At 40.3% G+C, this 72,089-nt stretch overlaps 1 protein-coding gene across 1 annotated transcript; it reads left to right on the forward strand.

Moving 5' to 3' along the window:
- The first annotated feature begins 17,504 nt into the window (after positions 1-17,504).
- On the forward strand, positions 17,505-37,113 carry LOC134437333 (butyrophilin subfamily 3 member A3-like). The gene is made up of 15 exons (XM_063186826.1): positions 17,505-17,538; positions 17,826-17,852; positions 17,941-18,318; positions 29,780-30,127; positions 31,012-31,170; positions 31,327-31,485; positions 31,823-31,903; positions 33,576-33,599; positions 33,838-33,870; positions 35,500-35,526; positions 35,650-35,670; positions 35,922-35,990; positions 36,145-36,195; positions 36,275-36,301; positions 36,386-37,113. Exons 1-15 carry the CDS (start codon positions 17,505-17,507, stop codon positions 36,919-36,921), a joined length of 1,974 nt encoding a protein of 657 aa, XP_063042896.1. The 3' UTR covers positions 36,922-37,113.
- Positions 37,114-72,089: the final 34,976 nt, after the last annotated feature.

The raw sequence follows: 72,089 nt of genomic DNA on the forward strand, positions 1-72,089 counted from the left end.
CATGAGCGTAACCGCTCCTGCCCCATAGATTCGAAGTTGGCAGCAAAGAAACTTTCAGTGACGGTGGACACCATAGACCCAGTGTCAATGAGACAGGGGACCTGAACCCCGCCCATCCGGACGAGCAGATGTGGACAGTTAGAAAGTAACGCCTCGGTGGCATTGGCAGGGGCAAGGGCATTACGTGAGCCAAGAGAGGCCCCCCCCGGACTGTGACTCCTCAGTCCGGTGGGCGTCAGTTTCCCGAGGGCTGGTTCGGTTGGAGGGGCCCATTCTCCGAAAACCCGGAGCCTCTACGGGAGGGTGCTTGTGGGGGCCCCACCACTCGTTCTCCGTCACAATCCGCAGCAATATGGCCTGTCGCACGACAGCGCCAGCAGACAAGGGGTCCCTCCCGAGGAGACCGACCTCGCCTCCGTGGCTCCCCCTGTGTGGCCGCACCCCGAGAAAAATGCTGCAACTGAGCCTGTTGATTTTGCACCATTTCCATGAGCTTCGCCATGTCGGCCTGCAACTTCTCCATATCAGATCTGGTCGGCGCCCCACCACGGGGATCCATGCTTACGGCGCAAGAGGTACCAGGGACCCCAAGGGAGCGATCGAGTGAAGACAAGGAAAAGCTACGCGGCCGCTGCGGTTCGGCGGCGCCCTCCCGTTCCCAACGCATGGCTTCCTTACGCACCGCGATCAAAGTGGCTAACGGCGTGGTCCGAATGAAACTCTTTAAGTGACGACGCAAGGCGCCCTCGTTAACATGCTCCACAAACTGATCACGCAGAAGAACGTCAGCGTTAAGAATTCCCTCAGGCGCATTTCGTCTAACCTTATCAATAAGGGTCATTAATGCGATTGAAAATTCTAGCAGTGTCTCTCCCTCTTGCTGTTTTCTCGAAAAGAACGCCTCCTGCAAGGCCACGTATGACTGTGGGCAACCGTAAAGCTCCTGTAAAATTTCAAAAATTTTCTCTGGGTTTTCTTTTTCTTCTCTCGGCCTATAGCGGATCTCATCCCGTGCCTCACCATCCAAGTGATCATAAAGAAAATAGGCTCTCTCGGCAGCAGAAAAGTGGCGTGCCCGCATACATGCCTCCGCCTCCTCCTTCCACGCCTCGATACTTATGGCCCCATTTCCCCTAAACAATGGGCACTTCTTTTCCCTTGGGACAAAGACCAAACGTTCTGTAGCGGACCCTGCCGGGGCGCTACCATTTAGTGTGCTCGTACTTGTGGCCCGCTGGGCGAGGGAGGCCTTTAAGCGCTCATTCTCGGCTCTTACCTCAGCCAACTCATCCCTAATCTCTTGTGCGTCCCGCGACATGCTGCGGAAACCGATCAAGACAAATTTGGAAAATGCAAAAACTCACAGGGATGGCTGGTCCAAATCCCGAGAGAGGGGCGGTCTCCCAACCTCGGCTGCTGCTCCGCTTCTACAGGAAAAACACAAACTCACAGCGCTTATTCAGTGGTGCTCTTACTTTCAACCAACCACATACATACACTCATTCAACCATTGACCATATGACAAATTTCTATTACAAAGAGTGACAAAACAAAAACCTAAAAAAAATGAAACCAGTGTCTCTGCTCCTATGCCAATCCTGCCCGACTATAAGCCAAAATGTAGTGGGCGAGACCGTTACAGGAAGTAGTTCGACTACGCCACCCCCGGGGGTGGAGCCCCCGGAGGAAATGAATTAGGGGTAGTTACAGATACCCCGGACCAACACACAATGTACCCGCACAATAGATTACCAGGCAAACACAGGTTCGTGCACAATGGAGGCAGAGACAGTGGTGACAATTAATAATTCAAATCTTTATTATTCTTTGCGTTATAAAAATATATTTTTCTCACTCTCTGTAATAAAATATAAAAAGGTACTCACAATTCACAGTAAAGTGCGGAGGGGTGGGTGTGCTGCCACCACACCCGCGGATCTATAAACACCTGCCCCAAAGTATGTTCACGTTAACAGTAAAGTGCAGGGGTGGGTGTGCTGCCACCACACCCACGGATCTGTAAACACCTGCCCCAAAGTATGTTCACTAATTCACAATAAACAACACACCTGGTAGGCCTAAGGCCTTAGAACCCACACTCAGGTTGTCAGACTTTGCCACTAGGGGCTGGCACGGCTAACACAATAGGGCGAATGGCACACCTCAGGATTAACAAAAGAAAAAGTAAAGAAATAGTTCACAACAAACAGAAATAATTCACGGCAAACAAAAACAACAAGAAATCACAGCAAACCATGCAAAATAAATCAAAATCCAGTAAACACATGCAGTTAAATAAGAAATTAGATAATTGAATGAAATAATGAAACAAAAAGGAAATTAGGCACAGCAAACGAAAGAAAACGAAAATCAAAACATGAGGTAAACCAACCCCAGAGGCTCAGCTTCGTGCAGTCCCCTAGTTATCCCCACACTCACTCGTCACTACCTACACACACACTCACACGCACCAACGTACGCACACGCACACACACTGTGGAATGGCTCACACACCAGCTCACACCGAGCCGAGCGCCCACACACACACACACACACACACACACAAATGTCCAATTTCCCGAGGCCGGAGCAGCAGCCGAGATACGGGTTCCCGGCTTCCAGAGGCACCACACAACCGGGGCTAAAAGTCGCCGCTCGTGCACCTAAACGCGTGGTGTGTCTGACCACGGCCACACGAATACAACCCGGAGATGAGGGTGCACCGATGCGCAATTCTCACAGTCGGAGTGCCAATACAGAGGTACACGGCCGAGGCGCCGGTAGCGACCACACTCGGCGTGCAGGAGACGGGAAAAGCGCAAGGTAACCGTTGGTATTGTCCACCGAAGTCCTTGCCAGTGGAGAAGCAAGAGATCACTCTAGCCAAGTAAGAGACGCCAAGTTGGAATCACAACGAGGACAAGAAATGGTCCACATCTCCTAGATCTGAACTGGACACCGCACTCCTCTCGACGGCGAGGGGAGAAGCAACCACAGCATTCGCCGGTGGCGATGAAACGCGCAAAGGGGGACTTTGCAGGCTTACCGAATACTAGCCACTGGCAGTGTTTATGAAGAGACTTCCCATAAGCCTCTACGAGCGGCGTGGTGACGTGTGCCGCAGCGTCAGACTTTCCCTTAAAGGAGCAGCGCTCCACTACACTAACAAGAGATACTGGAACTCTATGGCACTTATATATACTGGAGCTCTATAAGCAACACAAATGTATAAGTGCCTCTCACAAACTGGAAATACATGTAGGCTACAGTATATAGCTTCAACATAACTTGTTCAACCTAGTTATTCTAAGCAAGTACAAGCAAAGTCATTTCGAATATGGCTCAATTCGAAACAGGGAAGGCAGCTGTCCTTCCAGTGAGCTAACTGGACATCGAGTCATGAAGTGTGGATCGAAAAGAAAAATTGCTTTATTTCCTCCCTCGGCAGTTGACTGCATTTGTGGGCGTAACGGGGATATTTGAGGTCAGCATCAGATGCTGACTTCGCTGCCTTGGTACCCAACATGCTGTGCGCCACCTCCCTCTCAACCGGAAACCTGAAAAACAAACATGGCTACTATCCAAGCTACAGTACTACCTTATCATACTCTTTATTCTGACACTTATGTATGTAGATATTGAAAATCGAATGGATAAATCAACATTGTAGTATCTAAATATGCTGTCGCTAGATCTATTTATAGCCTATTTTACATTCCGCCGTCTGACGATCATTCACCGTTCATATAGCATGCATAAGCTAAGCGCTAACGTGATGAACGTAACTCCCGCCATAGAATCGCCGTAACATCAAATGCGCAAGGCAGCGCACTCGTTAGTGCCGTTCGTAACGGCTGCCTCATCAGCTAACTTCACCTATCTGATCAGTGATCTGTTTATGTAGGAGGAGAGTCATCGAGTCACTGCCTCCCGTTTCGAATTGAGCCTATGTCCTTTCACTCCGCGGCCATCTTGGCTACACCTCAGGGTCGCAATTTGGGTCGCAATTTCAGATTAGTACAGTGTTGCCAGATTGGGCGGTTGCCCGCCCAATTGGACTACTTGGGATGGCTGTCTGCTGGTAAAAACGTGAAAAATTGGCCATGTGGCGTTTTTTTAAAATAAGTTTTGTGCCCATAGAAACCAATGCAATCTGTTGAATTTGGCCGGAATTTAGCGCATTTTGGTGGTTTTTGAGAACCTTTTGGGCGGGTTTTGATCAGACAAATCTGGCAAGACTGATTAGTCAGACCAGGTGAGTCGAGGCTGCGAGGTGATTGGATAAATGACAGCGCAGCTCAGCAAGCAATTGGCTCTTGTTGCCGGCCAGGTGCAAGCATGTGCCATATTGGCATAACAAACTACCCCTGTTCATTCCTATGGACGCTTTCTGAAGTGGTCTGTCTCCTTATATACAGACAGTCTCTGGTACAAGTGTACATGAACACGGGAATGTTTAGTTATCTTCTGATGTGTTTTTCTCCAAGTGTGAAAAGAAAAAGCAGTCTTCAACTGCCATGTTTATGTTGCCTCTCATGGTGAGAGGTCTTCTGCAGTAAGATGTGTGTATGCCTGTGTAGCTGACATAATTATGAAGAAACTCTGGTCATATGAATTATGGATGAACCATCATGAATCCAGCTCTCGTCTTAAATGTGATGAAATGAATATATGCAATAGGCTGTAAAATCCACTGCTTTATCGTTCTGTCTGTGCAGGCTGGTGGAAAGCTGCCTTCTTCACCCTGCTGGTTCTGGCACTGCTGGGTCTGGGCCTACTGTTTCTGGCATACCGGAAAGGTCAGGGCTTAACATGTACATAATGGTTGTGAAAATTTAAGAACAGAATTACTATTAAACTTGCAAATAGTGTTTAGTTTTTTTGGTGTGAGAATCAATATGTAAAACTGAAACTATTTTAGAACTGTACATGGGTTTGGAACGGCTATGTATGAAAGTATTCTTTGTGTGATTTGTATTTGTAGGCTATCTTTCCAAGAAAGGTATCGTCTTTGGCATTGAAGAAAGGTCACCATGTACTGGAACAGGTCTTCATTTTTTTTCATTTACACTAATATTTGTAATATCCATACATACTTCTTGAAAGCCAATTGCCTTTTTCCCCCTTAATTTTATTTTGGCTAGCCTACTTGTTTGTCAAAACAAGTCTGTTTGCCAAAGCTGTCAGTTGTAGAGCATCAGTCAACAAATGGCCTTCGCAGACACTATATCCATATTTAGTTTCACTTTCATTTTCTGCACATTGTTTCTAGCATATATTTTTTCAATATCTTTCACCTAACCAATAATTGCACTGCAGAATACGTATTCTTTTAATGAAATGCCGCCCTATCATTAACTAACAACACAATATTTTCCTGCTTCTGCTATAACTGTTACATTCATCACCACCATCATTACTGAAGAAACAGTTGCACTCAAAGGTATGTTTTGATTCACATTTTTATCCAGTCATTTATAATACAACACTGTGTATAAAACATTTTGATGTTCACACATTGTACTTGAAAAGAAGCAGGGGATATTGGACGGAGAGTTGAGAAAATACAGATAGCAGAATCAATCAACATCATGAGACCAGGTAAATGCTATATTCAAGAAAGCATAAGGATGTTTGCTTTAAGTCAGTATGTAAACAAATAAACAAATAGACAATTTGTTTCCAGGTATGTCTGAGAAGTCAACAACAATGGACTCTCAAGTTATACAAATACCAGGTAAAAGCACACACCATAATCGAGGATATAGCAAAACCAATAGGGCCTACTTTTGGATTCATTAAAGATAATGACTGTTTTCCATATCTGTCTGAATAAACACAGGACTGGCTACAGTGAAAATATGTGCAGGTACAGTACATAACAAGATCAATACATTATACCAAATAAAGCCTCTACAAAATACAATAATGCGACCCGATCCTCACAAAAAAAGTACAAAGAAAATATTTAATAAATTGTTTATTTTTTATTATTCAGGCAATTCACATTTGTAGGCTACTAGGCGCCTCTGTCTGTAACAATAATATAAATGTTTTGTTTTTTCTTTCAGTGAATCTTACACCAGATGAAAACACAGCTCCCAGTTTCCTGAAAGTCAAAAATAAATCCATCACATGTGTAGATCCAGGCAGAATGGCTGCTCAGGGAACCCAAGATCCTCATGTTCTGTGTAAAGAGAGATTCAGCTCAGACCAGCACTACTGGGAGGTGAGGGGTGATCGAACAGTGCAAGGCTTACCTGATCTACAGAGGTGGGAGTCCTGGTATGTGGGAGTGTGCACATCTAAAGCAGCAGCAAGTAAGATCAGACTTCATCTAACTCCAGAAAATGGTTACTGGGTTCTTCACTATAAGAAAGGAACTGGATTCTACACCAATGCTGAAACGGCTGTCAGGTTATCGGTGGGCTACTTTACCATACTTGGAGTGCACCTTGACTGTGAGAAACAGACATTATCATTTTATGATGCCACTAATCAAAATCACATTTGTACTTTCCACAACATTCCTCCACTGAAGACATTCATTCCAGTCATCTGCCCTGGTGTGAAAAATGGAGATATGATGTGGATTGATGGTAAACATTGTGTGTGAATTACTGCTGAGTACAGAGGGGGATAAAAGACAAAACATGGTATTGGTAACTAGAATGGAAAAAATGAAGGCGAAAAAGAGTAAAGAACATCTGAATGAAGAGTGAAACATTTTTGATTATGGCAAAGCCTAACACTGAAAGTTCATGCATGGCTCCTGTTTCCATTACCTATTATTTGTTATGCATGTATTGTATATGCATTTGTATCATCTTATTTTTATCTATGCATCGCATTGCATCAGCTGGGTTTGCACTGCAGTAATGCACATTGATTTTGACTGTATAAGCAGCTACCAGTGTTCTGTTATGATTAACTTGGAAATCGGAAGAGTGTGTGTGTGTGTGTGTGTGTGTGTGTGTGTGTGTGTGTGTGTGTGTGCGTGCGTGCGTGCGTGCGTGCGTGCGTGCGTGCGTGCGTGCGTGCGTGCGTGCGTGCGTGCGTGCGCGCGCGCACGCGAGTGCTCGAGTGCGTGTGGTGTGCATTTGTGCCATTTTGGATCTTGGGTTCGGGTGTATTTTCTGTTGTGGTGCAAACATTAAAAGACACACATTTTTATGGATATGCTCCATTACTGTCATCTTATTTCAACATTTTCCCACATCACCACCATATTTAGTGGTTGGGATGTACACCCCCATTTAGCCTAGCAATTCTCATGCCGCCTTGTGCGATTGTTACGATCTGAAAGACAGCATGGAAACCCACACTGAATTCTTCACCTGAGTCCACCAAACGGGGAGGCAGGGCTACAAGAGAAGCAAAAGCCTGCAGTTTCTCACAGGTCCACCATCTGGAAACCAGATGCAAAACCAGCTTTCCATCAAGTTTTAGATTAGTAGCCTATTTTAAATATTATAAATACCCTATGAGGAAAATTATTAAATAGTCTGGTAATTGCCAGGCTACCACGAAATACTCTAATGTTATAACACATTATAGGCTTACCGGTATATAATAAAATATAATAATGCCCAAGCTTTATGCCATGCCATGGCAACCACCATTCAGCCTCTTGCTACCCAATCTGTACTGTCACTATTTGTTCATCTGAGCATCATCTCTGGACAAATAGCATCACTATCACTATGACATAACTATGACAATCTTTTTATGTTGGTAATCTTGATATACTCAGCATATGAACTGAAAACATGACCCCCTCCACCCCTGGTCTTGTGATATTTTATTGTGCTGGCTCAGGTAATGGAGAAGCCTGATTGGCAACCAGTTGCAAGTTCAAACCGTGCTCTGCCTGACCCCATCTACTGTATGTGTCTTGAGCCCAAAATGGCGAGGCATACATGTTACATACATGTTCAGCAAGCCTAGTACAATGCAGAAACATAGAAATAAAGTTATGCCCAAGTTATTCCCAACATTTAATATCGTTATGTGTGGGTAAGTTAGGCCAGACAAAAAGACAACCAAAAGAACCAAAAATAACCTAGGCCCCGAGGTACATGAAGACAGATCAGTCATATGTTACTGTAGCATGTACATGTATCTGGAGTTTGGAACTGATCCCATACTTTTCTCCCATTGACCAGACCTACTACAACGTAATATTGTGTTCTGAATATCTGCCATCTGTCTAATTTTTAGATAATGCGATATTTGTGGGGGTGTGAGTGCACATCTTTGCTCGCTGTGTTTAACTTGCTCACCATGCTTGTTCATCTCTTGCTGTTTGCACAAGTTGCAATGTCATAAATGGTCTTTGACCCCATTGTTTATCTGCAAAGCTACATCTGAGACAGTAGTTGTAACAGTTTCAGGTCCTCTCACGCGCAAGCACATTCCTTCAAGAGCAGGAGACTTTCTGTATCAAATCAATCTGAAGACCCAGAAGATCCATCAGCTTGTCTGGAAGGGGAAAAAGAAATCAAAAGTTGTACATTTAAGGTATGTCGAATTTTCCTCTGTTACTACTGTATGTAGACCTATGTGGAATCCGGGGCGTTGAGCAAGCCGGATTTGTTAACACACTAACCACTAACCTGTTCATACTGCAATTAAGGTTTCAGAGACACAAAATATTCCTATTCTGAGAAAAAAAACCTCTTTAATTGGAGTCGTCCTTGGAAGTGTACTTGCACACAGCACATGGTTGGAATCTATCAATTTACATGAGAGAAATACTTTCGCTTTGTTTACATGGATGTAAGCTTGGATAATGCGTAGCCTACATTATGTAATCATTTTCTATAAAGCCGGGATAGTGTATTATTTGACTTCAAGCTCTGAGCTACTGTGCCCAACATGATATATGGGAAATAAGCTGCTGGTGGTCATATATAGGCTATTCATAACCTTCGCCAAGAAAGTTATGTTTCGGTTGTGTTGGTTTGTTTGATTGTTTGTCTGTTGGCAGGATAACTCGAAAATGTATGTATGGATTTTGATGAAATTTTGTGGAGCTGTTGGAGATGACGAAAGGAACAAGTGATTGAATTTTGGTGGTGATCCGGACCACGATCCGGAGGACTTTTCATAAAGGATTCTTCACCATTATCGGGTTAGGGTGAAATTTGACATTCTAGTTTGTAACTCCACAAAAACAATACAGAAAGACTTGAAAAAATATTAAGGTGTAACATAATAAAATGTTCTATCAAACAGCTTCCTTGGCGGAGGTCTGCACTCTATGAGTGCATTTCTAGTTAACGGTAGTTTGAATCTACAGTATAGATGTTTCATCGTGACAACTGCTTTTTCTTTTTATACTGTACATACTTAAGCTTGGATAAAGGCAAAAAGTGAAATTAAAGTGTGATAACTGTGGGCATCTCTGAGGTGCCGTGTGCAACATGATTTACAGGAAATGAGCTATCCTACTATCGTCCCATGTACTGGTAATCATTAACTTACACTGCAGGACATGAATCAGTTGAATAATAGCAAGACACTATGTAGCTGCCATTAGAGGTCATTTAATGAAAAGACGGTAACATAAATAAAAATTAGAAATGTCCTCAGAGAGTGCAGACCTCCGCCAAAGAAGCTGTTTGATAGAACATTTGACTGTGTTACACCCTCTTTTTAATCTTTCTTCCTTGCTTTTGTGGATTTAGGATGTCAAAATTTGCCCTGTCCCACAATTCAATTTGCGGTCACCAGGGGTGTCTAGATCTCTAGGCTAGCAAGGGTGAGGATTTTTTTTTTAGATCCTGGTTCCGGATCGTATTTGGATCACCACGACAATGTAATAATTTGCTCCTTTTGTCATTTCCAACAACTTCACAAACTTTCATCCAAATCCATTCATAACTTTTTGAGTTATCCTGCTAACAGACAGACAGACAGACAGACAGACAAACAGACAAACCAACGTGACCGAAAACATAGCCTAACCTCCTTAGCGGAGGTAAAAAAAAAAAGATAACTGAGTGAACAAAATCTCTCCTACAGTGTTGATAATGTGTTGTTGTGCATTGCCTGGCTGTGTCTTCTACTATAGAACTACAGCTTCACAATGAACAATTGCTTATGCAATGCTTTGAAATGTGTTTTGTATGTGTTTATTCAACCAGCTAAATCCTAGTAGCTGCCATGTTGGTGAATTTGCTGCGTTTGTCTGTGATGTTGAGCCTGAGTGGCCATGTAACAGGTATGACTACACCCCAACTCCTCTGTCATGTTATTGTGTTGGTTTGACTACAATTCAGAGGTGTTGTTTGCCCTGGCCCCACATCATGCCAATTCTTGTGAGACAGAATTTATTGTGTGTTGGTATGCAGTATGGATGGATCGGCCGATAGGCCCAATGTCAAAGTCATGTCACTGAAACCATATTCAAAATAAATAAAAAGAAACCGACCTGACTCCATGTGGACTGGAGTATACTACCTGGTATACCCTGCAAATTAAATTTCCTTACATTTGGTGTTGTTTACCTTACAATGCCTTTACCTCAACCTCCTCCTGCTTCCTCCCTATCTAGGCTCAATATTCAACCTGACGGTTCCCCTCAGCCCAGTCCCAGCCGAGCAGCTCTCCTCTGTGGTTCTGCCCTGCAAAATGTACCCACACCTTAACGCAGCCACCTTTGAAGTGCGATGGTACCGAACTGATGATGATGAAACCACTGTTCTGCACTATGTTGATGGAAAGATGCAGGGAGCATCTGCTGACCCTCAGTACAGGGGTAGAGCATCTCTGGTAGGGGACCTGGAGAAGGGGGACGCATCCCTGAAACTGGAGAACCTCACGGCCACAGACAGAGGTGGATTTGTGTGTTTCGTCAAGAGTGCTGTCTGGTATGAAATAGCCAGAATGTTGATAAGCATGAAAGGTATTGTACATTAGAAATGATATTTCAACTCAATGTATGTGAAATTAAACAACATACACAGCAGATCCCAAGGCAGCCACACAATTTTCATCATAATGGCTATAACAAACTTCTTCGTTTACAGTCATAGGTTCTGCTCCACTAACGTCATACTCTGAAGTCAGAGAGGACAAAATGAATGTCACCTGTTCATCAGAGGGTTGGTCTCCTCAGCCAACACTCACCTGGAGAGACCAACGTGGGAAGGAGATCAGTCCTTACTCTGCAGCTCAATACTCAACTGGTACATGGATTATGATATTATTAGAATGGATTATTCTTCTTAATCAAAAGACTATGTTATTTCCTATGCACCAAACCCCTCTCTAATGCACATTTATTAAAATGTTTGTTTGAAAATTCTTAGCCTGTACACCTTTTCTGTGTATTTCCTGTCCACGTTGGATTTGCAAGTGATGTAAGCTATGGTTGATGTTTGTAAAATGTCTTGCATAAAATGTCTGCTAAAGGTAATGTAATGTAATGTTTCCAGTTTGCCACATAGATTGCAGCACTTAGCTTCTTGCTGTTTTCTAATCTGTTTCACAGACGCTCCAGATCTGGTAAGAGTGAGTTCATGGGTGCTGGTCTCAGCCTCTGAGTCAGAGTGGATCTCCTGCTCTGTGTACCTGTCTGATCAGGAGATAAGAGAGAGCAGAATGCTACCTAAGATCACCAGAATAGACACAGTCACCCCAGACACGTCTGGTAAATCACTGGGATTATTCAATTCAGTGATGAATAGTTTGTAATGAAATGAATCCAGATAAATGTGATTCAGTGTTTTTAGTGTGTTTTTATGACTGTTTGTAAGAGATTTAAAGTAATGTCTGCAGAATTTTAAGAGTGATTGAATTTAATTATATATCATTATTAAAATGGAATTAATGTAAGCAAATAAGAAGGTTATTTCTCTTGAATGGATTCAGTGCATTTTAGTGTATTTTGTTGTATCTGTTAGCTACATAAACGTATGCTAAATAATGTCTGCTGAATGTAATGGGTAGTAATGGGTGATATCTTGGTCCACAGGTGCGTGGAAAGCTGCCTTCATCACAGTGCTCCTTCTGGCACTGCTGGGTCTGGGCCTGCTGTTTCTGGCATACAAGAAAGGTCAGGACCTCAAGTCTTCATACACATACACTGCATATGTAGATTGTCAATAGACACTAGTTCTGTCAGATCCACTCTAGTCAAAAATGAGAAGAGAAACAGAGATACATTTCAGAAGCTTTATTTCTGATTGCACATTTCGTGTTTGGCGGTATGACTGTATTCGGAGGAAGCTCCCCGGCTTCTCCATGAGCCCCATGGAAACCAAGACAGGGAACAGCTGCATCCTCAGGTGGAGTCAGGGCCGGTTCTGGCTTATTTGGTGCCCTAGGCGAGTTTGAGTTCTGCCCCCCCCCCCTTTCTTATACCTTACAGATCACAAGAGTAATATCCGTAGTAAGCTTAACTAAATAGCATCAAGAACAATAACCGTTTTTCATCAAATGGATTTGTGGTTCTTTTTGACAGGCGACCAACACATCAGATTGAGTCGCATGAAAGTAGCTTCACTGTGTGGTATGTTGGATGTGATGGTGGTGGGGCCCCCAACCCCAGATGAGATGGAGGTTATCAATGTGTTTGAATTGTAACGTGAAATTGAAATGCCAGGAGAGTGATACAGTAGGCCTACATTTGCATGTAAAATGCATGTGTAGACAATAAGCCTACCAAGGAGGTCTGCATTGATCTACACTACCTACAGCATCACAAAGCATGGCAGCATAACAATTTTAATAAGCTACACATTTGTGCTGTCTTCCAAACCAATTTCATTTCTGGACTGGAAATAGTGGTGCATTTGTGAGTAGGAGAATGAGAAGGGGGCTATCTATGTGTTTGAACTGGAGGGACAGGGTGAGAGAAAGGGAGAAGAGCTGTCACGCTATTGAATTTCATAATATACAAAATATAGTAAATAGCCTCACTTGTCTGCTGTGCATGGCTCTGTTACATGATTAATGTAGGCTATGTCATTCTGGTCTGGAAATTAATGTTTTTTTAAGCTTACAACAAGCAGGTAATTCATGTGGATGGAAGGAGATATGGCAGCTAAAATTGTTTTAAACATTGCACCAGTCTTACTTTACATTGCTTGTCAACCTAAGCAAGTAGGCCTATTATGATATCAGATGGGTGTTAGTGAGTAGTGAGTAGGCTACTAACAGCTACTTTACTGGATTTCATTGCTTGGCATACTTGGCTAATGTTAGCATGCTAACTAGCGATTTCTCTGATCAAAAACAAAGCTCTTTTTCTCTCTAATTCCAATAGTAACCTCATAACTATTAGGCTTTCCATAATCACAAACGGTTGCTGATTAAATCACATAGTTCCAAAACACCCTCTGAAACTCCTGCATCATGCAATGACTGGTTTAATGAGAACATAATAATCTCCATCCAGCAGAGCAGCACTGTTGTTTGCGCTTGCCCTCTGTCTCTCGAGTGAGTCTCCAAATTTAAAATAGAGCGCAGGCTGTCACTCGTCCCGCCCCCTTTCTCAGAACTGTCTGTTTATTGGTTCACAGACTTCCCAGAGACAGTTGGAAGCGATATTACTATTGGCTGAGGGGCGCTTTGCCGTGAGGAGCGCTTTCGCCACTCTTTGTTGATTGCGACTTCATAAAAAAAAACTTCATATCGCAAAATTACGCATAGGAGAGCGCCATTTCGGCGCCCCTTCTTCACATGGCGCTCTAGGCGACCGCCTAGCCGGCCTATGCTAAAAACCGGCCCTGGGTGGAGTGCCTTCCATTTAGTTGGAAAGGCAACATACCTAGAACAGAGCAAGCAACAATGATAACAGAATGATATTGTTTGGCAATGATAAGTCTGGTGGAGCAGGGGAGGTGGTGGGTGCAAAACAAGCAGCAAAAAGCAACGACAGGAAAACAAATTCGGTAGTTTAAATAAAGCGCGCCAAAGGCCAGCATCCAATTGCGAGCAGCAGCTGATGAACTAAAGCGCAGCTGATTCGTGGACTGCTGTACAGGTTAGATCGGCGTCAGCCAATAGGCAAAAGGGAGCGTTGACTACGTGGTCTGCCAGAACTAAGGCAGGTTGATCGATTTATTACACTGGTAACTTGGAAAAGATACTTCAAACAGTAGGAATAATTTCATTAACAGTAGGTCAAGGGTGTCAAACCTAAGGTCCGTGGTTCGGATGCGGACCACCTGATGGTTCAATCAGCCCAAGATGTAAAAAAGACGTAAATTGCTAAATACAAAGCTGACGCAGGGGTTTGACATTTCAGGTTTTCAATACTTGAGAACAAACTTGCTCACCATTTACAGTGAATGATTCACAATATTTCACAATTACATTCACTGTTACATTCACAATTACATCCACTTGAGATCAAATTGGCGGTATGTGGCCCCTGAACCGAAACGAGTTTGACACGCCTGCAGTTGACCCTAGGGGGACATTGTGTTTGATCGTCTGCATGCTAAAATCTCACATAAATCATGTTTTTAAGTAGTTCCATGCTCAATTTTTTTTCCAGTGAACTGGCTACGATGCAGATATGTTCCTACACAGACATGAAATTAAATCCATTATGATTTGAAGTGGAAACAGACGTTATTTCACACAAGTTCACTTGCATGTATCATGTGAGTGAGGCGATTATTATGAGTAGGCTACTACATAATTCATTACATGGGTTAATTTGTTACATAATTCATTACAGGTGCTCACACTCATTACAAAATAAGTCAAATGAATGGCAGTTTCCAGTTGAAGTACCATAGTGTATTGGCACTAGTCATTAAACTTCCCAAGGGGAACAAAAACAAGAAAAAAACTATTTCCATAGGAAAATAGTGACAGTAAACCAAAGGGGTATTGTTTAAGTTTTAATATTTATTTTTTATATATATAGTAAGTCTTTTCTTGAGTGCATTTTTTCTTTCCTTCGTATTTTAGGGTATATTTCAACTCTCAAGAAAGGTAAGCGTCAAGGTATTTTAATGCCCTCCTTGTGGGAATTATTGCAATGGAATAAACACACTAAATAAATACATTAAAGAAATAGGCATTCACCAATGTCTTCCTAAGTTGGATTTCTAAAGTTGTTTTGAAAAAACTCCCTAACAAAATTGTAGCTCATAATGTTAGATACAGTCAAAGTGAATAAAGGTGGAAAGGGGTCGTCTTTTAAGACTTTATAATCATAAGTTGTTATGGCTGAGTTTTTTTTCTCCCTCTTTTGCAGATATCGGATCCAGGCCAGCATGCCCTGGACAAGGTAGTCCATTTATTTGTGATTTCTTTGATCCCAACAGAAGCTGTTATCAAACATGTTGTTAGTTAACTGGAAATCATAGTTTCATAAAGCAATCATGGCGGTAACTACCATTGGACACTGTAATCCAAGGATACTGACAGTTGTCTGAGTTGCATGGTGGTTGGAGCAGTGTGGGGTCAGATTCCATGGGGTTAAAGGGGTCAGAGGAGGAACTCAAAGCCAATGGTGTTATTTCTCAGACACTGTATACTTGGCACTTTTCAATTCGAGTGAAAGGAATAAATCAAACTCTAGTTAAGTTACGACAGAGTGGGATGTATTTGGTTACATTGAGAAAGACCTATTGATGAGCTTAATATAACTGTAAAAAAAATGGCAGTGAAGCTTCTTTAATGGGTTCAGCTATTTTTCTGTAGTTTAACTATTTTCTCCAATCCTATCTGTGTATTTGCCACTTCTGTATTTACTTTCTGCATTGTTCATTCAGCATTCACCATCACAGCATCTATACATGTTATTTGTTTTACACAGAGGGTAATGAACAGGACACTTACAGAGGTAAATATAAGACATTGCAAAACATTCAGAAAAGTTCATTACTGTGTGAAGCTTGTAACACGTTGTAAATAACTTAAACGCAATGCTGCCGTTATTATAATTGCCTTCTTTTCTTTCTTTTTTTTCGTCTTCTTCTTGATTGTTACAGAAGATACAGTTCCACTCAACGGTAAATCTTCACTTGAAATCAGTTTTTTTGCAAAATAGGCAACAACTAATTTGAATCCTCAGAGGATAATATCAAATCTTATTATATGGTGTGACGTCATCGGTCGAATGCTCCATTCATTTCAACGGGGCTCCCCAACGTTCGCACGTCTGTTATTTTTCGATAACGGACGGGTTGGTCTATAACAGACCGCTGTCAATGGCAACAAGACTTTTCACTGCTAAAGCGACTTTTCAACAAGACTCTAATCAGCTGCTGTGATAGACAACACCTGTTGTCCTGGCTAGCTGTTGCCTAGCGGTGTTCCACAACGGCACTGTTTTGTTTTGCGCAGCAACAATCTTAACATTAAATAGGCCTAAAGAAATGTCCCCGCTATGTGTGAATCATTTAAGTATATCCATATAATAAGCGGGTTAACGTTCGGCGAGTCGGTCGCTACCGTGGAATAGCAGCACTTCAGAGAGAACGCTCTGCGTCGGGGTCTAAAGATTCTCTCTGTCGTGCTGCTATTCCACGGTAGCGACCTTCTCGCCGAACGTTAACCCTTACATAATTGGCATTACTTTATCCATTATTTTTGTATTGTTTTGAATAAATTCACTGTAAACAATGTGTATAAAGTGTAGTCAGTCAGTGTCATCAAACGTTCGCATCTTTTGGTTAAATAACCTTGTCCCTCAGGCTATAATGTTAATTTGAGATTTTAAAGTTAGAACGTTGTATTTATTATATTTTTCTCCAAATCCATTTTCATTATGTTCACATCATCAGTCTCTCTGGTAACACTTAAGAATAACAGGCGCTTATGAATCACTTATAAAGTATTAGTAACAATTAGTCAATAATGAACTCATAATTAACAAGACATTTAAAAATGTTTGTAAATGATAAAGAAATAATATGATAATACTATTCTAAATGATTTATAAAGCTGCTTACAAAGTAGTTACAACGTATTAGTAACACTTAGTAAAAAAAATCCCATTATTAACAAATAATTTACAAAAACAATTTTTAACACTCGGCAACTTATTTTTTAACCAAGTGCTCTACAAGCAAGTGTTGTTCTTAAGTGCTACTGATCATTTTAAAAGTGAATTGTCCGTATTGTACATATTAGACACAAGATTTTGTTTGTGAATTTGTGTTGCAGCAACAACAGATGGGCAAATTATAGCACTACCAGGTAAAAGGCACTGCACATTTTTAAATGTATATTTTCCAAAGAGGATCTCTCTACATCTGAATAAGCTCTCTCTCTCTCTCTCTCTCTCTCTCTCTCTCACTCACACACACACACACACACACACACACACACACACACACACACACACACACACACACACACACACACACACACACACACACACACACACACACACACACACACACACACACACACACAATTTACAGTAGAACTACAACCCACCTGATTGTCATGTAGCAATTAAAACTTCATGAAATTATTGTTGTCTGTCAAACACAGTGGCTGAACATTTACCAATAAATCCAAAACCCCAAATGGCAGAGAGATCAACTAACACTGATCCACCAGGTACGTGTCATTGTTATGAAATATCACCAGAACATACAGAATAGAAATGTAAAAAGGGTAAAAGCAATACATAAATAGGAAAGGTTATACATTAGTTTTCACTACATGAGTAAGCAAGTCAACAAACTAATAATTAAACGATTTCTTTCAGAGACGAGACACAATTCAACATCAACTGAGGCACAAATAATAAGAACACCAGGTGAAAAAAAGATATTTACACATATGCGCATATACTATGATTTTATCCGAATGATACCCTAATTTGTCTCTATATTACCATACAGGACTGGACACTGTTAAAGAATTTAAAGGTATAGTGAAACCATGTGAAAGTGCAACAAACATGAATAAAGAATTAAGCAACAGAGTGAATAAATTATGTGCATGTGTGTCCTTTAGTGCAACCTGTACTGGATGGCAAAACAGCACCTGGTTTTCTGAAAATCAAAGGCAAAACAGTCACGTGTGAAGACCCAAACAAAATGGCTGCTCAGGGAACCCAGCATCCTCACGTTCTGTGTAAAGAGAGACTCAACACACACCAGCACTACTGGGAGGTGGCGGAAACAAAGAAGCAGGCCCTGCAGAAGTTGCAGTCCTGGTATGTGGGAGTGTGTACATCCACTACAGCAGAGAGTAAAGTCAAACTTGATCTAACTCCAGAAAATGGCTACTGGATCCTTCAATATAAGAAAGGAACAGGATTCTCCACCAATGCTGAATCAACTGCTTTAACAGTAACAACAGATGTCAAAATACTAGGAGTGTATTTAGACTGTGACAAACACACATTGTCATTTTATAATGCTAATGATAAGAGCCACATATGTACTCTCTACAACATCCCTCCACTGAAGACATTCAGTCCACTAATCTGTCCTGGTGTGAAACATGGAGATAGTATGTCTATTGACTGAGAATATTGTATTTTAAGCACTGTGTATAGAGGGGAACAAAATGAAGAAAATATGCTTGCTTGTAAAAAAAAAAAAAAGAAAGGAAGAAAGAAAACGTTTGTCTACAAACATTTTGAACTGAGCAACACCATCTATACCATCAACACCTTCTGTATCTATCTATACTATATGTCTATGGCTCCCGTTTCCATTGCCTAATATTTTTTCCATTGCCTATTATTTTTTCTCTTATACACATTTATTTTGGACTCTTCATAATTAATAACAGCATGTACTGTATTAGGCTTTAACAGGGCTTTCACACCTGGTCCCCTTTAAGTGAACCAAATTCAGTCCTCAATCAGTAGACCAAGAAGCGAACCGGCAGCAAAAGGACTCAGTTCTTTTTTTTTCATATTGTGAGTGTATTACACTCTCTTACACTGGTAGGCTTTTATGGTGTGTCACTCTTCTTTTTTTATCACAACCGGTCCTCTAGAGCCCTCCTTAAGTGATTACACCTAGTCACAAGTGTAACTTGTCAGAACTCAAAAGCAAACCGAACTGAGGTGCTGTTACGTAGTAGGATATATTTTTAGCAGGGTATTTTTTTCTCCTGTTTAGGTGTAAACGCAACATGTGGATAAAAACATATCCTCTATTGTAACAAATGCGTTTAAGCCCCCCAAATAGATTTTTTGGTAACACTTTATTTTAGGGACACATCTATTAGCACTAATACATAAAATATTAATGCATGTGTAAGTAACTTGTAAGGCATGTGCTAAGCAAAATAAGACAGTTGTTAAGCATGTATTCACAAATGTCTTGTTCATGCACAATAAGGGATTTATTACCAATATAACCTTAGTAAGGACCTAGTAGACCTAGATTTCTATTTATGTGTAAGCAGTAAGGGCCAGAATACAATGTGTATAAGCTCCTGGTACACTGTGTGAACAAACCCTGAACAGTGTGAAAACAGATGTGGAATAAGGGTCCCTATTCTAAAGTGATGCATTGCTCAGCCCAGATGGCCTAGGGCCCCGCACTACCTAGGGCCCCCGTACTATCTAGGGCCCCTACTCTAGCCCCCCCACTCCCGGGAAGCAAAGTATAAGAACATTTCAGAGTCTACATTAGTCTCAGTAGGTATGAAGATCTCACTTATTCTACTCATTATGTCAATGAGTAATTGGAAGCATTATATAGCAAGGATTGGACGTAAAGTTATCAATGACGGTGGGTGGTGAGATGTCATTTTTTCATACACCAATTAGTTTTAATTGTAAAAACCCTACAACAAATGCAGAATATAACGATGAGTAATAGTTTGGAAGCGAAACTAAGCTATTCCTTTCTGATAAATAAGTTAATGTTTGAGAAAACTTAGCTACAAGAAGTGCAGTGCATGATGGGTAGGCTACGCCCTTGGTCAGAAATGCAATGCATGGCCAATGCAGCAATGATAATATTTCTGTTGTTACGTACATGGCAAATTGTTTGGATAGCAACTAAATTTCACAAGTGAGGGGAGGAGCTAAGGACGTAGGCTCAGAGCTGGGTAGGTTGTCTGTTGACCTAGATTGCGTACCCATCATGCACTGCACTTCTTGAAGCTAATGTTCTCAAACATTCACTTAATTATCACAAAAGAGTAGTTTAGTTTTGCTTCAAAACTATTATTCTAATGTTCTGCATTTATTTTGGGTTTTTTTACAATTAAAACTCAGTGGTACATGAAAAAAAATTACATCTCACCAACCCACCGCCATTGACAAGTGTACGTTCAATCCTTGCTATATATAGGCTCTTGTTACCTCCCTGTCATTGATATGAACAAGAGAAAACTAGATGACTCAGCTGGGTAAGTATTAATTATTTGATATACCCTTACACTTTGTAGATCGGGGGGGCTAGGTAGTGCAGGCCTGGGTGGTGTGGGTTAGAATAGGGACCCTTATTCTGCATCTGTTTTCACACTGTTCAGGGTTTGTTCACACAGTGTGTCGGGAGCTTATACACATTGTATTCTGCCACTTACTACTTACTAATAAATAGAAATATAGGCTTACTGGTCCTTACTAAGGTTATATTAGTAATAAATCCCTAATTGGGCATGAACAAGACATTTGTGAATACATGCTTAACAACTGTCTTATTTTGCTTAGTACATGCCTTACAAGTTACTTACACAGGCATTAATATTGTATGTATTAGTGCTAATAGATGTGTCCCTAAAATAAAGTGTTACCGAGTTTTTTTCTCCTGCTTTTTATACCTGGATTTAAAATATCTGCTACTTGGAAACGGAAGGCCAAAACCAATGCAAAACCAATGCAACCAGGAGGAAAAAAATCCACATTTAAAAATATTCAGATATGTGGAAACAGCACCTCAGACCACGTCAACCAAGGTCTCAGTACAATTTGCTTACGAGGGGTCAGGGTATACTTTGGAGCCTTCACATATGTGGCAAATATGCTGAGTCACAACTCTCAGTTCACTTAGGCGGCTGAAACGGACCAGGTGTGAAAACGCTGTATAACCACTTGCAATTTGATCAGAGTAGACTAACCCAGCCCTAACCAACTCCCTGTGTGTGTGTGTATGTGCGTATGTGAATGTGTGTGTGTGTGTGTGTGCATGTGTGTGCACTGCGCAAAACAACAGCAAAGAGACTGGCAAAATACTGTTCCATCTCTGCCATCATAGGCAGTTTGTCCATAAATATTGGACTGAATAACAACATGATCATATCTATGCAACTCTGTGATTTCTGATTTCCATCAGTATTTGGGTTGGTATAACTTTTAATGTGCTACGATCCAAATAAAAGTACTTAACTGTGTGTGCGTGCGTACGTGCATGGGTGTGTGTGCGTGTGTGTGTGTGCATGCGCATGTGTGTGTGTGTGTGTTTGGGATGGAAATAAGAATTGGGTTCCATTCCAAATCTTCTGTTGTGGTCAAAACAGTAAAGCGTGTTAATTTGAAAACAATGAGTTTGAAGTTATTAAATTTGCAAACTTCACAGACATGAAAGCCCACTTGGGAACCTCCCATTGTCATTGTGATGCAGCAGTACACCACCCCACACACCACACAACAAAATCACACTTACACCCAGTGGTGTAGTCTACGTAGAACGCGGGTATACGGAGTATACCCACTTCTAAATTTCAGGGATTTCAGTATACCCACTTAAAATTGATTGATCCATTGTTTTGAATAGCACAAATATATGAAGAGTTCAGATGCAAAACCCCCTAACTCCATTTCTGAAGACCTGCACTTCTATATTTTTAGAGAACCCCGTTGTTGGTTTGGTTTACAGTCATGTACTTGATAATACATATAAATAGTTATATTACCTAAATAAAATAACAAAATATGCGATTTTGATAGCTTTGTATTAAATACAAATGAATTAAGATTAGTCAATCAGTCTGGCAAAAGCCATGAGGAATCCGTCTCCGTGGACGATGGGAGATGGTCTGATCTTACTCTATCATTTAAATGAATTGAAGTTCCAAACTCAAATTAAAACCCATATTGTGCTTTATTAGCATGCCTGTTACGTTATAGCGTCGCAAAAGCATACAAATAACAAAACGAAAGTGTGAATATAGTTACCTTTATCCAATCAGTAACGGAGCTCGCGGGTGAGTTCTACGTCACCACTGTCAACTGTTTGCTGATTGGCGAAACACTGAGAGAACCAAGCTCGAGGCTTTTGCCAGACGATGTGCGGAGCCAAAATCTTTGGGTGGAGTAAATAGGATGGCGTCGCCAGGCTATTGCTAACCTGCCTTGTCTCAACTGCCATGGGAACATGCAACTGTCCATTTTTTTTGGTATTCTGCTGAAGCAACAGCAAGGCAGTTTGTCCAATCATATGCAAGGATTTAAAAATAAATTAGGCCATGGCTTCTGAGAGCCTAGCATAAGCTTTAACCCAGACTCACAAGGATCTGTTATTAAGCGGGCTTGCGGAGCAAGGACCATGCAGAGCATGGCCCTTGCAGAGCAAGGCCCGTTTATAGTAATCTCTAAGTCCTGTTTCTTTATTATTATCGTTCTTGTGCAGGGGGACAGTAAAAATAGAAAATGGATCTCCTCCTAGGCCTTTCGAGATAGAGACACCGTTCAAACACTAAAACGACCGGCTCGGCTTGGAGATCGCGTATACTAATAGGCTTTTCCGTATCTCTTGTCGTTTTCCCGTTTTTGGCGATTTTGTGAAAGCCTGGGTCCCCATTGAAAATAGTGGTGGAACCTCCATGAACCAAAGTTCCGCCACTCTAGAGATTAGAGTGTAGGAGGCTTTTTCGGTCATAAAACATCAACACTTTCACCTAGAAGTTTAGTTGACGCGTTGTTAGCGAGCTCTATGGGATGTCTCCAAATTGTGAAAGTTTCATTTCCCAACTCCCAATACTTTTTAAATGGCAGGTTTGTAAAAAAAACAGGCCTGGCTCTATGGAGAATCCCAGTCTTTCGAAAAGTGAATTTTTCAAGAGATCAGCGCATGTCCCACACGGAGGTCCAGTTGTGCCTGAAAAATTTAACCTATAAACTTCATTCAAAGACTGTTAGAGAGATCACAAGCATGACTCCGATCTGTGAAAAGGACACGTGCCAACTCCTTTTAGTTTTTTTACAACGATGTTGTAAAGACAAAAAACTCATTCTCATTTTCTCCCCAGTTTAGAGCTCAATACTAACTGTCTTTCAGTCAATCACAACAGGTGCAGCCAGTGAAGGGTTCCATTTCAACTGTAACTGTCTCAAGATTCTATTCTTAACGAGCAGGTGCGAGCAACCATTCTAGAAGTCTATTGTTCAGCTCTGCAATGCAATGTAATATAGTCTTGCTGGACTATGCATGACAATTAGCTGCTTGGCTTAGTGGTAATGCATGCCGCTGCATTAGAGTTATGGAGGTTGAGGGTTTCGAATCCCACCCGAAGCCATGTTGATTTTCTAAATTATATCATATGCAGCGTTCCTTGGCCGACTTAAAATGCCATGTATATCATTTAGTATGGATGGCAAATGTGCTGAATTACAGATATTGAGGTTGGGGGTTCGAAACCCAGTCAAAGCCATGTTGATTTTCAAAATTATATCATATGCAGTGTTCCTTGGCCAACTTAAAATGCCATGTATGTCATTTAGTATGCATGGCAAATGTGCTGTATTACAGATATGGAGGTTGGGGGTTCGAATCCCAGTCAAAGCCATGTTGATTTTCAAAATTATATCATATGCAGTGTTCCTTGGCCAACTTAAAATGCCATGTATGTCATTTAGTATGAATGGCAAATGTGCTGAATTAGGGATATGGGGGTTGGAGGTTCGAACCCCAGTCGAAGCCATGTTGATTTTCAAAATGATATCATATGCAGTGTTCCTTAGCCAACTTCAAATATCATGTATTGTATGTCATTTAATATCAATGGCAAAGGGGTTGGATTACAGATATGGAGGTTGTGAGTTCTAATCCCGCTGGAAGCCATGTTGATTTTCAAAATTATATCATATGCAGTGTTCCTTAGCCAACTTAAAATACCATGTATGTCATTTAGTATATCCCCAAAACGCAGAGCTACAACACTTTCAAGATGGCTGAATCCAAGATGGCTGAATTGTTTGGCCCATAACTTCTGACTGGGTGGATGGAGTTTTTCCAAGATTTCTTTTAGCTTTGTTTTCTCAATAGTACTTTGTTTCATCTCTGCCCCAAAAGGCAAGCCCGCTTCCAGCATTTTCTGTGAGAATGCATTTCTAGTTTCATTAGCATCCCTGAATATGATGCATTATGATCCACTGACTGCATGTACACATCAAAAGAGACAAAAGCTGCAAAGCATCTGCTTGACAATTTCAGAGCAAGAACGACACAAGTCTCAGATTAGGGATGTTAAAAGCAGAATGCAAGCATTCCAATTGAATGCTTTAGCTGTCTCTGAACCGTATCTTAGCTCACTGTAATAATATTTGCTGACGTTCAACTACAAACTGTCACTGAAATTGCCTCTTGTTGCCCAAATCACTTTTGTCTCTGTCACCAACTCTATGCAAAGACAATGACTTTTGGATTGGTGAGTGATCCAGAGTGATCTCATCATTCTCTTCTGATATCACAGTATTCTGTAAGCCTAACACAATCCAGGAGCTTAGAAAAAAAAGTTTCATTTGACCTGCTGATATGCATTTTTAAACTGTTACACTTTCAAGGCCAGAAAAAAGGTAACAGTTTTGGTCCTCTCATAATCATGTGAATGCGCATGCCTTGGAGAACAGTAGACTACTCTTCCCAAACAAACCAAGAGTCTTCATAAGATTCATCAGCTTACCTGAAACAAAATATCAGCGTTTGTGCATTTAAGGTATGTCTAATTTCTCTGTGTGTGTGTGTGTGTGTTCATGTGTGTGTGGATGACCAAATTTAATAACACTTTTACAGATCAAAAGTCATAGACATAGGTGTCAAGGATACAAACTATCCCTATGTGAAAAAGTATGAGAATTGTTGTGTGTGTTTGCCCATTGAAAGTGTAGGCCTATTGGCACACCACAGATGGTTGTAATACTTCCATGTGGGACAATGCTTTTATGTTTAATATACAGTATACATACACTTCATAAAGGCTCAGAGCACATGTAAATTAACATAAAAAAACGTAAAACAGTTGTCCAGATCTCTGAGCTGCTGTTCCCAATGCGTTTCACACAAGACAAGTTCAGATTTTTTTTAATATTCCATTTACATGTGTGCATGGTTGTTGTAGGCTGTAGGTTGATTTACAAAGCGGATTCCAAAAAAGTGGGGACACTTTGTATTTTGTGAATAAAATCAAAACGCTGGCATTTTCAAACATTCAATATGTTAACAAGGTAGAACATTATGTACAGACAACAAATCAGTTGTTAGAGTGAAGCAGAATTATTGTTTTGAGGTAATTATGTGATCATTTAAAATTTCACCCTTACAACAAATCCCAAAAAAGTTGGGACAGGGCCAATAAAATGCATTTTATATTAGATACGACTAAACACAACACAAGGGATGAGACTGAACAGTTAAATACTTTGACTGATGGCATAATTTTATTCAAAAATTAGATATTTTGATGTGTGAGACATGATTTCAGCAGCTCAACTGATAGGTGTGTTCTTCAACTTGTTTACCTTTTTTAGGCTTAATATGGGTATATCCAAGAAAACTATTTTGTGACCTGTTTACTCTTATGATGGAACCACACTGTTGTAACATAGTAGAGATTTAAATTTGCCATCATTAGGGGACAATACCTAAAGGCGGTGCTCCAAAATAAAAGGCCTTGGTAGCTATATTTGCTGTTTAAAGTCTGTATGTATCATTCAGCATTAATTTTAATGCCCTACATGAGTAAAAGGCCATAACCAATGCAGATCTGCAGCCCCTTACCATCATATGCTGTCTTTCAGACTGACCACTAAATCAAGCTTAAGTATTCATTTTTTATATAACCTGGAGGGTGCATGACTCCATAATTTTCAAAAAGGATTAAATATTTTCCATCCTGTAATCAGAGGACAGTTTCACATGTCTCCTAGGTCCATAGAATGAGCTTTTCTGCATGCAACACTGTTTAATGTCTGCATCATGTGCATTAATCAAGTGTTGTGTTTATTATCATTTTTTCGAGCGCTGTCTATATTACGGAAATAGGACTTATGTGCCTGCAATTTTGATAATTCAGTCTTTCTGTGTAATAGATAAGTAATTAGTCCCTCAAAATCTTCGCTGCTGAGTGCCACAGCCTTTCTGTGATGGTATTTTAGTTGTGCATTAATGTTGGCAGTCAATATAGTTCCTTTTAAAATATTCTTCTTTGTGTTATTTTTAGAATTATCCAACTATTACAACATGTTTTGGCCCTGTCCCAACTTTTTTGAGATTTGTTGCATGGGTCAAATTTTAAATGATCACATAATTACCTCAAAACAATAATTCTGCTCGACTTTAACAACTGATATGTTGTCTGTACATAATGCTCTACCTTATTAACATATTAGATGTTTTGAAAATGCCAGCATTTTTATTTTATTCACAAAATACAAAGTGTCCCAACTTTTTTGGAATCCGCTTGTAAAAAAAATCTCTTCATATGCTGCTGTCCTTAGATTTAGCCTTTATTGTCTCTAAAGGAGAGACATTTTGTGTGGAAACGAGAAGGTATGATTTACAATCACATGGATGGACAAACACAAATTAGACAATACTTGAGTACCACAGAGGGAACACACAGGAAACATACAGTATATGCTACACAAATAATAAAACAAAACATGTAATCATAGATGTATACACATAGTCTAGTTTGCCAACAGCCATAGCCCAACATCAGACAGTCATTTTATAGTGCACACCACCCTCCCTCTTGACACTGTCATCATCAGTAATACTACCCCTTTGGATATCCATTGCACTTTCTGAATATTAAAGGACCAGTTCAGTCAATTTCAATATGCTGTTGTATTGCTCATGCCACCCTTGACTTGTCAGTATCCAGTGATGCCACATTTTTTTGGCTAAACACGTTCCAAGATATGAGCTATTCTAAAGGGGGCAGCGTTTGTTTACATTTTTTTTTTAAATGAACATAGGCCTACTCCAAATATTTTCCCAAAAGGTACCACTGTTTGCTAGTTGTCTGCTGATGTTGTATAACCTTTCGGATGTTTTTGGGAATACATTTTAAAAAATGTTTGAAATGTAAACAAAGCGCTGCCCCCATTACAATGACCAAGATCTCGGAATAGGCTGAGAAGAAAAAAAACCCTCAGGTACTTACAACTCCAGGGTAGTGTGAGCATTACAACTGCATGTTGAAGTCGACTGAACTGGTCCTTTAAGACTGAATAAATATTATAGCCTACATGTGATGCTGCATAAAATACATGTGATGTCCCCCCCGCGCGCACACACACACATAAGGTCCTAACTAAAAATACAATAAAAGCATAACACACACATACACATACACACACACACACACACACACACACACACACACACACACACACACACACACACACACACACACACTCACACACACACACACACACACACACACACACACACACACACACACACACACACACACACACAGCCGTTTCACCGTTTCACCAAATAGTGCTTGCAACGATGTGGAAGGGGACATATCCATTATTTCCCCCGCTCTCTGAATGAGAGTTTGCAGTTCACCTTTCGCTTTAACAGAGAGGTTCCCAAAACCCTACAATAACCCCTATCTAATGATGGATTCAATGGAGGCCCTGTAAAAAGCAAACATTATTTCTTTCTTGATGCTAAACACCCTCACCCTCCTTGTAGGCCCTACTCATCTCACTCCTCTGACCTTGCCTTACACGCCATGAGTTTTCACCACACTTTTCTGGTTAACTGAAAATACATTGTTTCCAATGCCCAAATACTCTCCCACCAGCAACAAGTTTCCCACTCATCCCGTTACTGACACTCGTAGTGCTCCACTAGTTACATTGCAATTCCGCAACATTCTTTGCGACAGCTAGTTTCTCTTCAGCTGCTGTGCAAAACTCAATTTTAATAATGGAGAAACCAGAGTCCATAAACATGTCTATGGATAAGAATAGATCAATCTTTTACTACATTGTTTTAGGTAGATTAAATATTTGCTAGTAACAAATGTACTGTATTTACAGCATGTATTATATTTTGTATGACATACTGCCCATCTCTTATTGGAGCATTCTGCCACCTTATCTCCTGCGCTTTGCCCATGTGATGATGATATGAATGGCCTTTGATCTACACAATCTACTCACATGTCTTGGAGAAGAGTGGACTCACTGGGAAGTAGACTTCAAGGAAACTGAAGACTTTTTTCTCTAATCCATCAGTCCACCTGGTCCTGCATTTAAGGTATGGTTTAAGGCAGACTATATGAATTTTGAGTATCAGGAGCTAGTGGATTCAACGTATCGATGTAGGCTAAGCTGAATTCATTAGCAATCTTTTCAACATAAAATAAAGCCTCATGCTGAGATAAGGCGTTAGGTGCAGCAAGGCAAGGAAAGTTGATTAGTGTAGTACTCTTGATAGAAAGAGGCGGTTAAATGTGCCTCCCCAAAACTATTTTGAAATTCACAAGTAAAAACACAAGAATCAAAATAGTCCTAAGTGAATTTCATTGTAAGTGAACTGGAAAACTGTGCTAGATTATATCTTAAGTGGGACAAATTATTTCACTCTCTATACGTTCATATCAGCTCGGATTAATTTGTAAATTGTTTGACTCTTTATTCAAGGACGGCAAAAGTTCTCATTGTAAGCCTACTTTTTTAAAACCATGAAGTCATATTGTGTTATATACTTTTTGATGAGTGTGATAGTCTTTGATTTGCTGTGCCCATGCAACATGATTTGCAGGAAATATGCTGCCCTACACACCCAGACCATTAATCATTAACATATAGTGTGGTACAAGTCCAAGTCAAAGTTCTTAATCTGGCATTTGTGTGAAAACGAGCAGTCCGGGGACATTGGAACTCTTTTTCAGACCCACTGAGTCAATAAATAGGGGGAGAAAGACAGTAAAAAGTGATCCAAGAAGAGAAGACAAATACAGTACAGAAAAATATCCATGAGGTTGGTCCGGTTTTTGTTCTTCCATTAGTCCGACTGTAGCAGAGAAGAAGCTTAAACAGGATACAGGAAGTACCGGAAGCATTTGAACAACAGCAAGCTTGCGAATTGTGGGACGCACAGTAATAGCTGCCATGTGAAAAGGTCAGAAAGAGACCTCCACTGTGATTGAATTTACATAAATGTGATACATTGTTGAATGAAGAAGTTATTGTAAATAAGTTAACATAATCTCTCCTGGCCTGCCCCTCATTGTGTGTGTACAGTTTTCATTGTTAATGTGCTGATATGAATTGTCTGGGTGTGTGCATATGCTTCATGAAATAATGTGTAATAATAATAGCATTTTTTTAAACATGCTTTCTTTTTAGAGTCAACCAGCTAAATCCAAGTAGCAGCCATGATGGTGATTTTGCTGTTGTTGACTGTGTTGCTGAGCCTCTGTGAAAATGTAGCAGGTGAGAGTTCCCACTCTTTGTTTACTTCATTTTTCTCATTTCAATCCTATGTTTCAAGTATTCGCACTGCATGATCGACCACTTTTAGACTTATACAGTGACACATGGGTGGTCAAACTAAGGCTCATGGGCCAGAATCTTGTCAGTAAGCTTGTCTGCATGTCACTCTAATCTCTTGGCTCCTCGACATCATTCCATGTCCAGGCTCAACGTTCAACCTCACTGTACCTCAACAAACAATATCTGAATTGGACTCCTCTGTAATTCTGCCATGCCAGCTGTATCCCCACCTTAACGCAGAATCCTACCGCATCCAATGGCACAGAGTTGATGAAGACGAAACTACAGTACTGCTATACGAGGGTCAGGAGGTCAAAGAAGCAAACGCTGCCCCTCAGTACAGGGGCAGAGCATCTCTGGTAGGGGACCTGACGAAGGGGGATGTGTCCTTGAAACTGGAGAACCTCACGCTAGCAGATAGAGGAGTGTATGTGTGTTTCGTCAAGAGCGAGACCTGGTATGAGAGAGCTAGGGGAACACTGGACATGACAGGTATAGTAGCCTAGAGTATGCCTGACCATAAATATTGTGCAGCATTGCAATAATGAACACTATGTGCTTATTGTTAATTTCACACCGAGGTGTTGTGTGTATGGGAATGATGTAACCATATTGCATGATGTGATTGTTTTTATTGTATAGTTTATTCTATAGCCTACTTCTTCCTATTCAAAGTGTTCAAATGGAAAATCCTTAACATAGATGATGTTTTGAAATAAATTGATAAGCCTATTTTACTTTATGTAGTTTTTATTACTTTGGTGTAATTGTAGGTTCAACAACGTTTTGATAGTTTTTTTGTTGTTGTTGTTTATTTATTATTATTTTTAGACATAATTTGGTAATGATCCATATTATGAGTAAATTAAAGGATTTCAGTCAATTTCAACATGCAGTTGTAATGTTCACACTACCCTGGACTTGTCAGTACCTGAGTTTTTTTGTTTTGTTTTTTTTTCCCCCGAGATCCTGGTCATTGTAATGGGGGCAGCGCTTTGTTTACATTTTAAAAACAGAACATTTTTATTTATTCCCAAAAACATCCAAAAGGTTATACAACATCAGCAGACAACTAGCAAACAGCGGTACCTTTTGGGAAAATATTTGGAGTAGGTCTATGTTAATTAAAAAAAAGATGTAAACAAACTCTGCCCCCATTACAATAGCTCATATCTCAGAAAGGGCTGAGTCGAAAAATTCAGCATCACTGGTTACTGACAAGTCAAGGGTAGCGTGAGCAATAAAACAGCATATTGAAATTGATTGAAGTGGTCCTTTAAGTGAAGTCATAGCAAAGCTTCTAAAGGTAATTATTAGCGCTCTAAACCTTCGTTTTGCATCTGAATGTTTTTTTTTTGTATACCCCTGACGTACAGTTGTAGGTTCGATCCCTGTGATGTCATATATGGAAGCTAGTGACAAACAAATGAATGTAACCTGTGAGTCTGATGGTTGGTCTACTCGTCCGACACTCACCTGGAGAGACAAACTGGGAGTTGACATAAAAGACAGCCATGCCCCCGAATACATAATTGGTAAAAATAAATGTATATTTTCCTGCACTTTATTAGTAATAGCACACTGTACACTTTGAGTTATTGATATTAGGCTACATATTGCGACAGTCATGGCACTTAGTTTGTATAATATTATACAATGCGTGCCATTTCTTTTTTTTCTCTTCCTATTAGATGCTGCAGGTCTGGTAATAGTGAGGTCGTGGATAATGGTCTCAGCCTCTACATCAGAGTGGATCTCCTGCTCTGTGTACCTGTCTGATCAGGAGATGAGAGAGAGCAGAATGCTACCCAAGATCCCCAGAATAGACACAGTTACCCCAGACACATCTGGTGAGTCAAAACCGGATTATTCAATTCAAACATGCATCATTCTTAACATTTAAAGGAAAGCCAATGAATAAGAACTTAATATGTCTCTGTTTGGTTCAGTGTTGTAGTTTTTGATGACTTATTGCAACAGAATAGTTGAAAAGTAGAAATGTAATGGCTGATGATTATAAAGGGGTATTCAATTCAATGACATATTCTTAAAACTTAAGTGAAAGTAAACTAATACGAATAAGGCATTTTTCTTGAATGGATTCAATGCATTTTTCTGTTTGCAAAAGATGCAAAGTAATGTCTGCTGAACGTAATGGGTGGTAATGGGTGATATCTTGGTCCACAGGTCCGTGGAAAGCTGCCTTCATCACAGTGCTCATTCTGGCACTGCTGTGTCTGGGCCTGCTGTTTCTGGCATACAAGAAAGGTCAGGACCTCAAGTCTTCATACACATGCTAGATTGTACATGTGGCTTTATAGTCTTAGCAATGACCAACATATGTCTTTTTATTACACTTGTATAAAAGGTTGGAATGCAGGCTATTTCATTTACAGTAGGCCGTAGGTGTACAGTGTGGCTATGTGTGAATAGTTCAGTAGGCACTGCCTCTTTAATTTAACTTAATTTTCCCAAGGTTTCCGATATTGACATTGACCCAGGTCATGTGTAATGTTAATTTGAAATCACACTTGCATATTAGTTTGCAGGATGGGATTGTTATTTTTTTGCTTGTTACTTTTTACTTATTGTTTGGTTTCCTGTTCTTCTGACTTCCCTTTCTGACTATGTAGCCTACCTCAGATCAGTTGCTGGGGGATGTGGATGGCAGTATTTCCAATAGGCTAGTGGAACAACTATCTATGTTTAGCCGAAGGAGATGTCTCCTCGCCGAGGGCAGACTAGCTGCTGTGTTAATATGCACCACACTGCAGTGTAATAATGGCTTAATGCCATTGTTTTCAATGGGTGTAATATTGTAATGTTGTTGAAGTGACCCATGTGACTGTCTGTGTCCGGTAAAATCCTGCCGTTACTTTTAGCGGCGAGCTTAAAACATTGAGGACTTAAATGGTAATGTGGCATAATCTAAATTAATTCATTCATTACGTGGAGCAGTTGTAAATCCATCCGTGTATATTTATAGACCTCTACGTGGGGTATGACCGGATAAAGAAAGACATGCGGGTGCCATTCACCTAGTTCAAAGTAGCCTACTAAGGTGTTTTGACGTAGCCTACTATATGTAGGCCTACATAGTCGATGCCTTATTTTTTGTCCAGTACATAGGAAGCCATTAGGCAGTTACAAATTGATGGTTTGAATCTCACATGAATCATGTTTTTTACGTACTTCCATTCAGAGTTTTCCCCTGTAAACTGTCTAAAATGCTGCAATTTTCCAACACAAACATACAATTAACATTTTGATTGGAAGTGGGTACAAGAGTGTAGTGGAAAGCAAAAAAGCATCAGCAGGTGCCAAATAAAAAAACTGTCACATGTAGGAGCGGTAAAGGATCTGCACAGTGCTTGCAAAAGACTTAATTTATTTGGAGCAACGTTTCGATGAACATTGCTCCAAATAAATTAAGTATTTTGCAAACAGCTTGAAGTGGGTACAAACCTTGTAATTTCACACAGGTTCACAGTGATGTACTGTATCATGTGTGAGTGAGGTGATCATTCTGAATGTCCCCCATCTATAATAACAGAACTACTATTACCAGAGATTCTTTAAGTATATCTCTCCACTCTCTCTGCTATTACTGTTATTAGCTAGTATGACTACTATTACTACTACTATTGTTACTACTACTACTACTACTACATTATCAATTGCATATAGGTTGTAACCGACACTCATTGTAAGATAAGTAAAATGAATAGCAGTTTTCAGTTGTTGGTTGAATGTTTTTCCCCTGTTGTAGCTTGTTTTCTGTTTTACTCTGTGTTGTTATTAAACTTCCTCTGTGAAAAAAGCCTAAAATTATCCATGGGAAAAGTAACAGTGAACAAAATGGGTATTGTTTCAGTTTTAATACAATTATTTAATATTAAATGTTTTCTCATGTGCATTGTTTATTTTCTTTTCATTTTAGGGCGTATTTCAATTTCCAAGAAAGGTAAATGTCAAGGTATTTTCTACTGCCCCCTGGTACGAAATGTTGCAATGGAATCACATTCAAAATTAAGCGATGACTTTCAAAAAGGTTCACAGATATCTTCCCAAGTTGTATTTCTGAAATCATTCTGAAAAAAAAATTCCGTACAAAAGTTTAACTCATAATTTTACATAGGCAAAGCAAATGAAGGGAAAAGGGTTAGTCTACTTGATTTTCATTTGTTTTTCCTCTTTAACAGATATTGGAGTCAGGCCTGAATGCACCGGAACAGGTAGTCCATTTATTCATTTTTTCATATTCTTCAATCCAAATTAAAGCCAAAATCAACATTTTGTTGGTTAAGTGGAATTTATAGATTCAAGGTTATTGTGGCCTAAGCAATGTTCCAGTTCCCAGCTTGCACAGGGAATATAATATGGACTCTAAATACATTACAACAAACACAAAATCTCTAAATATAACTTTATAATTTTATTGCATTGCACTTTAATGCTACTTTAACCATCTGGTTGTGTTACGGTCAAAAATGACCGATTTGAAACTTCATTCTTAAATAACTTCTCTATATTTCATCATACACAAATGACACTTCATGATATCCTCCAGCTTACCTATTCAAATGGTCAAAATGAAATATAATGAAATTCATAAAGAATTGTGGAAGATCAAAAATGACCGGACCATTAATTTACATCTCCCAAAGCTATATTACATTCACTTTACACTCATATTCTTTTTTGTTAGGCTTTTCAGAATACAACCATATGTGCCACATTAGTATAGATGTTTAAAGTTGGTTGAAATACTTGAAAAAAGTAAAGGTGTTCCAAACTGTCTGAAAGCCTATGAGAGGCCCTATCCAGAGGATTAATAAAACTTAACTGGTGCAAGATAAGAAGCAGAAGAAAAAAAGAGAAAGCAGAATAACATTTAAATCACCTTGTAAATGTTTCAAATGGATGTCTAAAAGGTATTAATCACAAAATATGCAAATCAGATTTTTAATCAATGTATTATTACCTTTTTTGTGTAGACGGTCAATTTTGACCGTTAACACCATGAACGTAACCATGTTTGTAACACAACCAGAGGGTTATTGGGCTTTTAGACTGTCGTCTAAAAGCGTCAGCTGTCACAGGCCCTTCCAAGACCAACTGTCTAACCATAAGACAACGACTTACCCATTGATTTTGCAAATTGACCAAACCACAATTTTCTGCCTTCAAACTGGGTCTACACTACACTAATGACCATAATGCCAAAGAGCTTGGACTGCGGCCTTGAACAGAAGTGTAGGCCTAACTGATGTGCAGACAGACCCCAGTTAGTTACCAGGGGGACCACGAGTCAATGTCATTATTTCTCAACATTAAATTCAAGTGAAAAGTTAAAATCTAGTAAATGAAGAATTAAATTGAAACATAGGCCTACTGTGTATAGCAGTGGTCTTCAATTATTTTCCCTCAAGGGCCAAATTATGTAGCAGAAATGAGACTGAGTGCCAAACAATTCGACTGACCATATAGCCACAGATAGCACACATATACTGTATGTATTTATTCTTTTGTTCCAACCTCATGGCGGGCCAAATATTTGTCATGTCCTGGAAGAATATGGCTCACGGGCCGCCATTTGGAGACCACTGGTGTATAGTAACATCAGTGAGATTATACCTACTGATCAGCTAAAATGAAATGACACATTATCACACTCTTTGATAGTGAAGCTTCTTTCTCAAGTTAAGCTATTTTGCCATAGATAAAATATTTTCTCTAATCCATGTTATAATGCCACTAATACAAACCGTGTACTGCTTCTCAGTGTAGCCCATGTGTAGCATTTGCATGGTTCTCTGAGCATTCACCTTCATCACCTTCTCTGTACATTTTGTTTTACACAGAAGGTGATGGGAAGGACACTAACAGAGGTAGGACATTGCAGTGAATTTGTCATGGAAAATCATATAAGTAAATTATTAATAGTTAATTTGCCAATGATGTTGCCCTCATCATAAATGCTTTCTTGTTCTTATTCTTAATGATTATTACAGAAGAGACAGTCCCACTCAAAGGTAAATCTTTTCATTTAAAATTACTTTATTGCCGAAATAGGCGATAAACCAAACCAGACTTGTTCAAAATCAATTTTCACAAATTTTGCATCATCAGACCCCTGCACCCTTCTCTCTCTCTCTCTCTCTCTCTCTCTCTCTCTCTCTCTCTCTCTCTCTCTCTCTCTCTCTCTCTCTCTCTCTCTCTCTCACTCTCTCTCTCATTCCACCAAAGTCCATGTAATGAAATTCTTGTTGTCTGTCAAATACAGTAGCTCGACGTGTTCCTTTTAAACCAAAACCACAAATGGCAGAGAGATCAACTAACACTGATCCACCTGGTAAGTATCCTATGGCAGAAATTACACATACATAGGAATAATACATACAAAAAATGAGTACTTAAATGGGCCTACTCAAAGTTATCATACGTTAGTTTGCACTATATGAGTAAGCAATTCAACAAACAAATACATAGAGGATGTTTTCTTTCAGAAACGTCAGAGAAGTCAACAACAACCGAGGCACAAATAATAAGAATACCAGGTAAAGATAGGCCTACATATTCTGTTGTGATGATTTACTCTTAACATCTAAATGATACTAATTGGTCTCTATCTTACAGGACTGGACACTGTTAAAGGATATAAAGGTATAGTGAAAACATGTGATAATAAAACATTCATAAGTGAAAAATTAAGCAGGAGAGTGAATACATATCCATTCCCCCCTTTAGTGGAACCAACACTGGATGACAAAACAGCTCCTGGTTTCCTGAAGGTCAAAGGCAAATCAGTCACGTGTAAAGACCCAGACAAAATGGCTGCTCAGGGAACCCAGCATCCTCATGTTCTGTGTAAAGAGAGACTCAACTCACACCAGCACTACTGGGAGGTGATGGACAATAAAATTGCTATGAATATGCAGGCCCTGCAAAAGTGGCAGTCCTGGTATGTGGGAGTGTGCACAACCAAGGCAGCAGCAAGCAAGGTCAAACTTCCTCTGACTCCAGAAAATGGCTACTGGGTTCTTCAGTATCAGAAAGGAACTGGATTCTCCACCAATGCTGAATCAACTGCTTTATCAGTAACAACAGATTTCAAAGTACTGGGAGTGTATTTAGACTGTGACAAACACACATTATCATTTTATAGTGCTAGTGATAAAAGCCACATTTGTACTCTCTTTAACATTCCTCCACTGAAGACATTCATTCCAGTAGTCTGCCCTGGTGTGAAAGACGGAGATAGTATGTACATTGGCATCACATAACCATGCCATGGACCATCAGTATGAGAGTATGTAGCCTACTGTATAAATTATATAGGCCTATATATATTGGAGTTTATTTCCATAATGTATGCTGCCCATTCACAAATGTTATCTTTTTCATATTTACGACCATCAAGTATTCATTATGACTGAGAAAATTGTAGGTCTACTCTTCATACATGAAAGGATGGATCTTCTAAGCTTGTGGATTTGAATGTTCAGTAATAGAAATCTTTGGCTGCAAAACTTTGGTCTTACTGCTAAATATTATGTAGTAAATATTACTAATTAAGTATTCATCAAAAGAACAAATTTCTTAATCGGCAGCATACATTTTTGAACTAAATTACGAAAATGAAATAACATTTCATACTTTACATTTAAGTGTGAAATACAGGTTGAATGACTTCATACATTCTATGTCTCAACACATGATTATGATATATGATACATTATATGTTCTTGCCGTGCGTTTGTATGCTGACATGGTCAAAGACATTTTTCGTTTCTTCCAAATGTAACGGAGGCTAACTAGCAGAGTTGGCGTGGAACGTTAGTGAACCTCCCTCCCAAAGCCTCATACAGTGTCGATGCCGTTGGAGTCTTGGTCCAGCGGTATCGTACTGTGTCTCCCATTGTCGGACCGTTGTAGTTGATGGGGACGAGCAGGTGCAAGATGACCTCCGTCACAGTGGTGCCAATTGACCCGGGATGGGAGTGAGGTTTAAGGGGAAGAGTGTAACGGAGGCTAACAACATACTGTATGAATCGCTGTTGGTGTTTTGTAGCACAATTTTAATTAAAGTTCAAACAAGATGGTCTATTCATCTTAGTGCTGTAAGCAGTCTACACAGTTACCAGCAGAGCTGCTTCTAGCCTCTTGGTGCCCTAAGCAAGCACCCTGACTTCCCCCCTCTTTGTATTGGAACAGGTATTTCAAATCTTTAAAAATGTAAACCCAGGCCAAAAAGTAGAGAGGTCATACAGAGGTATTTGATCAACCATGAATTGAACAACTGCTCAACAAGAAACAAGGAGTGTTACCTTGTTGTTCCAAAGCCTTTGGGGGGACGACTTTTAGAGTGGTTTGCAGGCTTGTTATGTTGGCTGGTGGGTATTTGGTCATAATTCCTCTTATGTGTGTAGATGGTTATGGAAATTAAAAAAGATGGCCTACATTGACAAGATGCTTACCAATGTGAGTACAGTTAAAATTGAGGGTACATATTGAATAGAGGAAAGAAGGTGCCTCACACTTCAAGTCAGTGACATAACATATCTTAGGTTTCCAGCACCTCTTTATTGGGTGTGTATATGTCGTGATAAGATAAGTTTTGTCTCAATAAACGTTGCTTAGTGGGTCATGAAATCCCATGAGGTCCCAGTAATCCAATGCCTGCAAACCTAATTTCAATTTACTACCGATCATTCTTCATCATTCTTTTTGTATGTTTTTGTAAGAAAAAGTGTGTAAAGTTTATGTATGTAAACTCTTGTAAACATTGTATGGACTGTAAACATTATGTATGTAAATTATGTTTTTTTATCAAGCACATTGAATGATGACTGACCACTGTGAATGCATTAATTTTAGTAGATTAGCCACATGAAACTGCTTGATGTAAAATTTGTTTCCAAATCAAGACAATTATTGTTCCATTGAGTATTTCCAAGGCTTTGTTTATCTTTTCAAATAAAGACACAATTTGCCCTGTTTCAGTGATGTCTTTTATTAAATGGAAGTTAAATGTTGGGGGTCAGAGGAAAATCACCAATGGAGAGCAAGCAGGTTCCCCAAATTAAGACCATTAAGGTAGGCCGCCTACCTGTCGTATGAATCCACCATGATATCCTGACACTCATACAGTATAAATAAAATGAAATGTATTGCTTGTTTGCACCACGCCTTTGCATGCTTCCTAGTGTTCTACAATGCCCTGTGACAGGTTAGGGGTGGTTTTGCTCTGGGCACAATTTTGCTGTTTTCATTGCTTGTGTAAAAAAGTGGAGTGCGTCAGTCTTATTTTGACATGTAGGTCCATCTGCCTCAATATAAGACATCAACTCCCCATGATTTGAAAGTGAGACACCGTGGAAAAAACTGGGTGCGATTGGTGCGTTACTGTGTCCCTCGCGCACATCAGGTAATTGTGCTAAATATACCCAAGATGCTTATTTAAATCCATGAGATGGCCATAATATATTTTAGTGTAGTGTCTCATGACTTTTGCTCTGAAGGAATATGAGTACCAGGGATGTATACGCATGAACGGCCATCCGGACACTTTGGATGTAACTGTGCGTTACACCCCTTTTGTGGGTATGTCTCATTAACTTACATGTAACATCGGAAAAATAAACGTGTCACACAGCAATGTAGTTTTTTTGAGGTGCTGACCCGTTGTGCATTCACATATCAAAGAAAGAAGAAGATGCTGCACACTCTGTGTGTTTCATTGAAGTGATGTTTCAGCCTCCTGGCCTTCTTCAAACTTACAAACACCAATATCCAATGGCTCTTTATGTTCACCCGAATTAAAAAAGCGAAAGGCCAACTGGGAAACTGCACACTGCACACAACAAAATTGCATGTATGCCTCACCCGTATGCCTCCACACAAGACACATGTAGTCGAACATCAAAGCACTATTATAGATACAAACAAAATAATTATCTAACCAGTCCTAGTATTTACAGAAGATCCACCTTTTCATGTAATGAATACTTGATGGTCGTAAATATGAAAAAGATAACATTTGTGAATGGGCAGCATACATTATGGAAATAAACTCCAAAACAATATATTGTAGCCTATACATACTCTCATACTGATTTTCCATGGCATGATTATGTAATGCCAATGTACATACTATCTCCATCTTTCACACCAGGGCAGACTAATGGAATGAAAGTCTTCAGTGGAGGAATGTTGTAGAGAGTACAAATGTGGCTTTTATCACTAGCACTATAAAATGATAATGTGTGTTTGTCACAGTCTAAATACACTCCTAGGGGCCTCATTTATAAAACTTTGCGGAAGAAATGCGCCAAAAGATGGCGCACGCACGAAACTCAGGATGTGCGTGCGCAAGAAAATATTCAGATTTATAAAGCATGGCGCACGCACGTTCCACGTCGATTTCCCTTTATAAATCCCAACTGACTCTGAAGTTGCGGCAAATGTGCGCACCTGTGGACACACCCATAATTATCTATGAATATTCAGTGAAACGCCCAAAATGAATATTTATATCTGTGGACGGCGTGCGGAAAGCAGACGAGATAGCCTATTTACCACATGTGGAGCAAACAGTTTTATTAGATAGGCCTAGAGAACGTTGGGCAAAGTGGAGCGGTTAAGTTTGGGAAGTCGTAGGCTACAAAAATAAAACCTTGAATTGCAGCATGTGGATGGTTATGTTGACAAAAATCACGCTATACCAGATGTAAAAAATAAATAAAATAAGGATGGCATGGACATGAACCTGCCAAGTCATGGACATGTATACATTGAGTTGTGAACAAAGGGAAAAAAAGCTGCGTCAAGGAAACATCTCACATGGCATGTCCCCACGTGAAATTCACCGCTAGAAAATCTATTCGCTGTCTCATCGCACCTCATATGCACCGGGTTTAAACTTTTTTCAACAATTGCCGTTGGTCACTGCGCGCAGCTGTCTGCTTTCAGTTCAAAGCGACGCCCCAACTGTCGATCGACATATCCACAGACAGCATGACATATGGGCATTTTCTAGTCTGTATTTATTAAATGTGTGTATTATAAACGTAGCCTACATTATCAGTGTATAAGGCCAGCTGTCAAATGCACACCTCTGCTTTGATGACGAATAACCGCATGGAAAAGAAATGACATGCAACAAGAGAAACGAAGCTGTCCATTGGCACTTGCGCTTGCCTGTATGGCTGAGAAAATCAACCATTACAGATGCACTTGGGACTTGAGCAGATGATTCTGCAACTGGCTTAAATGTTGACGTAATTCCTTGCAGACTCGGAACACTTTATAGCCTACCGATACGATTATAGCCCGATACTGGAAAGGTCCGTGGTTATTTTTAATAAAATGTAGGGTAGGCCTATTTCCAAATGTAACGTAGGCCTATCCTAAACGTACAATTTCAAGCGTCTATTAGCCTACATGCATGTGGCTATGGATAGGCCAGGTAGGCCTATTTCCACCATTACCAAACAACAAAACAACCGCGTTTTCGTTGCGAACTGGATTAACTAATGTTAAAGTGGCTATCGTGACACGTGACCTTTGATTTTTTTTCTTCAACCAATTTCGGGTCGTTCTTCCAGCTACCTCCCGAGGTCGCGCTTTCCGCGTTTGGTCTTTTGTTTAGTGCCTACGCATGGGTCAAACTTTGCGTGGAGCTGCGCATGTTTACCGCCAAGTTCTTTTTCTATAAATACCAAACCTTGCGGTGAACTTGGCGTGCGCAGTCTTTTGTGCGTACGCACCCGTTATAAATGAGGCCTAGTATTTTGACATCTGTTGTTACTGTTAAAGCAGTTGATTCAGCATTGGTGGAGAATCCTGTTCCTTTCTGATACTGAAGAACCCAGTAGCCATTTTCTGGAGTCAGAGGAATTATGACGTTACACTCTGCTGCCTTGGTTGTGCACACTCCCACATACCAGACGGGCCACAACAGTAGATCAGGTAAGCCTTGCACTGTTCGATCACCCCTCACCTCCCAGTAGTGCTGGTGTGTGTTGAGTCTCTCTTTACACAGAACGTGAGGATGCTGGGTTCCCTGAGCAGCCATTTTGTTTGGGTCTTCACACGTGACTGTTTTGCCTTTGATTTTCAGAAAACCAGGTGCTGTTTTGTCATCCAGTTCAGGTTGCACTAAAGGGGGGGGGGGGGGGGGTGTGTATATATTTATTCTTTCTCCTGCTTAATTCATTATTTAGGCCTATGTATGTTGTACTATCACATGGTTTCACTATACCTTTATATCCTTTGACAGTGTCCAGTCCTGTAAGATAGAGACCAATTACTATCATTTAGATGTTAAGAGTAAGAAAATCATCTCTACAGAATATATACCTGCTGTTCTTATTATTTGTGCCTCAGTTGTTGTTGACTTCTCTGACGTCTCTGAAAGAAAATATCCTCTATGTATTTGTTTGTTGACTTGCTTACAAAGTATGATACTTTGAATAGGCCCATTTATGCACTTTTATCTTTTATATATATTATTTCTACATATGTGTAATTTCTGCACAATACTTACCTGGTAGATCAGTGTTAGTTGATCTCTCTGCCATTTGTGGTTTTTGTTGGACAGACAACAGTAATTTCAGTACATGGACTTTAGTGGAGAGAGAGAGAGAGAGAGAGAGAGAGAGAGAGAGAGAGAGAGAGAGAGAGAGAGAGAGAGAGAGAGAGAGAGAGAGAGAGAGACAGGAGAGAGAGAGAGAGAGAGAGAGAGAGAGAGAGAGACAGACAGACAGACAGACAGACAGACAGACAGACAGACAGACAGACAGACAGACAGACAGACAGACAGACAGACAGACAGACAGACAGACAGAGAGAGAGAGATGATGTGGAATTGAAAATTGATTTTCAAAACCTCTAATCACTATGCAACATTTCAACTACTATCACACTATGGATGTTGATGTAAGCCTATATGAATTGCTATTACACACTGAGGATTAAAAATATACCAATTACTTATATGTTGTTTAATAGGCCTATTTCGGCAATACAGTGTTAAGTTAAAATATTTACCTTTGAGTGGAACTGCCTCTTCTGTAATAACCAATAAGAATAAGAATAAGAACAAGAAGGCATTGATGATGATTGGCACATAGCACTATTAATAATTTAGTTATGAATGGGATTTTCCATGACAAATTCACTGCAATGTCCTATAGGCCTACCTCTGTTGGTGTCCTTCCCATCACACTCTGTGTAAAAGCAATGTACAGAGAAGGTGAGGAAGGTGAATGCTCAACAAACAATCAGGCATGCAGACTTGCCACCTTTCGGCGAAATTCACCGTTTTGAAATCATTATGTGAATCGTGCAGATCCAAGGAGAAAATTTTAAGGGAGGGGGGAGAAAAGTGTAGGCCTATGCTACCGCAGAAAATGTCATACAGCTCCCACTTTGTTGGCTGTCACTCTAATGGCAAATTACTGGAGAGATGCCACCACCGACAATGGCGTTTGACCAATCACAGTATAGTATTTGTGTTTGTCGGCACAGCCAATCTAAGTCCCGCCCTGGCTTCATACTTCGGAAGAAAACCCTGTGTGTCTGGTCGGCTGGGCTGGCGTAGTTATAGGCCTACTAGAACGTTTCTGATGATATTAACATGTCCAGCCATGTCCTGACACAAATTGACGTTTCCCAGAGAGGTGTGAGAGAGTTGTGTCTGACCATTTTCCCCTTCCCAAATCCTGAAATGTGCCGTCTTTGGATTTAGCTCTAAACGTGGAAGTCTGCATGGTTAGTGAACAGGTACCCCACACATCACAGTTGGTTCAGTTTTTTCCCCCTGATAATTTGACACTGCAGCTTCCCTGCCCTCGCGAAGAAGCGTTTATTCTCATAAGCGCTCCGAAAGCTTGGTTACACGCACGTGTTCCTGGTATTCTGTTGTTTCCGTTAATTATTTGAAATGTCCATTTACGCTAACAGTAGAATAGTTCAGTTTCCGCTGTTCTCTGGTTATAGGCGATGCTAAGGACATCTGATTTCTGCGCGAGTGAATCCATTTTAGGCGATGCAAAGGACATCTGAATTCTGTGCGAGTGCGCTACAAAAAAAACAGGTGAAGAACAGGTGAAGAAGCGCATGTACGCAAGGCATCCAACATCGTGCACATGTTGCAGTCAGCTTCTAGAGCGCACAAGAAGAGGGAGAGGGACAGAGAGAAGGCTGGGCCAGTCTAGCATTTGACACGGGACAAATCGCAATAGTAGGTCAAATCACTCTAAGTTTCTGTGTAATCCGATTCCCTAGTATATCTAAATAACCTTAAAAAAATTGAACAAAATTTAGTGAAACATACTTTTTTTCCAGGTCAAAGTTGGAGCGTTCCTACTCTTTTTTTTCTACAGGGAGACAATATAAGAGATGGGTGAATAGACTAAAATTTGTTTAAAACTTAAGTAGCTAATTCAAACTATGACAAAGATTTTTTTTGTCTGAAGTATGTCTGAAATATGATGATTAAATATGCATGAGATGACAACCAGGCAGGTGTTGAGGGGGTGTTAAGAAGGAGTCTGCTGAGAGGAGGGGTGCTTATGCCATTTGGGGGCATTTTGGACTTTTTTTGGGAAACTTATGATGAGAACCACTGCTCTATCATGATGTATTTATAAACGTATTTTATCTATCTACCCAACCCCCCATCAGACATGACAGTCATGGAGTAAGGTTGGCAGTTCACATGTTCACTGTCCCTTGGTCGCTAATAACTACAGTATGCTCAAAAGTCACAATTTAAAGACGTTTTTTGACTAATTCCTCTCCCCTCTAAGACTGTTATACAAGACCATCCCTGCGCACAACACACACGCGCGCACATGCGTTCGCGCGCGCGTGCCCGCGCCCCGCCACACTCTTGTCACCTTTTTCACCCCTGACCTGTTTGCATGCCTGCACAATGCAGAAGTGGCTACACTACACTGACATACAGTACACGGTTTGTGAAAGTGAATCCCATCTGAATATGAACAAGTTATTTAACCTCACATTGCTCCAGGGACTGCAACTTCCACATAATTAAGACAACTATAAGTGTCTGTGGATAAAAGTACCATTAAAGTGCAATGCAATAAACCTAAGCTATATTTATAATGTTATGTTTGTTGTAATGTAGTTAGCGACCATATTGTATGCCCTCTGCAAGCTGGGTGGGAATTGGAACATTGCTTCGAAGGTCTGTGCTGGCCACAACACCCTTGAAACCCTTCCAGTTAACCAACAAAATGTTAATTTTAGCTTCAGTTTGGATAAATGAAAATCATATATAAATGGACTACCTGTTCCAGGGCATGGAGGCCTGACTCCAATATCTGCAAAAGAGGAAAAATCAAATACTCAGCCTTCATTAACTTTTGATCATGAAGTGATTAAAACAAGTACACCAACCATTTCCCCTTCATTTGCTTTGCCTGTATGTGATATTATGGGGTAAACTTTTGTAAGATTTTTTTTCCAGAATAATTTTAGAAATAGAACTTGGGAAGATATCTGTGAACCATTTTGAAAGTCATTGCTTAGTTTTTGAATGTGATTTCTATGCACTTAGGCCTATTGTTTGTGCGCTTATTCCATTGCAACATTTCGTACCAGGGTGCAGTAAAAATACCTTGATATTTACCTCTCTTGGGAATGGAAATATACCCTAAAATGAAAATAAAATAAATAATGCGCATGAGAAAACACTTAATATCAAACAATAGTATTACAACTGAAATAATACCCATTTTGTTCGCTGTCACTTTTAGCCATGGATAATTCTAGACTTTTTTCACTGAGGAAGTTCAATGACAAGATAAAGTGTCAATAAAGACATTAGCGACATAAAGAAAGGGAGGGAAAAAAAAATCAAACAACTTGGAAGTTGATATATACACTAAAATACAATGAAAATAAATGATATACATGATAAAACACTAAATGTTACAAAAATAGGATTCAAACTGAAACAATACCATTTCGTTTACTGTCACTATTTTCCTGTGGATAATTGTAGGCCTTTTTTCACTTGGAGCCCAATACACTGCATCTGATTTAGAGTGGCAGGCACTTTCAGACTTTACTGCAGTCACTTGTATCACTACAACTCTTACTTTAGCATAAGAACATGAACATTAAATATTAATCTCCCCCATGATAGGTCTTTTGAGTCCTTTATATAGGGTCGCACGACTCGCACACATATTGATAAGAGCCAGACAAAATTTCACACCAAACACAATTTAACACAGAACACATTGCATCAAACACCAACAGTGTTGTTCCCAAACCTGTTTGCCATAATGCCAAAGCATTCCATGTGCCAAATGCATTTTGCAATTGGCTGAATTTACCACTTAGAAATCCGGTGTGAAATGGCTTAACTAGTGTTAAAGCATGATGCTCAGCGTTAACTTTTTCCACATACCTCGCCTGCTACATGGCCCTGTACTAAACTATCTGTGCACTATCAAAGTTCTCTATGCCTCAGTTAACATGTCATCCACCCCGCTCTACAGAATGAAATATTGAGTAACTTTGAGCCTTGTAAATGGGTGGAAAATAGAGATTTATAACGATGGCTACTTTGGTGCCGACAGACTCACAGAAAAAAAAGAAATGTTAGCATCAGCTAACTAGCACTGGAATTCTGAATGCAGGGGACTTAAGCTGATGAGGTCGTTAGTGAGAAAATGTTTTACGGGAGAAAATGAAGGTGGAATATATGAAGGGTTTATTTGCAAAACGGTGTATATCCATTTTGTAGAATGTTGGGAACTTTTTGTATGCGGCATTCCATTGAATTGCAATGCAAAACGCATTTTTATACAGGTTAAAAAAGTATGCTCTCAATATATTTGAATGGTAAGAATTCACACATAGGTGATATGACCTCTGAACAGCCATTTTCAATAATAAAATACAAAAGTCAAAAAATGGAGACACACCGTTTTGCAAATAAACCCTTCATATGCTCTCTGCCATTTACCTTAAACAAATTCAACACAGAAAAAATATTGTGGTGATACAGTTCAGCTATCAAGGTAGCTTCCTCATGCAATGAGAAATGCATTTTTCAAACAGGAGATTGACCGCTGACTGAAGGCACCATGCCACCACGTCTTAAGAAACCCTCTCAGACTTAGACTCATTATTTCAGTGGTGCACATATTCTGAATGAGCCATTTTAATATAGAGAAATCTGGATTAGTTTCATGATTTCAGATTAATCTAGATTTGAAAAATATTGTTTGTCCCCCACTATATACTGTGTATGCTTTGATACATTATTTGAGCATCATCAGATTACAGTTAGCCTGACTCTAAAACCAAACCCTTGTGTATTTCTGCTGAGCTGTGTGAGCTCACACAACCGTCTGGGGGACATTTGGATTCGCCCATCCCCAAACCACTATGCAGCCGATCAGTATCGCAGGATTTTTAGGGATGTGACGTGGTCAAAGCTTAAACAAAGCCGAGAAGGGAAAAATATAAGTGAAATCCGAGATTTGAAGTCCTCCTGACCTTTCTTGTATGACAGAAACAGTAGGCCCACACCAAGCAGTGCTAGTACCAGGATGGTGATGAAAGCAGCTTTCCATGAACCTACACAAGGAAGAGTGGGCACACAGTAACAGATGAATAAAATAGCATGGCAATGACAGACCCACACAGATAAATGTTACTATGAAAAGTGTAAAACTGCCCTTAGCTGAATATTAGATAAACCCTACAGCCAACTATATAAAAACTGCTAATTGTGGTTACAAGGTGGGATTTCGGGATCGGACACAACCTCTGATTGTTTGGAAGCTGCTGTCATTCAAAAGTTGCGCTCACGTGATCGGCATGATACAATATAACTTCATTTACAGAGCACATCATTTTTTTATGTACATATGGTAAGATATATTCTCCCTGAATGGAGTCTGTACAGTAGGAGTACAGAAGCCATGCAAACAGCTATAACATCCAGCCGACTACAAATAAGATTCTAATCATGCACTACTGTACACTGCTCCAATGGGGCTTCCAATGTTAATCTCACTGCTTAGCATTTTTGTTAACATGAAAAATCCATCTATGATGCACTGTTGTGTGACAGGGGGAGTGGCTAGTGCCCAGAAAGATAATAAGGCAATATGGTGTTTCAACAGATATCTTTAGCAAATCCACAGACTCACCATCATCCACATAGATCACATGGGGTATCAACCTGCTCTCTCTCATCTTCTCACCAAGCAGATAGACAGAGCAGGAGATCCACTCTGACTTAGAGGAGGGGGCTAGCACCCATGAACTCACTCTTACCAGTCCAGCAGCATCTGACACAGACAAAGAGTACAATGTAAAACACAGATGTAGTGCATGAAAAGGGGGTGAATTTGCAAAGCTGGCCCCTGTTATAAACATGCTGTTGCCTGAATGGCAATGATCTAGTCCTAGTCTTTCCATTTGCTCTGTTATTTGCATGTTATAAACATGCTGTTGCCTGAATGGCAATGATCTAGCCTTAATGTCTTTCCATTTTCTCTGTTATTTTGAAAGGTAGTACTATGTAAGTGAAGTATTTTCAACGTCTATTAAAACATTCCACTGGCAGATCAGTCCACATCACATGGCTCCTTAAGGTCTACTGGGCCTCCTATCCTTCCAGGCCTAGACTGGCTGGTGTTCTGTCTACATGGCCTATCAGTAGTATCCTCCCTCTCGATAGAGTACACGGTATGTCGTGCCGCAAAGATGTATATGAGTCAATTATTATTTCTATTATATTCTAATGATTTTCAAAATATGTTGGGGTTCTTATGACTTTCAGACAGGCCACTGGTTAACACTTTATAATAAGTACCCCTTTTTAGGCATTACTTAAGGGTTAGTTAAGCCTTATTTTACCATTAGTTAACCCTTAGTGAATCACGAGTTTATCATTATGTAAGTATTATTTCTCATTTCCTAACTATTATCTACTACCGTTAGTAAATGGTTAGTGTGTGCTGATGTAACGGTTTGCTAAGCAAAGTTAAACCTTAGTTAAGCCTTATTTTTAACATTAATTAACCCTTAGTGAATTACGAGTAAGTCGTTATGTATGTGTTATTTCTCATTTCTTAACCATTAACTAATACCGTTAGTAAATGGTTAGTGTGTGCTGATGTAACTACTCGCTAAACAAAATTAAGCATTAGTTAACCCCTAGTCAATCACGAGTCAGTCATTATGTATTTCCGTGAAATTATTAAGTACTGTTAACCCACCTTTATTTATGAAAAAAACATTATCTCTTTGTTGTCCCCTACCACCTAACCATTAGCAAGTACTATTAGGCATGTATGGTAACGGTTTGTAAACTCTTGCTTTAGCATCAGTGAAGTCTTATTTAACCCTTTTGTAATGGTTAGTGTGTGATGACTGGTAGCATGGCAAACAGTAGGCCTAGGCCTAAGTTGAGGCTCATGTGACTGCCCCTCATGGATGTTTCTGGACGTTAACAAATGACTTGTTAAGCGTTGCTTATGCATTATTACGAACCATTACTTAAGTATATCTGGGGAACTGATCTAAAGTGAAAACCTGTTATGGCTTTACAACACATTACCAAGAAGTTTCAACGCATTAATAACGCATATCTGGGGAACTTTTTAAGTGAAAACCTTTCCATACTTTCCAAAACATTAACAAATGACTTGATAAGCATTGCTTATGCACTATCAAGGATGTATAACCCATTACTTAAGTATATCTGGGGAACTGATCTAAAGTGAAAACCTTTCCATGCTTTCCAAAACGTTAACAAATTATTTCTTAAGCATTCCTTATGCATTATCAAGGAGTTAAAACTCATTACTTAACTATATATGGGGAACTGATCTAAAGTGAAAACCTGTTATGGCTTTATCACACATTAACGAATGACTTGATAAGCATTGCTTATGCATTACCAAGAAGTCACAACTCATTACTAACGCATATCTGGGGAACTTTTTAAGTGAAAATCTCACCATGCTTTCCAAAACATTAACAAATGACTTGATAAGCATTGCTTATGCATTATCAAGGAGTTACAACTCATTAATTAAGTATATCTGGGGAACTGATCTAAAGTGAAAACCTGTTATGGCTTTACAACACAATAACGAATGACTTGATAAGCATTGCGTAAGCATTATCAAGAAGTTTCAACGCATTAATAACGCATATCTGGGGAACTTTTTCTGTGAAAATCTTTCCATGCTTTCCAAAACATTAACAAATGACTTGATAAATGTTGCTTATGCATTATCAAGGAATTATAACCCATTACTTAAGTATATCTGGGGAACTGATCTAAAGTGAACACATTTCCATGCTTTCCAAAACGTTAACAAATGACTTGATAAGCATTACTTATGCATTATAGAGAAGTTTCAACGCATTACTAACGCATATCTGGGGAACTTTTTCAGTGAAAATCTTTCCATGCTATCCAAAACATTAACAAATGACTTCATAAGCATTGCTTATGCTTTTATCAAGGATTTAAAACCCATTAGGCCTACTTAAGTAGGCCTATATCTGGGGAACTTCTCTGAAGGGAAAATCTTTCCATGCTTTCCAAAACATTAACAAATGACTTGATAAGCATTGCTTATGCATTATCAAGGAGTTACAACTCATTACTTAAGTATATCTGGGGAACTGATCTAAAATGAAAACCTTTCCATGCTTTACAAAACGTTAACAAATGATTTGTTAGGCATTGCTTATGCATTAACAAGAAGTTACAACTCACTACTTGCGCATATCTGGGGAACTTTTAAATTGAAAACCTTTCCATGCTTTCCAAAACGTTAACAAATTACTTGTTAAGCATTGCTTATGCATTATCAAGGAGTTAGCGAACCGTTACATCAGCACACACTAACCATTTACTAATGGTAGTAGATAATGGTTAAGAAATGAGGAATAACACATACATAACGACTAACTCGTTATTTACTAAGGGTTAACTATTGATAAAATAAGGCTTATTTAAGGCTTAACTTTGCTTAGCGAACCGTTATATCAGCACACACTAACCATTTACTAACGGTAGTAGATAATAGTTAGGAAATGAGAAATAATACTTACATAATGATTAACTCGTGATTCACTGAGGGTTAACTAATGGTAAAATAAGGCTTAACTAACCCTTAAGTAATGCCTAAAAAGGGGTACTTATTATAAAGTGTTACCGNCCACTGAGAGAGTGGCAGGACATGAGGGGAAAGAGAGGAGGGGAAGGATCAGGAAATGCCCTCAAGTCGGACTAGAACCCAAGTCCCCATAACAGAGCCATGGCACCCATGGAAGTGGTATAAGACCTGGAGAGAGTGAATAGGTCCCGCCCCAGTCATTTCAATGGGAAATGTTAGGCAACTGAATTCAGCCAAAATTGAATGAAATGTTCAGTTTCCAAAATGAAGTTTCATTAATCTAATTTCCGGGACCAGTTTACTTGGCCAATTACGAAAGGTTGACCAGAAAGCTATAGGGGCATTGGATGCTTGGAGGTATTATAAGGTGCCCAACCACAGACCTCCTAAACTCGTGCATGTGCTGAGAGCAATGGCGCACCCACCAGTCATCATGAGCGAAGTGGTCCCGGATATGATGGGATTTGTGAAAATGGCGACGAGGAAGTACCTTGCTAATCAGCGAATCAGCTAACCAGCCAAATCCTGACCCCCTGTTGGCACCCCACAAAAAAACATGGTACTCTCTCAGTCACTATTATTTGGAAAGTGGTGTGTTTACCCAGCCATGCCACACCCTCCTAGTGATGCAACACCTTCGGCGTTGCTTAAAGTCAGGCCACGAGCAATGCAAATGTAGCAAAGTGGACCTTTAGATGTTAGTTTTCCTAAAATAATAACCATCAAACTGATACTTGTAATTGCACGACTACGCCACTGGGGGACTGCCACCCCAGAATATATTTTGATTTCAACCAATAAGGCACAACAGGTTCGGATAGAATGCACAAGAGACGTACCTTTGTTTAAAGGAATAACAATCTTTTCTTTATTAATACAATTTAAGTCAACAGTTAAAACCCTGCGCCGCTGGGATAAAAACAGTAATGCTCAAGAACGGGGTTGGCTGCCACAGGATTTTCACCGAGCCAGGCTAGCCGGGCAGGCTTACTAGTCAAGAATAAAATAGTTCACCACTCGTGCACGAATCCAAGGGCCTATGGTAAACACCAATCACACACACACGCTCATAGGCTCACTACGCTATGTAAGTGATTAAATGACAATAAGTGTGGATATCCACTACACACAGAATAAATCTGTATAATCACACTCAAACTACTAGTCTACTGTATGGCCCTGCCCCGACTAGAGCAGCCTACAGGCCTAGAACTGTGACAGCCAAACCCCGTAAAATAGCAATGTGACAAGCGGAAGCGGCGGACAGGTAAAAGAAAATCAAACAAACAAACAGAAAGGCTAAAATATTTTGGCTATGGGCAAAACAGCGGTGAGCAGCTGCCGCAAGCAGTCTGCCCACAGAGACCCTCGACGTACTCTGAGGTGTCTGGAATCAGGTGAACACACACACGGATCAGTACATGTTACATACAGTGGACAATGTTTAACATGAGCTACGCATGTGACAAAGAATATTTACAAGCTCACCTCCACCACACTGAGAGGGGGGAAGCCACAAGACTGGGGTTAGACGCCACGGGAACTCTGGCTCCTGAGAATGAACAATATATGTTTAAATACACATTTCTAGATGGTTGCAGTCATCTAGACAAAACTGTGATCACACATACCTTGCTGAACCAGTAGCAAAGGCACCGGGCATCATCAGCGAATACCGGCACACCGGGAAGGCTCCAATGAGCCGGTCTAATTCATCTGATTTTATAAAAACAATGGCATAGCCACCAATTACGGATTAGCCACTGAGCGGCTACCTGAGTCCCGTGACGTCATTGGGGTAAGGGAACTGCTGAGGGACACACCTTACTGGACAGAAAGTGCGCCCCGTTACACAAATATCGCTTCTGATCTCCGGAAAAATCAGGAACTCCACCCAATTTGTCGGGAACCAATCAAGTTTGAGCAGCTCAAACGGCTCTGGGTAGAGGCGTGTTCAAGGCAGTGACGTGGTTTAAGCAGAGATGTTCTAATGGGACTAAGAAAATGTTTGGGTTAAACTTCGGCACAGACTTTTCTGGCCTCGACCAGCAAACCATGCTGTTTGGGAAGCGTTAATGGTAACGCTCCAGTTCAGACCAAGTCTCGAAGAGCTATGAAAGACGATGATTATCAGGCTAGATGTTTACCTGTTGTATAGGTCTGGCCAGAACCACTCCTGATCTCGTGCCCTTGCTTGTGTCTCCAGATGAGTATGTGTTGAGGAGTCCAACCACCTTCCTCACAGGTGACATTCACTTGCCCTGCCCCCACCTCAGTGTATGACAGAATGGGAGTGGAGCCCTTGTCTGAAAATGAGGAAAAATACAGGATGCAAAACTCAGAAATGTATCGATTAACTATGATTAAATAAAGAATACAGTATACAAATTCAGACAATTGTATTTGATTAGACTCACAGACACTCAGAAACAAAGCAGCTTCATCAATCCAAATGAAGCCATTAACAACACACACGTATGCTCCTCTGTCTGCCAGCGTGAGGTTCTCCAGTTTCAGGGAAGCATCCCCCTTTCTCCAGGTCCCCTACCAAAGATGCCCTGCCCCTGTACTGAGGGTCAGCAGATTTCTCCTGGATTTGTTGGAGCTCATAGAGGATGACAGTTGTTTCTTCTCTGTTTGGTCGATGCCAGTGTACTTTGTATGGCAACAAACTGAAGGAAGGACTCACAGCACATGGCAAGATGACAGAGGATCCCAGAGGAGCTGTTATTGGTCCATGAGGAACTGATACATTGAATTTCCCAGGAACTGAGATACAGAAAACAAAGAAAAGATACAGAAAATAACTTCATCATGTATTCTTCTAAGTACAATACATTGATTGATTGATTTCACAAGATAAGAGTTAACCATTGTCACATTGTCGTGGAAATTTTATTTTTAGCTCACACCATTGTTTTTATATACCTGAAGCAGTGACAACTAGTGTGGAAAGAAACAGAGAAACCAGAATCCACAGCATCACTGCAAAAGAAAGACTTTTTGTTAACCTGAATAGTAGAATGGAGAATGAATATTGACAAAGACAAAGTTCACACTTGTGGATATCATAGTACTTGACCATGACTGAGGTACCCTGAGCATGGTAGCGTCCCTCTGCATTGCTCCCTTTCGGGCCCCATTGGGGCTGCAATTTCGTTGTGTGCAATGTGCACTTGTGTGCTGTGTCACAATGACAATGGGAGTTGGAGTTTCCCAGTTGGGCTTTCACTTCACTTTCACTTTCTAAATGTAATATGGACACAATATCTATTGCCATACTGCCCTTAACAATTTGTTGTAAAGCTATAGCACATTATGGTGCCAGTTTCTTTAAAAAGCACTATCATTTTATCTTAAAAAGAAAAAAGAAAAAAAAACGGTCCTCTGGCACTCAAGAGTAGTTACTATTTAAAGCCTTAAAGGGACACTGTGTGAGATTTTTAGTTGTTTATTTCTAGAATTCATGCTACCCATTCACTAATGTTACCTTTTTCATGAATACTTTCCAACACCATCAAATTCTAAATATTCATTATGACTGGAAAAATTGCACTTTTCATACTTGAAAAGGGGGATCTTCTCCATGGTCCATGGTTTTGAATTTCCAGAAATAGCCAATTTTAGCTGCAAAAATGACTATACGTGGGCCATACTAAAAAATATTGGTTTATTATGTGGTAAACTTTCATGAAAAGATCAAATTTGGCAATAGGCAACCCAGTTTCAATGAGCAGTATAGTTTCAGTACCTTTTTTGTCCATTTCCTGCATAGTGTACCTTTATATTGGGCTATGACTTCAGATCATATCCACATGTTGCAGCCAGCATTGTGGCCTTCTTCAGGGCCAGTAAAAAAAAAAGAAAATCTGTGAATTGCCCAAGTATGGCAATTGCATGTGGTCCCATGACCAGGAAGAGCAGCTGCTTACCTGCACAGGTGTGTCACATGACGGAACCATATAAGCAATAGCTAGATTGGCCATATGGAATACAGGGCATTTGCCCAGTGGACTGTTAATGGTTTTGGACGGACGCTCCCCTTAATGGTATTAGTCCTCATGTCGCTACAACAGGCATATCTGAAAGTAGCCAGATATTAAAGTGGGCTACTTTGTAAAGCTATTATAATAGCAAAATAGCTCATATTAGATGACGCATGTCGCTGGCTTCATCGTATCCCTCAATGCCTGGTGAACTGGTCTTGGCTAAAACTGCCCAGTCCATTTTTTGGCCCAGGCCAGCACTGATTAAAGCACAAACGTGTTGGCCAAAACATGTAGGCATATTTTAAGCAATAGCGCAACATAAATAAAGGCTCTCGTAACTATCCTCTTGAGTGCCTCTGGACCATTTCTTCTTTGATTACATTGGCTCTTCATGCTGAAGAGCAACAAATGAACACATGCACTCAATCAGAACTCCCAGTATGTTGTTTGTGCATTATCTTGTATCTTGGGAATACAGTAGATATAATGAGAAAGATCTTGCCGATATTCTACCATAAACAGTGACATTAATAATGGTTAACAGTGACATAGTTCATTAGTACTAAACACAGTCATCAAGACAAATGACAAATGAAGTTAACTTACCTTAGTGTATAACAAGGTGCTTATCCACAAAATAACAGTCAAATAGAAGTCGAGAGGACAAGAGACTGACATGGCTGGCTGTTGCTGCTCTTGGAAATTGTGAGTGATCACTTGACATGAAGCAGTCATAAAGCAAGTCACATTTTCTTGTCCATTGAAAGTTAAACATTGCTGAATTTATTACATATCTTGTATAGCCCAGCACATCCAATCCAAGACAGTTGTAGCGAAGGGGAGCAGAGTTGCCCAACTGGAACTCGAACCCAGACTTTTTGGGGTAGTTAACCAGGTCTCTGACCACTACACCAAAGAGACCAGCTCAAGTCCTGGTTGGGCAACTCTACTCCCTTTCACTACAAATGGTGTCAGAAGTGGGATGGCTACCGTGAGGCCATCGGAAGTGTACCCATTGTGTGTGAGCCGTAATTCCATGTGAGGGACCCCCAGGATTGGTGAGTGAACCTGGTGTGAGGGACCCCAGTGATGGGTGAAGCATTGATGATGGGACACACTGGATGGGAGAAGCATGATATTTGCTTGAGGGACAACATGAGTGTGTGAAGTGCACAGGTGCGCTTCCTGAAGGGGAAGGCAGTGTGATGAAGTGACCATCACTTGGGTCGTGTGTGTGTTCTGACTATCACACCAATGAACCTGGCTCTTTGGTGTAGCGGTCAGAGCCCCAGATTACTACCCCAGAAGGTCTGAGTTCAATTCCCAGCTGTGCAATTCTACTCCCATTCACTACAACAGCATATCTGTTGCATAGCCTTAATGTATATCTATAGGTTTTGTTTGTATAACCTACTTTTGATCCATTCTGTGTCTTGAAAGCAAATCAACACAAAGTGAATTTGGTGAGGTGAAGCACACATTTAAAAAAAATATATTATGTAATCTAACCTACATTTTATCAAATATTTTATGTAATCTTTATGTAATTTTATTGTCATTATACAAATTACACAAACATTATATACATTATGCATTATAGAACTCAGGTAGGGTGGCCAGTGGGTTTTTTATAAACTTCAAATTTGGGGCACCCCTTCTGAAATGACAAGATACACCCTTCATATTGTATTGACCAATTTGGGTGCTTCTATCCACTGTGTAATGATTTGGTCCATTTTTGCTGATGATTTCTCATGATAATACTGGAGGTAATCCCAAAACCAGACTATCTCCATGTTTGACACCAGGGCAGATAAGAGGAATGAATGTCTTCATTGGAGGAATGTTGTAGAAAGTAAAAATATGTGAAATATATGCTTTACTCATAGAATTATGGAATGATAATGTGTGTCTCTCACAGTCTAGATGCACAATAATTTTCTCACAGGAGAAGTCTTTCAATCTTAATGCTGCTGTAGTGTCAGCATTTGTGAAGAATCCAGTTCCTTTCTGATAATGAAGAATCCAGTAGCCATGTTCTGGAGTCAGAGGAAGTTTTACTTTACTCTCAGCTGCTGTGGATGTGCACACTCCCACATACCAGGACTGTCTGAGTCGTAGATCAGGTAGCAGGCCCACTGTACTATCCCCTCTCACCTCCCAAGAGTGTTGGTGTGAGCTGAGACTCTCTTTACACAGAACATGAGGGTGGTGGGTTCCCTCAGCAGCCATCTTGTCTGGGTCTTTACATGTGACTGAATTGCCTTTGACTTTCAGGAAAGACGGAGCTGTTTCTTTATCAAGTGTAAATTCCACTAAAAGAAATGAAAAAAGTACTTATATTATTTATGTATCATTCTGTACCTAAAGAAGGTTAAGTTTCCATCATTGAATGATTCAGCAAGGTACCTTCATCTCCTTTAATTGTTCCCAATCCTGCAGACAGTTAAACACAGATTAGTAACATTAACAGTTTTTCAATCAAGGGACAAGTACACCATTTTGAAAATATAGCCCATTCTGAATAGTCTTCCATTAAGTAGAATGGTCTTCACCATTTGTTGTTTGTTGCTGTCTCTGTCAATTCACTAATTTGGATTTTGTCTCAACGACTTTATAATGGCCGTCTATGAACATGTCCAAATCTGTTCTTAAAACCACCAATTTTGAACACACCACTTCACATGCTTTATGTGGTTCTTGTAGAGTTGTGTGCAGTGGCGGAGCCAGACATTTATTCTTGGGGGAGCAATGGGGTAGCCACATAAATTTCACAAAGAAAACACAAAGAAAAAAACGACTCAAACACTATAGAATAGATAAAGAGAATGATTTTCTCGGGTGTCTGAGTGTTACCAGATTGAGCGGTTTCCGATGGTCATCTATGGGTTAAAGAAGGGCTTTGGGCAGATACATATTCTGTAGATTTGTGTTCATATAAATCAAGACTTCTGTTTAATTCTGGCGGGATTTTATTCTTAAGGTGTTATTTTTAGTATTTTTGGGTTGGTAATCATTGGTCACATTTGGCAACCATAACACCCGCTGTGCACCCTATAACTGCACCCTTAAGTTTTAGGTCTCAACAGTTTATGTCAGTAATCAGTTATTTTTTTGTGATTTGACCCTCAGAAACCCATTGCATTGCAAATGGCAAGATTTACAAAGAACTATATAGTGCATTGACTGAACTTAACTCAAATTAGGCCTACATATCCCAACTCCACACAGTCATTTCCGGAGAGAAAATAGTATAGAAAAGATCACATTCCAAGTAAAAACATGGCCATTTTTGTATACTGCTAGCTGTCTTTTCTGAATACATTTTAACCATTGTAGAAGTAATTATTTAATATGTAGATGTGACAGAAATGTGGGAAACATAGGCTACGTTTTTTAGAAAAGTGATATGAAGGGCTGCTCTTATTTGGAAGGAAAATACCTAATACCTGGGTGCTAAGCCATTGGAATACACAGACAGGTGTGTACACGTGTAGGCTATCTGTGTTTGTGTATACGAGAATCATATAGTGATTTGAGATGATAAAGATAAGTGTTTCACTGAAGCCCTATTGCAGATTTTCAACGTTTCTACAGAATTCTCAGAAATGAACTTCAAAGTTTCTGCATCAGAGACTTAGTAAAATTAGGTTGAAAGGAAATGAATGCTTAGGTGTCTGGGAGGTAGCCTCTTACTGCAGCAGGGGTCGCCGGCGACCGTATTCACTTGCTGAAAATGCTTAACTACAGTGCCCTCCATTATTATTGGCACCCCTGGTTGAGATGTGTTTTTTAGCTTCCAATTATTATTATTTTTCTCTAAATAATATGGGACCTTAATGGAAAAAAAGAGAAAATTCCAACCTTCAATACAAGTGCATTTATTCAGTGGGGAAAAAATCCCACATAAAGAAATAATTATTTGACATCAAATAATGTGTGTCACAATTATTAGCACCCCTGTTGTTAATATTTTGTACAACCCCCTTTTGCCAACAAAACAGCACCTAATCTTCTCCTATAATGTTTCACAAGATGGGAAAAGACAGAAAGAGGGATCTTCAGCCATTCCTCTTTGCAGAATCTCTCTAAATCATCCAGAGACCTGGGTCCTCTCCTCTGTACTCTCCTCTTCAGCTCACCCCACAGGTTCTCAATGGGGTTGAGGTCTGGGGACTGAGATGGCCATGGGAGGAGCTTGATTTTGTGTCTGGTTAACCATTTCTGTGTAGATTTGGCCATATGTTTAGGGTCATTGTCTTGCTGAAAGACCCAGTGACGACCCATCTTCAGCTTTCGGGCAGAGGGCAACAGATTTTGATTTAAAATGTCCTGGTATTTCAAAGCATTCATGATGCCATGCACCCTAACAAGCTTCCCAGGGCCTTTGGAAGCGAAACAGCCCCACAGCATCACTGACCCACCCCCATACTTCACAGTGGGTATGGGGTGCTTTTCAGCATGCGCATCTTTCGTGGCACGCCAGACCCACTTAGAGTGTTTGTTGCCAAAAAGCTCAATCTTGGTCTCATCTGACCAAAGCACACGGTCCCAGTTGAAGCCCCAATACCGCTTGGCGAACTCCAGACGTTTGCGATTATGATTGTGGGTGAGGAAAGGTTTTCTCCGTGCATGCCTCCCAAACAGCTTGTTGGCGTGTAGACAGCGCCTGATGGTTGATTTGGAGACTTTGTGACCCCAGGATGCTACCATTTGTTGTAATTCTGTAACAGTGAGCTTTGGAGATATTTTGATTTCTCTTACCATCCTCCTCATTGTGCTTGGTGGCAAAATAAACTTGGGTCCTCGTCCAGGCTTGTTTACCACTGTTCCAGTTGTTTTGAACTTCTTAATTATTCCTCTCACAGTAGATATGGGCAGCTGCAGTTGAGTGGCAATCTTCTTGTAGCCTCTGCCTGACCTGTGAAGGTCGACGCACATCTGCCTCACTTGTATGCTGTGTTCCTTTGTCTTTCCCATGTTTAAGAGTGGATAAGAGAAATGACCTCAGTGTCACGTCATATTTATACCCCAGGGAAACAGGAAGTGATGAATTACTAATTAAATGTTCCTACATACTCTGGTAAACTTTGTAAACTACTGTAGAAATGACAGAAATGCTTCAATTATATTTATTTCCTGGGAATTGTTAAGGGTGCCAATAATTGTGGAACAGGTGATTTAATGAAAAATAATTATTTTTTAGTCAGGGATTTTTTTATTTTCCTACAATTCATTTGAGTTGAAGGCTACATTTTTCTAAAATTTTCAGTGTGACAGTATTGTTCTGCAATAAACACTGAATTTATTTTAAGGCTTTTAACACATCTCAACCAGGGGTGCCAATAATTATGGAGGGCACTGTAAATCATAACAACATTGCTATGACATTACAGAGAGCCATAGTGCTGCGCTAAGGGGTTAATCAAATTATTTTCTACCATCTGTGTTTTTATGTCATTTCAAATTTCAAAGTTCAAATTGAACTCACACTGCACATTAAAGAGTTACTTCCATACTAAAGTCCAGTCACTGTAATGTTGCAATGCTGCTAAGAACTTGCTACAATTCACATATATATATATATATATATAACAATGCTATCAAAGGTGCTGTATGGACATTCTTTTAAAATACTCATTAGCACATAGTCTATTCCAACACAAAGACAGCAATTAGCATATGCCAGTGAATATTTGGACTTTAGACATGAGGTTTGAGTTGAATTCACAGGAATTAATCATGAAGCTACTTTCATTTACCACCAAAAACGAATCTATTGATTCATCACATGGGATATAGAGCATTATGTAGTACTGAAAAATCTTAAATGGCACACAGCTAACTTTTCATTAAAAGGAAAACGAAATGAGTCTGGACTGAAATAAGCTGTTATTTTTCTAATGCTTTTCTTCTTCAGGATGGAAAAGCACACATCTGCCATTCACATTGCCATCAGACCGAACAACACAGAGAGTTCCTATGCATACCACTAGACAGACGGCATTCTAAGCTTTCGAATGGTACCCCTGTAGGTAGGGTGAACTAAGGTAAATTGGGACATTGGGTAAAATTAACAAATAAGGTTTTGGGTTATTTTCTTTCTAAATATTAGCAGCAAATCACAAAATGAGATATAATATTGTTACTGTAAGAGTCATGTATAAGGAACAATAATTTTATTTGGTGTGAAGTATCATAAAAATAAGGAGCAAAGGTTTGAAGTGACAGTGGATCCAACACTTGTCAGTTTAGCTAGCTGACATGTCGATTATGCTATCAGATCATAAGGATATTATGGCTGAATTAGTGATTATATGGTACAAAATATGATTGAAATATATGTTGTTTTACTAAAGGTTTAACTCAATATCAAAACATGTACACATTTGTCTTTACTTTATTAAGGAGACATACTTTTAGTAAGTATGGTGGAGTGAGCTAATTTGGGACAATATTTTAAGCTAAAATGGGACAGTTTTCTCATAGCAACAGAATGGGCTTCTGTTAGCTGTTAGCATAACATATTAGCACGCCATAGGCCTGTATTGTAATATGCATCCCACATGCTAATGGCCATGGCCACAGTCACACATGCCATACTCCTTCAATATTCTCTTGAAATGGAAATGTTTCAGGGATGTTATATCATTTTTTAAATAGTTAAGATCCTAGTCTACTGTTAACAAGAGAAAAACGATATTATTCTTCAGTTTGTGCAAAAATAATGATAATCAAACAGACTGTCCCATTTTACATTAAAGGGTGTCCCAAATTGCCATAGCATTTTCTCACAACGAAGTTGGTGTCTCACTGTCTTTAAATGTTAATATATTATAAAATATCATACTTCAAAAACTAATTCCTACATGGAAATGTACCCAAGACCCATATGAAGACGTACAATTACTAAATGTCGGTGTATTTTAAACTTAAAGTGGGTTTTTTTTGCGATCTACCAAAAGTGTCCCAATTTACCATAGTTCACCCTACAATTCCTGCCACTTCTCTACGCAGAGAAACTCATGACAAAGTTATGAGAATCATGTGACTCAAACTGATGATGATTGAGACGAAGGTCATCAATAATCATTAGTAAAAGAGTTACTTCCCCTCTGACCACCAAATGGCTGGCCCAGGGTCCCTGCCATGTTGTTCTCAGTCCTCCTCCTTTAGGAGGCGCTGTGACCAAAGCCCCATTCACAACCACCTGGTTATCACTGACCTTTGATAACCCATTGTCTTGCCCCAATTCGTCACTCTAGTTTTGACTGCGGGACAGACAAGACGCATAGAGCAACTTGCGCAATTTTGGACAAAGTATTGTTTGATATTTGGCCGAATAACAAACATAGACTGCTGAGTTCATCTTACACACACTTTGCAAAGAATTCCTCACTTCAAGTCTAAGATCTTGCCTGGTCATATCTTCAGACTTTCATCCGGACACTGTGAACTAAAGGCGAGTTCACTGCGAGAAATATCCACGCACGCCTCCGTGGAACAAACTTCTTGCATTTGGGATTCAACCGAAGAATCTCGAAGCCGCAACAACAAAGACTTTTGCAGCCCCAAACTCTCGAGGACGAGAGAAACGTGGACTGCAATCCCCATTTCCAGACGGACGTACCGAGCCTTTGGAACTGGATCCTCCTCTTCATCTCACACAGTAGGCACTGGGCATAGCTTATGTACTGAGATAGATGTGTTTTGAACTATGACTTGAGTTATTTTTCATGTGCACATGTTTATTTGCATTTCTCCTGCTTCTCTGTCTATCCTTCTTCTTAGCTTAGGTTCCCCTCTGCTAACCCATTCTGTATTACTGGCTACTAAGCCTGGCGACCCCGCTTGTGGCGTTCGCACGGAATAGTTCAGGTATTGATTTAACCATCAATATTCGGAGCTCTCCGAGAATCGTCACAGCGCGACCGTTTCGCTCATTAGTCCACTAATACACGCGCTGCGCCTTTGTTGTAACGGGCCATAACAAAGCCCTAGGTTAGCAACGCAACGCTAACCATTTGTTTACACAGACACGCATAGCCACTAGAGTTCCATCTCTCTTTCCCTTCTCTCTCTATCTCTCTCTCTCTCTCTCGTTCTTTCACTCTCTCCCTGTCGAAATACTTGATTCTCAGAACCCTCCGAGCATTTCGGTACTCTTTTATACACTGTGAGTGCATAATCTGTAGTAAACCATTCTCTGAATAGTCAACTCTGCTCGGAGCGCTCTGCAAGTTAGCCATTAGCCAAGTTGGGCTTGCAGCGCCTACACAAGCACGCTGAAACCCCACTTCCTGTAGTTTTACAACTCGTAATGGCTGCGTAGACGGCAACGTCTCCTACTTGTTATTTCTTTTATTTCGTTTTCTTTCTCTCCCTGTTCTACTCGGACTTGTTATCGTTAATTCCAGAACCCTTTGATACATTCGCGCGTCCACTAAGGGACTTGAAGCGTCTGAAACCACACGGTTTACTTGCTACATAGCTGCTAGCTATCCCTATTGTTCACGGTTCTGATGCTAACGTTAACCTAGCCGAGAGGACGCCATTGTTGCCCAGCAACAGACCCACACATAGTAATCAGTGCGAGTTCCTCCCACTGAGCACTACTCTCTCATCCCCTTTCATTTCTCTCTCTATTCCACTCGGAATTGTGTGCATTTATTACAGAAACCCAGACATTGTTGTGGACCCTTTGGGCCCTGCCTAATCGACATTAGGCCTTTGCTAAACAGCTACTTATCAGTAGCCTTTCCATTGTCCATGCTTTCTGTAGCTAATGCTAGCTTAGTCAACCACACACACACGTGGTAGCCTAGCAACCAGACCCCTGCTACACACACACACACACACACTCGCACACACAGGCTGAAAGCCTGTTCCCCTTTTCTTTCTTTACCCCTCTTTTATTTTCTTTCTTGTTTTATATTATTGTGCCTTATTTTTGTTATTATTCCATTTAACCGACTTTGAATGTAATGCATTTTATTAGATTACCTAGTAGTTAATAAAAGTAAATCATTTGATTGCATTTTGTTGTCCTTGTTACTTTGTACACCCAACCAACCTATTATTAGAACTTTGCCTTCAGATCAACTTTTGTGCTTGCGTACCCCAGCTGATCACAGAGAATAGGCCTTACCGTTCACTGTGCCCCGCTGAGTAACCCCAGTACAAAACTTATTATTAATTCTGTGTTTAGCAATTTATTGTTGAATATTGTGATTGATAATCCAAGGATTTTATGAGACGGTCCTTGGCCAAGGATTTTATGAGACGGTCCTTAAATTACATTTTAATTAATTTGTTTATTAATATTAATTAATTCATAATTAATTAAATTCCCAAACGAGATTTTACCTTCAATTCCTGGTATAGCCGCATGAGGAGTAAATCCACACGCAGCTTCCCATACATTAACGTAACTTCAACTACATTACGTGGTGCGTACCGTGTGAGAATTCCGATTCTCACGCGACTACCCCTACACCCCATATGCCCCAATTCACAAGGGTGGTGTGTACATAAACTTGCATCAAAATGTGTGTGGGGAAAATGGTTTCTTCATTTGCGGGCGATCTATGCGCTTCGTGTAACACGAGTGGGCGGGGCTACTGTCCATTTTCTGGGGGAGCACTTGGGGTAGCCAATCAGATTTCAGGGGGGTCAAATGCTACCCTAGCCACCCCTGTAGCTCCGCCCCTGGTTGTGGCAGAATTTCATCATTTGTGTGCGTCGTATTTCATTCACCAAAAATAACTTAATAATTAACTTAATAATTAACTTAATGATTTCAAATGGCTAAGGCCCACCTGAATATTTTCAAACAGCTACAACATTATGTAGGCCCACCCTTATACAATTAAACTCTTGACATTAATGCATACCATACATGTTTTAACTGTTTAGGAGACTATGACGCGTGCTCCACTCCACGGGCAACCATTTATAACTTTCAGCCTCTCATCACAGGTGTGGCTAGCAGTCCTTAAGAGCAACTTGAAGTGATACTGCACCATTTAGGGAAATAAGCATATTGTACACCTTTCCTTGAGTAAAATGACTGATTATGACCTTTCTCCTGTACTTTCAATCCGGGCTGGAAGACTACCATCTACCCAGTGGAGGTCGGATGCCGAGGCTTCATGGGGTTGTCAACCATACGCCTCCTGAAGGATGTGGGAGTCAACGGAGGAAGGCTAAGGAAGGCAATAAGGGAACTGGCAGAGGAGGCAGAGAAAGGGAGCTTTTGGCTCTGGCTGCAGAGGAAGGACAAAACCTGGGGGAATAACACCTAACCCCCAGGCAACAGTTGCAGGGAACAACACCTATCAGCTGCAGGGGGTGACAGGGAGACGTCCCTGTCGCTGCTCCGCCACACGCTAGACGTTTCAGGATTAAAGGAGCGAAACGTTGATAAAGCAGTGGTTCCTGACTGACGACCCTGCAGCTGACCCATGGGCACCGGAGGAGGTGCGACAGGCAGCAATGCCAAGCAGGAATTAACATCTTCCTGTACAATCCTGAAGCGACTGGTCTTCTCTTTGGGGCATGAAAATATTTAGATCCTCAATTTAAACTCGGAGAGTCAAAGAGCGCATCCGTGACAAAAAAAGGGTTTTTCTCCGTTCTAATGGGTTAAAGTGCTATTTTTCGCTAAAGTAGCTTCCACTTAAAGTTGAATAACTTCGGCATGGAAGAAGATAAAAACTTGCCGTAAAAAGCCTTAACATGTGTCTGTAGGTCTAAGACAAAATATTCAGTGGCTGTTCGAAAATGACAAAAAATGATGAAACTGGCTGTGAGTCATGGGCTAACATTTCAAAAAACGCCTGGTAGTCAATATGTTAAGGACTGCTAGCCACACCTGTGGTGAGAGGCTGAACGTTATTGATGGTTGCCCACGGAGTGTCATAATCTCCTAAACAATAAAAAAATGCATGGCATGTCTGGAACAAGCTAAGAGGAATCCGTTTCCACGGAGGGTGGAAGAGGGTCTGACCTTAGTCTGCAATGTAAATTAATTGGACTTCTGAATTCACCAAATTAAAATTGTAAAATTGTGCTTTATTAGCATGACTGTTCCGATACAGTGTTACCAAGACATACAAAAAAGCGAACCGAACAAGGAGGGCTGGGCCAGACAATGTACGGAGCCAAAATCTTTGGGTGGAGTGCTACGTCCCTCTGCTCCCATTGGTGGCCTAGTTAAGCCGGTTAACCTTGCTGGCTTGTCCCTCGTTATGCTCTACTCGTTACATATGTGTGGTGGAAGAGCCACCTACTATTTAAACCTGTGCCATTCTATTCATAGTTGTCTTGCACTTGGGCAAGTGTAACGGAGGCTAACTTGCAGAGTTGGCGTGGAACGCTAGTAAACCTCCCTCTCAAAGCCTCATACAGTGTCGATGCCGTTGGACTGGGAGACTGGTCTCTTGGTCCATCGGTATTGTACTGTGTCTCTCCCATTGCCGGATCGTTGTAGTTGACGAGGTTGCAGGTTTGATCCCCGAGGGGGACGAACAGGTGCAAGATGACCTCCGTCACATAAGATCAGTTGGCGTCCTTGTGTTCTGCATTCCCCCTCAATCCCTCTTTGTTGTTAAATCCCCTTATTTTAAATAAACCCCTAGATATTTGAGTTATTTGGTTGTTGGTTTGCATTTCTTTTTAGGACTCTAGTAGTTTGTAACAATCGGGGGCTTGTCCGGGAATTTGTATTCGGTTATTTTGAAGTAGAGCATAACGAGGGACAAGACAACAAGGTGAACAGGCTTAACTAGGCCACCAATGGGAGCAGAGGGAAGTAACATGGAGGTACATAGGATGGCATCAGATGAATGTACGTACGTAGGCTAACGTTGTGCATGTGCTGTGTCAAATTGGAACGTAGCACTGCTTCAGCTGTGCAATTTACTCAGGAGGGGCGACCAGTATCTCAAACATTCTTATCTCAAATATGTTCCTGTGATCCTACGATTGCAGATCGCAAGCTGGTCGTGAGGTGAAATCGATTGTCGTTACTCCATGTCAACTACACGATGCGAGACTCACAATTGACCTCCGATTGAGGTCAAGAAATTGGCCTGATTCTCCAAAAGTCGTTTGACTGACAAATCGTGGCAAAATTGTGGCAAAAGTCATCACAGTGTTAGCTCAGCATTATTAGCTGAGCAAGCACATTGACGTGCAATGATATTTGGGAAACAGGCATAGAAAATCCAGCAACGTTCATAGAATTAATTTACATTGAATTTAAGCCTAAAATACATATTATCGGGAAATGTACCCCAGATGGGTAAACTCTGATTAACTGATTAAAAATCCTCATTATAATTTACCTGGTGTCCTGATTATTTGGGCCTCTGTTGTTGTTGATTTGTCAGTCATACCTGAAAGAATTTGTTATCTTTGTTTACTAACAATCTAAGTTCAATATTTAACAAATTTTGCCTGCTGGGTGTGTAAGGCTGACAAGCCAGACATGACATGTATATTCTTGGGTTACACCATGCTAAACATAGCTGGGTCATAGCACATCAATAGGCTCCTCTAATCTCAATGCTCTGTAACACATGTCCCTTAAAAATCTCTATAAAAACAAAGTAATTGTTTTACAAATATTTATAAATGTTTGCAAATGAGTATGAAATACTAGTTAACTCAGTGTAACAGGTTGGACTAGGTCCCCTGTTAGTGTGCATGTTGTAATTGAAAACAGCTGCCCGTGTGGGCGAGGGCGGAGCCCTTCCGGTTAGTATAAATTGCCTACTATGTTGGCTGTTAGCCAGGTGTGGCTAACCTCGGTACCGGTTGGCGCTTGGGGAAGCCCTGTACGCTGGGTGCAGTAGGTGATGTTGGCGTGTTGGGTTTTGGACCCATACTGGAGCGCGTACTAGAGCGCAGCTAAAATGCGGACGCCAGGTTGCTGCATGTAGCTTGTAGCCTAACCGGCTTGAAGGTAAGCCCTTCTGCATTGTGCACCTGGCGATACTCTATTAGGCCTATGTTTTGTACTGTGGCTAACGTGATGTTGTTTCACTGCAGCATTGCATGGTGAAGCGAGGGTCAACCGTAGACTTCCAGGCTCGGTCCAGTGCTTCCCAGTTGCAACTTAAGGTAATTTCTAATTTACCGTCACTCTGTGCCTGTGGCTTTCACGCCACACCTTGCACATTGATAATGGCATTTCCCTGGCATTAACCCAGTCTGTCTTGTGCTTTCTAGGTTGAGCACATATTGTCAATGGGCTGGGGTGGGGGGACGCCGCCGTCTTTTCCCGGTGTTTGTGTTTGTTATTTTGCCTTTTACCACCACGAGCTCTCTTACTTAGTAGTGGCAGGTTGTTGTTCTTTGCGCAGGTGCGCGACGCCTTCGTCTTTCAGCCATACGGTCTGACACGGTCAGCTCCAATCACCCACCCCTTAGGCAAGGGATGAGTGATTGGGGACTGGCCGGTTGAGATTAGTAGCATCATCGTGTAAACTTATTGGTGAGGTGTAGATCCCCTGAGTGGTATAGTAAACCCTCTCTGCCAAGAGGCCTGATTTGATAAACATAGGCTACCTCTTCACTGTGAATCATTCCAGTGTGCTGTGACTACTTTTGTTTATTTTGATTTATGTTTTGTGTGTACAGTTTTGATTGCAGTGATCTTTAGCATTCACAGTGCAGTGTGTAGTTAACACGCTCAGTAAATTACCTGTACTAGCCTACTCAGTGCTCTTGCACTTCAGCCGCCTCTGTTTCACGATATCTACCTGTATTGACTTCTTCAGTGGAGTTAAAACTCTGTTTGTGTATATGATCTCAAGTGAACTGCCTGCACATGTTGAATACAAATAAGACTGAAAGCAGAAGAAAATAAAAACTATTGTATGTGCAACAGCTGTGTCATCCTTTCGGGGAAAATTGTATTTTTAACATCTGGGTTGTCTCACCCTTTAACGAGACTGGCGTAGTCACCTTTTAAAACCTAATTACTTAAAAGTCAGTAATCTTAGGAAAACTTCCACTCTGCTACAGCAGACACAGCACAGCCACAGCAGTCCTTGAAGTTTGTCCTTCAAAGAGCAGATGACATTGCTGGATATAGAATATAGCAGGGGTACTTAAAGCGATGGTTCGGAGTAGAATCGCCCTAATGCCATTTGAACCGTGACACCCATCCACCTTTACACCCGAAGTGTTTTCTGCCGCAGACTTACATCAACAGAGTTGCCGTGTTATTCGATGTTTATTCCGGTTAGCTTGACTCAAGCGCATATGGATACTGGGCACCGTCTCCAAACTTTCCCCACAAAAATAACATGTCATTACACCAAACTTCTGCAGTAGCACAAATATGGTCTGTACTCACGAAACGAAGCATTTGGAAGTTTGGAAATAGTCCAGGAGTTTAGTATTATTAACACAAGCTGAATAGCTTCTCTGCTGCTAAAGCTGTGCCAACGTTACTTCCGTCATATGAGACAAGCCCGTAAAAGTCTTCAACAAACTCCCAGACGAGAGTGTTAAAAAAGTTTTCATTGAATTGTGATTAAGGCTTATATTTTCAAGGCAATACTTAAAAGATATTTCAAATCTTACCTACTATCAATTAGACAAGGATTTTCGTTATCAATACTGATGCTGAATTCACTTTTCATTGTGCATATTATGAGCTTCGTTTAGGACTCTTACATGCTTGTCTTAGATGACGGAAGTAACGTTGGCGCAGCTTTAGCAGCAGAGAAGCTATTCGGCTTGTGTTGATAATAATAAACTCCTGGACTATTTCCAAACTTCCAAATGCTTCGTTTCGTGAGTACAGACCACATTTGTGCTACTGCAGAAGTTTGGTGTCATGACATGTTATTTTTGTGGGGAAAGTTTGGAGACGGTGCCCAGTATCCATATGCGCTTGAGTCAAGCTAACCGGAATAAACATCGAATAACACGGCAACTCTGTTGATGTAAGCCTGCGGCAGAAAACACTTCGGGTGTAAAGGTGGATGGGTGTCACGGTTCAAATGGCATTAGGGTGATTCTACTCCGAACCATCGCTTTAAAGGAGAATTCCGGCCAGTTTGGATTAATATCCCATCTTGGGTGGACCGAGGGAAAGGGATGAAAGGCAAAACCGCGAGAAATTTTCATGCCTGCTGCGCAAAGTTGTTCAATTGCGCTGTTTTCGGTTAAAACCTGACCCTTCGGGCACGTATTTGACCTGTTTTAAAGCTCCTAGCGTGCATTAAAACCCTTTTGAACGCTTTGGCCGTGGTGTGTGGGTCCATACAAGTCGATCTAGTGGTTCACATTTCCATTAGGTAACATAGGTACGATACAACAGGAGTTTTCGAAAGTGGCGCACCTACCTCTTTCAGCTTCCGCCTTCCAACTACGTCCGCAAAATGGTTCGCCAAAGTGATACTTCATAGTAATCCATTTTATTTTTGTCCACCAAAGACGAGCCACAAGAAACATATTCACATGTTTTCATGTCCTGAGTTGTTATTGTCGCGCAGATTCACTTCTGTGTCACTGAACGCAGTTTTGCATGCCAGCTGCCGTTAAAACCTGTTCTAAATAAGGTTTCTGTGATGAACAGTCAACACTGCACTGCTAAGTAGAGCTCGTTTTAATGGACTTGTGTGCGCAAGTTTGCAAGTGCTTTTATGTTTCATTACGCACGTGGATGTGCATGCATCTGTTAGATCGTTTTAAGTTTAAGAACCATCATCCATTAATAACTGCACTCTATTATTAACATTTGCAAATGACAGAACACTGCCATGAATGTGTCATTTTGACATTTTGATAGTAGGAATATGTTGACAAAGGCTGTAGAATCGCAATCTATTTCTGACCTGCCTTGGCGGAGGTGTGGTCTCTGAGCACTTTTCTAGTATTGTTTTATTTCGTTTTACATCCGAGACAAAGGGGCTCGTGAAAGTGATTCATATAACGTTTCCATCTCTTGTGGTGACATCCGAGACGAAGGGGCTTGTGTAAGTGATTCATGTATAAGACGAAGTGTAGTTCTTGGGATAGTGCAATTATTATACAAAGCGGATTCCAAAAAAGTTGGGACACTTTTTTATTTTGTGAATAAAATCAAAATTGTGGCATTTTCAAAACATTCAATATGTTAATAAGGTAGAAAATCATATACAGAAAACATATCAGTTGTTAAAGTCAAACAGAATTATTGTTTTGAGGTAATTATGTGGTCATTTAAAATTTCACCCTTGCAACAAATCCCAAAAAAGTTGGGACAGGGCCAATAAAATGTTTTTTATATTGGATAAGACTAAACACAACACAAGGGATGAGACTGAACAGTTAAATACTTTGACTGATGGCATAATTTTATTCAAAAATTAGATATTTTGATGTGCGAGACATGATTTCAGTAGCTCAACTGTTAGGTGTGTTCTTCAACTTGTTTACCTTTTTGTTATGCTTAACATGTGTCATATCCTGACTGCAAGAAAACAATTTTGTGACCTGTTTACTCTTATGATGGAACCACACTGTTGGAACATAGAAGAGATTGAAATTTGCCACCGTTATGGGGCAATATCTAAAGGCGGTGCTCCAAAATATAATGCCTTGGTAGCTATGTACGCTGCTTAAAGTCTGTATATACCATTCAACATTCATTTTAATGTTCTACATGAGCAAGAAGACCATAACCAAGGCATCTCTGCACCCCCTTACCATCATATATGCTCTCTTTCAGACTGAGCACTAAATCAAGCTGAAGTATTCATTTTCTGTATAACCTGGAGGGTGCATGACTCCAAGATTTTAAAAAACAGTTTCACATGTCTCCTAGGTCCATCTAGAATGAGCTTTTCCGCATGCAACACTGTTTAATGTCTGCATCATGTGCATTAATCAAGTGTTGTGTTTATGGTCATTTTTTCGAGAGCTGTCATTGTTGGAGTGTCATAGTTTGCTTATTGACGACGAGTATGCCATGATCTCATAACTCATGTAGTGATTACACAGAGCTCTATATTACGGAAATAGGCCTTATATGCCTGCAATTTGGATAATTCAATCTTTCTGTGTAATAGATAAGTAATTAGCCCCTCAAAATCTTTGCTTCTGAGTGCCACAGCCTCTCTGTGATGGTATTTTATTTGTGCATTCATGTTGGCAGTCAATATAGTTCCTTTTAAAATATTCCTCCTTGTTTTATATTTAGAATTATCCCAACTATTACAACATTTTTTGGCCTGTCCCAACTTTTTTGAGATTTGTTGCATGGGTCAAATT

The sequence above is a fragment of the Engraulis encrasicolus genome, chromosome 21, assembly GCF_034702125.1.
Source record: "Engraulis encrasicolus isolate BLACKSEA-1 chromosome 21, IST_EnEncr_1.0, whole genome shotgun sequence".
Lineage (NCBI taxonomy): Eukaryota > Metazoa > Chordata > Actinopteri > Clupeiformes > Engraulidae > Engraulis > Engraulis encrasicolus.

Excerpts from the sequence above, each read along its gene's own strand:
- LOC134437333 (XM_063186826.1), top strand. The coding sequence starts at position 17,505 with ATGGCAGAGAGATCAACTAACACTGATCCACCAG. Across the intron at positions 33,871-35,499 it reads GCCTGAATGCACCGGAACAG|AAGGTGATGGGAAGGACACT; the intron begins GTAGTCCATTTA and ends TGTTTTACACAG. Across the intron at positions 35,991-36,144 it reads AACTAACACTGATCCACCTG|AAACGTCAGAGAAGTCAACA; the intron begins GTAAGTATCCTA and ends GTTTTCTTTCAG.